Source organism: Prionailurus viverrinus, chromosome A3 (genome assembly GCF_022837055.1).
Source record: "Prionailurus viverrinus isolate Anna chromosome A3, UM_Priviv_1.0, whole genome shotgun sequence".
NCBI lineage: Eukaryota > Metazoa > Chordata > Mammalia > Carnivora > Felidae > Prionailurus > Prionailurus viverrinus.
The window spans coordinates 98,554,890-98,626,978 of NC_062563.1; positions in this window are offsets into that span (position 1 = coordinate 98,554,890).

Consider the following 72,089-nt stretch of genomic DNA (forward strand, 5'->3'; position numbering starts at 1 on the left):
TGGGTTTTACCTTTCCTCTCCTCTCTTTCATAAATACACAATTCACTTAAGTTCACATGTGCAGGTTGGTGAAATGACCAAATGCACATATCTGCCAACGGTGGGAAAAGGTCATGCATCAACCTCAATTAAGATTACCAAAATAATGTTTTATTCCAGGTACTTAGTTAGTGACTGTGTGACACTAAATGCAAAATGAATTGAGCTACCAGGGATAGGAAGTTCTTTTTTTTACAAATGATATTAAATATATTTTGATATATTAAAAAAATAAGGCTAGAGTAGAATAAAGGTTTGAATTTGCACAGTTCTTCACATTAAATAAATAAACTATTATACTTCTCTGTAGAAATTTATGAAAAACATCTTAACAAGGAAAGCTGTGAAATTTGGAAACATCCGTAAATATATATTTTCTAAAAATGTTTGCATTTTCTGTTTTTTTTCTATTTTTTTTAAATTTGTATTTGTATTTTTTTTCGTCTTGGAAAACAGATGTGTATTCTAGTAAAGGTCTGTGCATTCTTTCTGGGTCAGTCCTAACAAAATCATAGAGGACCACTTTTTTAATGCACGTTGGGTATTTGGCAAATAAGAGAGAAATGATTAGCCTAGCTAAACTTATTATTTTTCAATTATTGCATTTAGAAATCTGAGACTTGACTCACAGGAATTAAAAAAAATATTTAATTAAATACTTATAGGAGGTATTTGATTGAAACATTTCAATTAAGGATATTTTCATCTGTGATCATGATAGTCTCATTATTAACTGTTAAGACAACTCAAAAAAAAGTTGTGTCTTCTTCTTTACACATTTTTCGTTGAACTAAGTAAAAACACTTTGGGAATATGCATTTGCAGAGAATTAGTAATATTATCCAAGACTCTATGTACTAATCTCAGGGCTTGATTGTACATAAATGTGACATAGAAGAAACCATATAAGGAAAGAAAAAACATAGATAGTCCTTGGTGGACCAAACCTTCTCATATTCAGAACTAACTTTGAGCTAACTGTAGATATGCTGAAATTCCCAATTACATCATTAATAACACCAGGAAAAGTTGTAAAGTGCTTTACTGCAGTAGGATTAATATTACAGAAAACATCAATTTTCTTAGCTAAAAGGAATCTTAGAATTTCTAGTTTTTCTGTTCGGTGAAATTAATGAAATCTTGTCTTCTACAATGATTAAAAGTAGAATGCTTTTAATATCAATTTTAATATATACATATATAGAGGCTGGCAGCTAGATGAACTCAATGACTATGTGAGATTAATTTTATGCTCTGTAGTCATTAATTATCAACTGGTAAAACAATAAAATGTGACATATTGATGATGCCATCACACATAAAAAGCATTTTCCATTGTGGACACATTTGAAATGTATACTTTTGATTGCAACAGAATGCTTGAATTAATGGAAATATCTCTGTATATGATTAAACAAATGATTTTGCCTTTACAAGACAAATTACATACCATAGGCACATATAATTGTTTTGATTTTCTATTTCCAACTTGAACCAGTTAAGTCAATTTCATTAGTGCTATTTAAAGATTGAATCTTCCCACCTCTGAGGTCTTTGTTAAATGGTGAAGAGATATTTCTTGCATGTCTGCATACTTTAGCAACAACAAGCCAACTTGCACATCATTTTATTTACTAAGCCATTCAATTGTTTACTGAATTATTAATTCATTCTTTTGGTTATCACTTATTTTTCAACTTCTTTCTCAGATGATTCCTTTATTATATAGAAAACATGCAAAACTACTTTTTATGTACACATTTCTGTTTATATTCTTCAATTTAATTTTCTGTCTGTATTCATATGCATATATGTACTAATCTCCTTATAATTCCCCTTTATGAGCTCTCTTGATCAGGAGAGTTTAACTCGTTAATGAGTCTAGGATAAAATCTTTAAACTGTTGTTTACTCCCTTTTATGTCCTTATTTCAAATTCCTTTTTCCATCCTCTTCCCACTACTTTTGCATATACACTCGGTTCTAAGACTTGTTCACAGTTTCAGATTATATTAGATTCCATGTTCTAAGGATATTGTTATACACTAATGTCATATTGTAATTTTGTTCTGTGAAAAAAAGAGATGGTTTAATACAAAGTATTCTGTACTTGGTTTTAGGCTATAGTTTAATATGTCCCAGTTAATATGTATTCAATACTTTAGTACAAAACACTATTGGGATGTTTGATATTAGAGTTGTCAACTAAAAAACGTATCTTTTAATGAGGCGTTAACAGTAAACACAAAGATTACAAAATGTAGCAAGTAAGTTAAGTACCATGAGAGAAATTAAAATGTAATCAGATTTAAAAGAGATTCAAATTATGTCCAATTGTAGCATTTGGAAAGGGCTCCATGGTCTAGGTAACACCAGATAGGTTTTGGGGAATTGTGGGTGATAGAGATGGTGAAAGAGAAGTCAAAATGACTACAACCCAAATTTTAAACTTGCATATAAAACAATGCATATGCATTTACAAAGAGAAAGATAATTATTGAAAATTTATTAGGTGATCAGAGCTATTTGAATGTTCAAATTTGCCTGGAACATAAGCTAATTTGCAATCCAGTGTATCTGCCAATAATTTGCATTCAGTAAGTCTTCCTGATGCAAAGACAGAAGAGACAACATCAAGTTATTGAATAAGATCTTAAAGTTCAAACTTATTTTCAAGCTGTTAACAGGCATTGAGGTGGCAGTAATGTTTGTTTGGTTGTAGGTAAAATACAAAGGAAATAACTTTAGAATCTTTAGTGGCTTCAGATTATACTATAATAAAATGTCCAATTTTATTGGCAAATGTAATTTTACTATTAATAGTTGTTCACACCATCATATTATTAAAGCAGAACTTAGGCTGAATCCAAATAGAGGTTTCAGATTCTATTCTCTGGAGCTTCATTTATGAGTATGATGCATGCCATTAAATGTTGGCAATACAGGGACACCCGGGTGGGCAGTTGACTAGGCGTCCAACTTCGGCTCAGGTCATAATCTCATGGTTCTTGAGTTTGAGCCCCACATCGCGCTCTGTACTGACAGTGCCGAGACTGCTTAGGATTCTCTCTCTCCCTCTCTCTGCCCCTCCCCCACTGTCTCTCTTTCTAAATAAATAAATAAACTTTAAAAAGTTTTGATTATACAGAATCACGGAATGCTATTTTGTAAAAGCTACTTAAAAGTTGAGTCTGTGTGTGTGGTGTGCTATGTTTATACATATATGTGTGTATGTATACACATGTACTTAATGATAGGACAAAATGCCATCCTGACTGAAGTAAATATTTTGAAGGGCAATATAACATAATAGAAAAGATACATGGTATCACCTTACTGATCTTGTCAGCTCATCTCTAAATTTCCCCCCTCTCTTCTGGAGTGGTCTGCATTAATAGCATAATTATTCAACAAGTTCCTTTTTATTACAAGGTATTTTCATGGTGTTTTCTAAATTTATAAATACATTTTATTAATTAAATTCTATTCTTCTAATCTGAAGTTATTTTTATATGACCACCCTTATTAGGCATAAGTTTTCAGTGAACTTCATCTTCGCAGAAATTGTCATAGATGCACATTAACATTTATATGATTGATAAATTAATGTTTGTAAGCTCTACTAAATGTCTCTGAAGACAAGGATCAATCTACAGAGTATTTGGCAGAGAGTAAGTGCTTGACAAATATTTGTCAAAAAATGAAAAAGTAAATGAATACAGATTGTGAAAAATTCACAAAAGGCAAAAATACATTTGAAATGAACATTTGGGGTACCTGGGTATCTCAACTGGTTAAGCATCCCACTCTTGATTCAGTTTAGGTCATAATCTCACGGTTCATGAATTAGAGCCCATGTCAGGCTCTGAGCTGACAGTGCAGAGTCTGCTTAGGATTCTCTCTCCCTCCCTCTCTCTCTTAACTACCCCTCCCCTGCTCGCTCGCTCTCTCTCTCTCTCTCTCTCTCTCTCAAAATAAATAAATAAGCCTAAGAAAATAAATAAAATGAACAGTGATGGAATATCAAAGTGATGAGTAGAGGAAAAAACAATCACATGGAATACTTACTTTAGTAATATTCATAGTTTTTAATTTTTTTTTTTTTACATTTATTTTGAGATACAAAGACAGAGCACAAGTTGGGGAGGGACAGAGAGAGAATGAGACACAGAATCCGAAGCAGGCTCCAGGCTCTGAGCTGTCAGCACAGAGCACGACATGGGGCTCAAACTCACAAACCGTGAGATCATGACTTGAGCCAAAGTTGGACTCTTAACCGACTGAGCCACCCAGGTGCCCCAATATTCATAGTTTTAATCAATATATTTTCAACTTATATCCTTTCAACTAATGGTTTCTACTTTCTGCTTTTTAATATATTGGACATCTTTAAATAGTAAGAAGGAATATCTAGGAAATTTATTTAATCAACAATGTTTAAGTCAGGGAGGAATATGCATGGACATTGGTGACTGAACATGTTAATAATGAAATCTGATGGTTGTTTTAATTATCAGCTAATTTTAGGATTCAGTGATTCCAAAAAAATATAAAGTATGTATTCTTTTTGCTCATTCTTTCATATTTCATACTCGAGGCTCTCCCTTTCAAGTGTCCTGTCATAAAAATGCGTGTCTATAAGTGATATAAGTGCAACGCAGGTACAGAGTTGTCCATGCCCTGGTGACTCAAATGTGCCCATCTGTCTTTGACCATCATCAAGGCTGACAAACCCCAGTGCCATCACAGTTGTGCCCCAGTGCCCCTTGTCCCCACATCTTGGAAATTACAAATCCAGAATAAGTTGCCTCCAACAACACTGGAAGGTAGTATTCCTAAAAGAGCAAGCAACACAGGGTTCCATAAAGCTATGTTTGCTTCTTTTTTTTTTTAATTTTTTTAACGTTTATTTATTTTTGAGACAGAGAGAGACAGAGCATGAATGGGGGAGGGGCAGAGAGAGAGGGAGACACAGAATCAGAAACAGGCTCCAGGCTCCAAGCCATCAGCCCAGAGCCTGACGCGGGGCTCGAACTCACAGACCGTGAGATCGTGACCTGGCTGAAGTCGGACGCTTAACCGACTGCGCCACCCAGGCGCCCCTAGCTATGTTTGCTTCTTGATTAATGCCACTCATCACTAAATTCTAAGCCCCCACAGTACAGATTTCAAGCCCAGAATATGTCTTACATTTCTACATTCGTATACTCTCACCAATGTAGAACAGAGGTTCAGTAAGTACAGGGCTGAAAGTGGCCTGCAATCAGAGACCCATGCCATGGATCTTTTCTTTTCTTTCTTTAATTTTTGTATATTGTCCCACCATTTCTCATCTTGAAAAAATAGCCTTGCCATTCTCCTTTCTAATTAAAGTAATTAGACCTTGGAGTCTTTTTCAGTGTTTCAGCAGCATTTTTAGTAATTCTTTGTATAACTTCAACACAGGTTTCCTCCTTCTAGCACAGATATTTTTTTTAAGAAGTTAGGTATTGTGGCATCGGATATGGAGATAAAACCTGACAAAAACCTTCCATTTATAATCAGACAACATTCACAGGCTTTCATTATTAAAAACATGCTTGTTTCAATGGATGTTCAGAATTATTCGAAAAGGAAAAGTAGAGAAATTGGGAATAAATTTTTATTTAAAATATAAGAACGGAATGTCATTATTAAAAATTCAGAACTGTGGAGATAAAATTTGCAGAGAGCTTTTGGGAATTATAGAACCTCATTATTCCTATATGATATTCTAAACTTGAAGATACCTAATTCATACCTAGATGAACATTGCCAGCTAAACTTAATGTTCTGTAAGCATGGATTAATAATTTGTGTTTCCCTCCTGGAATCCCATTTTGTACCCCCAAATTGCTAGCTGTAAATGTTATGGGAAATGCTTAATAATCATATATAATAGCTATTGTAGATGCACAAGGCAGAGTAGCAAACGGGGAGATTTGGGCTTCACTGGACAACGAAGAGAGCAAATCAGCCTAAATAGTGTTGAGTGAAGATATGAAGGGCCACATGACTGACCCTTGAATATGAATATGAAAATGAGTATGAATATAAACAAACATAAACATCAATATAAATATATATGTAAATATCAGTGGGACATCAATGTACCAATTTTTTCTGTATGGTTGTTGTACAGACTATGTAGATTCATAAAGCTTCTTGAGATAACAAGATATATTTATATGAATATTTTGAGCAATTTCAATTTCTAGTCATAGAATTTTAACATAAACAATGCTTGTAATTGAAAATTCTTTCCTCGGGTCACCTGGGTGGCTCAGTCGGTTAAGTGCCCTACTTCGGCTGAGGTCATCATCTCATGGCTTGTGAGTTCGAGCCTCGCGTCAGGCTCTGTGCTGACAGCTCAGTCTGGAGCCTGCTTCAGATTCTGTGTCTCCCTCTCTCTCTGCCCCTCCCTTGCTCATATTCTCTCTCTCACTCTCTCTCTTCTGTCTCTCGCTCTTGCTCTCTCTCTCAAGAATAAACAAACATTAAAAAAATAAAAAAGAAAATTATTTCCAGGGTAAATACTACTTCCCACCACCCACCTTGTTTTTCGCACTACTCATTATCTCCTTATTATGTCTTGAGTCTGGCTTTTTCTCCCACTATTGAAATAGTTTTTCAGAACTCAACAATATCTCCTAATTGTCTAAATTTTCTCCATAATTATTTTTCCTTAATTCTCTTCATCATTTGGTAAATTGCTCAGTCAGCCACATACTTGTTGAAATTTCCAGCTTCCTTTGTTACATTTCTATATTATTGCAGTGTGGTTGGATATTTTCTTTCTCTAAGTGTCCCTTCATTTTCTGATTTACTTCCATTTGTTCCTATTTTTTTGCAAAACAGTGTATCACTGAGGATTATTGCCCAGGGATCAGTGCTCTAATCTCCATGCTTCTTTTCATCATTCTTGCTTCAAACATCCATGCTTCCAAATTTTATCTGCATTTGACTTACATTTAAATCTATTTTTTGACACTGCTTTTCTATTGTTCTAGTGATGAGTAACCACTTACACTTCACATCTTTAACATATGTGGCATGTGGTTATCTTTAATGCAACTTAACCAAAACTGAGCAGTAACCATTTTCCTCTTAAGTCCCGTACCTAGTGATTTAAAATTATTTCTTTGTTAATAATTATCCAGACTTCAAATTATGAATCTATTTCTGTCTGTTTACTCATAAAAAGTCCTAAAATTTAATCACAGGCCCCCAATGTGATTTCTCATTTCAGCTCCTATTATTGCGTGTTTACTTTATTACCTAATATCAAATACTGTAAAACATTCTTGCTACCCTATGCCATACTATAACTGCTTTTATTCCTTATATTTCAACATACCCTTTTACTAGAAAACAAAGCAAAACAAAACAAAAACGCCTATAGTAAGATTCAGTACTCTTGCACAGTAAGTAAGATCCTAGGTAGTCTTTCTAAATATTCTCTGTATTAATCAATTTCATCTATTCCTATGTATATTTCTTAATTCCAGGAGACATGCATTGCTTCATGTTGTTGTGTAAATGACATTGTAAAAAATATCCGAATGTTTTATAGAACACTTATTAATTACATAGATGAAAAATTTCTCATCACATTGGAGAAAGCAGAGACATCTTAATCAAGTGACTCAATTCAACATCATCTATAATGTGTATAAATGACATCATCTGTACCCTGATATAAGTCAGCTGAGAAGGAAAAAGCATTATCTATATAATATCACTACCAAAGTATTCAGTCTGAATCTAATCATGAGAAATCATGAGAATCTAATTAGAGTGATTCAAATTGAGGGGCTTCTATAAGCCATCTGGCTTTATCTCTTTGAAAATGTCAGTGTAATAAAAACTGAAAAAAAAGAAATAACTAAAATAGGGCAAACTCCTAGATTAATAAATAAAAAAAGGGACATGACAACTAAATGAAATAATTAAATCTTAATTAGATCCTGATTTAAAAAAAAACTAGCTAGGAAGAACTTTATTCAGATTTGTCTTTGTCTGACTAATTTCATTTAGCATAATATTCTCTGTGTCCACCATATTATCACAAGTGGTAAGATTTCATTTCTTTGTGTCTCAATAATAATCCAGTGTGTGTGTGTACAAGCCACATCCATTTGTCTATTGATGGACATTTGAGTTGCTTCCATTTCTTGGCTATTTTAAATAATGCTGAGATAAACATAGGAGTACAGATATCTTTTCAAATTAGTGTATTTTCATTTTCTTTGGGTAAATTCCCAGTACTGGAATTATTGGATCATATGGCATTTTTATTTTTAATTTTTTGGAGAAACTTCATATTATTTTCTACAAAGGTTGTGCCAATTTACTTTCCCACCAACAATGCACAAAGATTCCCTTTTCTCTCCATCTTCCTCAACACTTGTTACTTCTTGTCTTTTTGATGCCAGCCATTTTGACTGGTATTAGACGATATCTCATTGTGGTTTTGATTTCATTTTTGTGTGGAATTTAAAAATCAAAACAAATGAACAAAGACTTTTTTAAAGTATTATTTTTAATTGAAGTATAATAAACATACAGTGTTATTAATTTCAAGTGTACTACAATCTCTTAAATAGAACAAACTGGTAGTTGCCAGAGGGGAGATGGGGGTGGATGGGTGAAATAGATGAAAAGGCTTATTAAGAGGTGCAAACTTGCTGTTCTAAAATAAATGTCAATTAAAAGAATTATATATCTATCTATAGAGATAGAGACAAAGACAGAGATAGAGATGGATATAAAGGGTGCCTGGGTGGCTTAGTCAGTTAAGCCTCCAACTTAGGCTCAGGTCATGATCTAGCGGTTCGTGGGTTTGAGCTCGGCATTGGGCTCTGTGCTGACAGCTCAGAGCCTGGAGAGAGCCTGCATTGGATCTCCCCGTCTCTCTGCCCCTCCCTCCTTTCACACTCTCTCTCCAGTTCTCAAAAATAAGCATTAAAAAAATTAAAAAAAAAGTAAGTCAAGGTGATGAAAAGCAGAGTGTAGGGAATACAGTTAATAATATTGTAGTAACATGGGATGGTGATAGATGGTGAGTTTCCATTTGCTGTGGTGAGCACTGAATAATGCATAAAATTATCAATCACTATGTTGTCTACCTGAATCTAATATAACCATGTGTATCAGCTATACTTCAAAAAAAAAAAAAAAAAGAAAGAAAGAAATAGCCAAATGATAGATGGGGGAAAAAGGAAGGAAGAAAGGGAGGAGAGAGGGAAAGAAAGAGTAAAGATACAAAGAAAAGAGACAAAAAGGTAAAAAAAATAACTTTATTGAAGAAATTTATGCTATTTAAATATGGCTACAAATTTATTCAAAGAGGTAAGATTTTTCTCAGTCTCTTCTCTGGAATCCCTAAGTCTAGTTTCTCTTGACTCTCATGCTTTAAATGGTAATTTTTTGTAGCATTTTATTGTGTGTTAACAGTTCTTCACAATTTGATAATCTTTCTTAACAACTATCTTCAGTAGGTGGTGTCAATCCAGAAATAAGGATTTATATTCTGCAACTATAACAAGGTAGATGTGACATGGCAACAGTCTTTTCTCTTCCCAAGAACACAAGCATTGTTGACTCCTGGCAAAGAGCCTCCTTGTGTGGTAGTAGCAGAGCACTTTATACTTGCCAGAGAACTTCTGTATGTTATCTTATTTCAGCCGGGCTGCATACCTGTGAATCTGACAGGACAGGGCTTATTATCATTATCTTACACAGAGTAAGAAGGGAATCAATAGCTTTTATAAATGTTACATTCTTCTCTGATTAAAAAATAATCAGTGCTATAAAAATTCAAATAATATAGAATTATATAATGTAGAAAAATTTTAAATTCTTTGAAGTCCACTTGAAGGATAACCCTCAGTGAAGATAACCATGCCTAAATGAACGTTTCAATAATTTTAGTAAATTTACTTTACATTATTAATGTTTTTCTTTTTTTTAATTTATTTTAATGTTTATTTATTTTTGAGACAGAGAGAGACAGAGCATGAATGCGGGAGGGTCAGAGAGAGAGAGGGAGACACAGAATCTGAAACAGGCTCCAGGCTCTGAGCTGTCAGCACAGAGCCCAACACGGGGCTCGAACTCACGGACCGTGAGATCATGACCTGAGCCGAAGTCAGATGCTTAACCGACCAAGCCACCCAGGCGCCCCTAGTGTTTTTCTTTAAAAATATTTTTTAATATTTATTTTTGAGAGAGAGAGAGACAGACAGACAGACAGCATGCTTGTGGGGGAGGGACAGAGAGAGAGGGAGGCAAAGAATCTGAAGCAAGCTCCAGGCTCTGAGCTGTCAGCACAGAGCCTGACACGGGTTTCGAACTCACGGACCCAAGATCATGACCTGAGCTGAAGTCGGACACTGAACCAACTGAGCAACCCAGGCACCCTGGTTTTTTTTTCTTTTTTTTTTAAACAAAATTTTGGTTATTTTATGAATGTTGGAGTTTATTGTGTTCTTTATCTCTTAGAAATGTATCCTGGGTATCTATTCATGTCATGACATACAGAGCTAAAATTCTTTTTAAAAATGTTTTTAACGTTTATTTTTGAGAGAAAAAGAGAAAGAGAGAAACACAGACAGAGGGCAACACAGAATGGGAAGCAGGTTCCAGGCCCTGAGCTGTCAGCACAGAGCCCGACATGGGTCTGTAACAAACTGCAAGATCATGACCTGAGCCTAAGTTGAATGCTTAACTGACTGAGCCACCCAGGTGACCCTAGAGCTAAAATTATTTTTAATTATGAGTCACATATTCAATATGGATGGGTATTTCGGGTCTCTGAGCCACCCAGGCACCCCGAGCAATTTTTAATTATGCAGGAACAATAGAGTATTATCAGTTAGAGTCACCATGTCATACTTTAGAACTTCAGACCTGATTTATTTTATAACTTAAAGTTAGTACCCTTTTACCATCTACTCATTTCCCTTACCTTTCCATGCCTGGAAAACACCATTCTGTTCTGTTTCTGAGTTATCAGCACTGCTTTATTTATTTATTACATTTTATATATAATTAATACCATGTGGTATTTGTCTTCCTCTGGCTTATATCACTTTGAATAATGTCCTCCAAGTTCACCCGTGGTGTTGCAAAGGCCAGCATTTCCTTCATTTTTAAGGCTGAAAAGTGTGTGTGTGTGTGTGTGTGTGTGTGTGTGTGTGTGTGTGTGTGTTGGGGGGTGGGTGGTGTATCACATCTTCTTCACTCATCTGTTGATGGCCTCTTAGGTTGTTTTCATATCTTGGCTGTTGTGACTAATGCTTCAGTCAGCATGGGAGCACCATATTTAGTACAAGCTGTTAATTGTGTTTCCCTGTAGGTGAGGAGATGGAATACCCGTTTATGGCTCCAGGGGGAAGATTGCAGTCAGCACCTAGATGCATACTGATTAGGTGCTGAATTCTCAGGCATTTACAAACTGCTTAGTTTGCTGTAGTCCTAGGGGACTTGTGGATCTAAGTCATGAGCTGTCATAGCTGTGTGACTTGGGTACCATGCTTTGAGTGACAGCCATAAAAATTGGAGTGCTAGGTATGTGCACAAGTTCCTTCTATGGAAGTACTGTCAACTTGACTTTATTGTTGGAATGAGCTGGAGGGAAAAGGTGGAGAAGTGCCCACCAGCTTCCCTGGGCTCCAGGGAGGATCACAGCCAGCCCCTAAAAGCATGTTAATCAGAAGCAAGTATGCAATCAAACTCCTTCAATGGAAAGACTTGGGGATGGGTGTTTTCCCTGCTTCCTCTCTGCTGATGCATGGGGGATAGTCGTAGTGAATGCTTATATGCCCATTTAAGAACTGCTTCTTTGTTTGCTCTAGTCCTGTGGGACTTGTGTCTTATTGGCTTTTAGAGCTAGGTGTTTAGGGTGATTGTCCCTTGGGTCACCTTAAAAGTTGTGCTGCTAGATGTCCAGTCCAAACCCTTTGATCCTAAGGGAGAAGCTGAAACTTACTGGTTTTCTTTTGGTTATATGGCAATGTGCCAGGGGTGAAGTTTATGGTGAGAGTGTGTCTCAGCCTTTCCTACCTGTTTCGATGTGGTTATTTTCTCTTTCACTCAGTCTGTAAGAGTCACTCACCTGGTTTCTGGATTTCTCTCAGAGGGGGTTGCTGTATGTGTTGGTGTAAATTTGGTGCATTTGTGGGAGCAGGGGAGTTCAGGAGCCACCTACTTCATCATCCAGGTCCCTCCACTCTGTGAAGAGTAAATTTTATATAGGTTATTCCCCTATATACAGGACATTCATAGTTTCACTATTACTTATATAATAGAGTCCTAACCTAGTTAGCTTTACAAAACTATTTGTTAGCTTTCTCTGACTCACCTTTATAACCTCCCCTCTGTCATTTGCTAATACTCTCTGCTTAAATAAAATGGAACTGTTGTCATTCTTTCAGTTCCCCGTGATTCTGCACATACACTTCCTTGGCTGGTATACCGATTCCCTCTTCAGAAATTATCACTACCACCTGCAAGGTCCCTGTCATATATTACCTATTCTGTGAAGCTTACACTGATAAGACTGTTGGAATGGCACTTTCTTCCATGTTTCAGTAACCTGTGTCCTTAGTGCATTATGGTTCTGAGATACCACAATCTTGTTTTATCAGATAATTGGGTTTGCATGATGATCCTTTACATACTAGATATTAATTTTGAAACAGTGACTGAAACACCATATGCTTTCTTTCCTTTATTTGTAAAATGGAGATGATAATATCTCAGATACATAGAATTGTTGGGAACATTAGGTTTAAGTATGTAAAATATTTCTCACAGCACCTGCAGTATACTAAGAAATCAGTAAGTGATAGCTGTAATAATTTAATTTTTTAACATTTACTTATTATTGAGAGACAGAGACAGAGACAGAGCATGAACAGGGGAGGGGTTGAGAGATGGGGAGACACAGAATCCAAAGCAGGCTCCAGGCTCTGAGCTGTCAGCACAGAGCCCGACACGGGGCTCAAACTCACAAACCATGAAATCATGACCTGAGCCGAAGTCGGACGCTCGACCCACAGAGCCACCCAGGCACCCTGATAGCTGTAATCATTTAATATCATTTATTCAAATGTATGTCCCTACTACATGTAGCTAAAGAAGAAAAGACACCCTATTACTTCGTGTTTTAATTGTATTTAATAGGATTTTTCTTCAAGAGTGTAAGTTTCTGAAGTATAGAAATGGGTTTTTAAGCTACTTTGCCTTCTGAAATAACCAAATGTGCTCCACAGAATAAATAAATAATATTTATTTACTGAATGAATAAATGATACGAATGAATAACTCATTTAGGTTGCTGTTGGTTCTGTGCTCTGTACATAATGTTGTTGTGCAGAACAGAACTAATTGGTGGACGGATTTCCATTATAGCCTTGTCAGAACTACAGCATTAGCACTTTTCCCAGCTATGCTATAAATAGGCAAATAACTTCTTTAATTAAGGCTTTTGGGAAAAAAAAATCTTTCTTTTCCCCAAACGATCTCCTGACAAAATGTGATGATTTTAATATGTATATATGTGTACATATATGTGTGTTTATTATGTATAATATGTACACATATGTATATATAATATATATTATGTATTATATATATGTATGTGTATGTATATATGTGTGTGTTTATATATATATATATATATATATATATATATATATATATATATATGACGCAGTGAGTTATATTTCAGCAAGGCAAGGAAGGAAGATTCACCCTATGCTTTAAGTACCTAAAAGCTGATCTTTTTCTTGAAACTGGACTTGGTAGATAGTAAGAAAAGGAGTAACAGGACATTTAAAGGAGAGTGAGATTTACCTTTTATCAGAGGCAGGGTTGACAGAGAAAGAAGAAGCTTTTTTAAAAACTTTATTATTTTGAGAGACAGAATGCGTGAGTAGAGAGGGGCAGAAAAAGAGGAAGAAAGAGAGAGAATCCCAAGTAGTCTGTGCTGTCAGCACAAAGCCAGACATGGGGGCTGATCCCACAAACCATGAGATCATGACCTGAGCCAAAATCAAGAAGTGGAGGCTTAACCAACTGAGCCAACCAGGTGCCCCAAAACTTCTTTTTTGTACCAGAATAAGTCTTTCCTGCATCCCTAGAACATTTGTATGTGAGCTTAAGCAATGCATGAACATTTATATTATGAATGAAGATATTGGGGAGGAGATTCCTGGCTTAAAGAGTGTTCAAATGTTTCTATATTACTGTTGTTCAATAGAGATTTCTGTGATAGTGGAACTATTACTGATTAGCACTGTCAAATATGGCAGCCCTAACCACATGAGGCTACTTAGCACTTACAATTTTGTTTGTGCAGGTAAGAAATTTATATTTAAATTAAATTTTCATTAATTCAAGTTTAAATAACTGCGTATGGCTACTGACTACTTACTGGACAGCACAGATCTATATTATCTTGTGTGTGTGTGTGTGTGTGTGTGTGTGTGTGTGTGTGTGTGTGTATTGTTCTAAACAAATAGTGATAATCACTTCTTTCACAGGTTTCCCCAGGTTTGGCACCCTTTGACTTTTTCAAGAAAATTTAGAAAGTTCTGGCATCCAATCATTTATCTTGAGTATTCTTTCTGCTCATTAGAGTAATTTCAGTGTTCAGTTTCACTAGTCAACCTGTCAGTAAGCAGTGTGCACACACTTCCCACATCTGAAATGCTATAATTAACTCAAGAGAGTTTTATCATAAATAAATGCGAGGGATTTTGTTTCAAGGTATGCAAATTCATTTGGGGGTAAAAATGCACACATACAAGAAATTTTATAAAGAAATATCAGTGCTTGCCAGTTTAGTACAAACTTAAATCCAAGCTAACTTACCAGAGACAAGATCCTTCCAGTAAGGAAAAAAAAAAAAAAAAGTCCTTATTGTTACAAATTTGTTGATAACAATTCCATGCTAGACACTGGTTTGAAAAAAAATCTTGTGCATATTTGGAAATTCCATTTCAAAACTGTAAGAAAATACAGTTTTAATATCTATTCTGGGTTATTTAATGCTGCTAAGAGATCATGCAATGAAAACGATTATCTGCCTTCAAAGGCCTAATTGCTAGATAAGAAAAAATTAATACACTTTGAGAAAAAAACATGGGCTTTTACGCTAGTTATATAGTCCATATTATATGTTCTTTTTTCTTCTTGTTTCTGTCTCTAGATAGAAAAACAAATGATAAAATGTTCTTGACGTTAGAGAGCTGGAGATGCTGAAAGTTTCAATTTTTCCTTGGTTTTAACAATGTGATTAGAGGAGTTCTCTTTAAGGATATGAAGAGCAAGGTTTGTAACCTCCAGTGAAATCAAATTGTCACCTAAATTTAAGTGAGAAGTTCCAGGAATGGAGACAGTTGGAAGCAGTAGACCAGTTGGAATTATAGTCTGACATACTCAATGATCTGGGTCATTTACTTAAGGAAGAATAAACTATTTAGCATATAAAAAGAGGCACAGGCCTTGACATTCTATAGAATCAGGCAAGACTATCTAATATTAATGTCACTGGTATGTATTATTGCAATATTTCTATCTATCTATTTATTTATATTTTTAAAATTTTTGTTTATTTATTTTATTATTTTTCAAGTTTATTTATTTTTGAGAGACAGAGAGTATGTGAGCAGGGGAGGAGCAGAGAGAGAGGGAGACCCATAATCTGAAGGTGCTCCAGGCTCTGAGCTGTCAGCACAGAGCCCGATGCGGGGCTCAGACACATGAGCTGTGAGATCATGACCTGAGCTGAAGTCAGATGCTTAACCAACTGAACCACCCAGGTACCCCTCCTTATTTTTTTTAAGTTTATTTATTTATTTTGAGAGAGAGACATAGCATATAAGCAGGGGAAGACAGAGAAAGAGGAAGAGAGGGAGAATCCTAAGCAGGCTGTGCAGTGTAAGCACAGAATCCAAAGTAGGTCTCAGACTCAAGAATCGTTGAGATCATGACCTGAGCCATAATCAAGAGTCAGATACTTAACTGACTGAATCACCCAGGTGTCCTGTGTTATTTATTTTAAAAGCACTTTATAGATTTTAAAATTCCTTTCTGGTTTAAGTCTTGATTGATGATGTCTATACATAACAGGAAGCATGGGGTACACATTCACTTTTATTTTGGTGGAAAGTAAATGAGAAACATTTAGGACAAGATCCTTAAAGAAGAATATAACACATTTTACTCCTCTCTCTCTCTCTCTCTCCCTCCCCCTCTCCCCCTCCCTCCTTCCCCCTCTCCCCCTCTCCGTCTCTCTCTCTCTCTCTCTCTCTCTCTCTCTGTTTCTCTGTATATATACAGCAGAGACATATATATATGTGTGTGTGTGTATATATATATATATATATATATATATAGCAGAGAGACATGTATATATATATATACATATACATACACATACAGAGAGAGAGAGAGAGAGAGAGAGAGAGAGAGAGAGAGAGGAAGAGAAAGAATCCCAAACAGCCTCCACGCTGTCAGCACAGAGCCTGACAGGGGGCTCAAACCTATGAACCTTGAGGTCATGGCCTGAGCTAAAATCAAGAGTTGGATACTTAACCAGCTGAGCCACCCAGCCACCCCTACTCAACTATATTTTTTTAAACATCAACTTTTTTATTAGATCAGTTGAATAGTATTTAAATGGAAAACCATCTGAACAAGATTTTAGGATGTGAATATGTTATGTTAAAATTGTGCACTGTGGTTTCATCGTGATAGTCTCATCTGTATAGAAAACCACATAAAGTTAGTAATATTAAGATTCTCCACTTCTTTTGTTTTATAATTTTATATTCTCATAGTATATAAAGAATAGCTGAATAATAAAAAAATGCTATTATTGGATGCAGACATTGTTGACAGCCCCCCTTCAGTAATATGTTTCATCTGGTGTTCAAAACGCCAATGAGTCTGTTTTATCCAGTTCATCCATTGTAAGTCAGAGAATGCATGGGATGAGTCTATACCTGTGAATCTTAGGAAATCTTATGAATATTAGAAATTGGTTTGGATTTATAACCTTGCTGTGAGCCTTCATTTCATATCACTGTGGTAGCTGACTCTTCTATTTGGTGACCAGGAAGTATGTGGTAATTTCTATCCAGCTGCTAAAGCTATTACACATTTCAGAGAAGGTTTCTGTAAAGCATACTCTGCATGGCAATTGACAGTCTTTTAGCAGCCCAGCATAGTGGACAATTCACACTAATAGTCACAGACTGATCTTCCCAGAGGAGTCATTCGACAGGGACATCTGAAATCATCCTATTTTTAATCTATTTTGAAAATCAAAGATCCCACCATTTCTGAATTTCTTAAGGTCATTGGTCTACTTTATGTTTCCTGTGATAGATAGCTTAATCTAGCTTGGAGGTGAAAGATGCAGTTAAGAAAGCAAAGTGAAGAAAAGAATTTTGAAATGCAGCACTTGCAGCTTTAAAGGCTAATAATGACCATAAAGGATGCAGTGATAACAAAATGTTTCTCTCATCCTTGCGGGGACTATTGGTTGCTAACAGAGAATGCACAGTAATGTGGCTCTCTGGTTTTATGTTCGTAGTAGTTGTGTATTTTTTCCTTATTCCTAGTAAGTGTCTTCAGAAAAACTAGTAAGGGAAACTGTGTGTGTGTGTGTGTGTGTGTGTGTGTGTGTGTGTGCGCGCGCGCATGTGTGTGTGTGTGTTTAAACCATTTAATGTTTTTATTTGATAGTTTTTTTTTCATTTTTCATTTAAAAAATTTTAAGCAATCTCTACACCCAGCATGGGGATCCAACTTATAATCCTGAGATCAAGAGTTGTGTGCTCTGCTGAGTCAGCTGGGCACCCTAATACTGTGTTCTTCTTGTCAACCTCACATGAGTTTATTCTCCATATTTTAAATCAAAAAATTCCCTATGTTTTGAGTTAAAAAAGAGGGAGATTTTCAAAGCTAGAAGAAAATTTACACCTTTGGTTTCCCATGCATCCCTGTGGTGTTTGAAATTTCTCTCCAGTATTTCAATCTAGACTTCCTAAAACCACTGTGTCTTATATCTCTTGACAGTGTACTCACCACCTTCCAGGTTTGCTGAGTGTATCCCATCTTAGAATATTTCAAGGTTTTGGAAAGTTCTTTTTATGTTGAACTGAAACATTTTTCATTTTAACTTGTATACATTAGTCTTGGTACTGTTTTCTGAGACCAGTAAAAGAAGTCTGAATCCCTTTTCCCTATAACTTTCCCCTTTCCAAACCCTTTAAATATTTGATGTTTGCAAGCATGCACCCTGGTGAATCTCCTCCCCGGCCCCAATAAAAGTTTCAACAATTTATAGAAGTCATGGTTTTTAGTTCTCTCACCATGCTCTTGTTCATGTATGTCAGGTCATTCATTGTATTCTACTCAAGGAAAATAAAGTATGAACAGAGCTGTTGAGAGTGGAGGGGATGAAAGATCATTCTGTTTCTACTGCTTTTATAAACATTTATGTGTTCTTCCTTTCTCCCATAGGGGTTAGAGTGGAAATTTATTGAATCCTTCCAGTTTTTCCCTTCCATTCATTTATTGGCTTCTTCCCAAAGAAGGGTTAATACTGTCAAAGAGAAATTGTACTGGACCATTACATAGGGATAAAAGGCATTGCAATATTGGAGAGAGATTGAACTAACCTCCATTGAAATAAAAGGCAGGAAAAATTTTATGCACTGGACTGAGCTAGTGGGAAAGTATTCTAGAACATTAAGGAGGAAAGTGATCAGTGTGATTATGACGTCTGTGTTTGCTAAATGAAGCTTATCAAAGTTAGACTCCTACCTATCCTCTTACAGAGACTGAAAGATAGGGGTTCTATTATTCTTGATAATTACATTTCAAAGGGGTGATTCTCAGATTCTTGAGGAAGACATTCCTGGAAATGCCTGGAAAACAGGCAGGACTCTGGGAGAAAATCTGCATCTCAAAGAGGCAGAGAAAACATGTTAAATGTTTTAAGAAAAAGAAGGTCTATAGTCACAAAGAAACCTATCTAAAGTTTAGTAAAGCTGGCTTTCATTGGACATATTTTTTAATTGATTTAAAATTAAAATTAAAAAAATTAAGATTATAAAAATTATTTTTTTAATTAATCTAAATTTAAATATAAAATTATACACACAATCACGTGTGTGTGTGTGTGTGTGTGTGTGAGAGAGAGAGAGACAGAGAGAGAGAGAGAGAGAGAGAGAGAGAGAGATGGAGGGAGAGGGAGAGAGGGGCAGAGAGAGAGAGAGAGAATCTTTTTAAAAATTTTTTTAACATTTTTATTTATTTTTGAGAGACAGAGATAGAGCATGAGTGGGGGAGGAACAGAGAGAAAGGGAAACACAGAATCTGAAGTAGACTCCATGCTCTGAGCTGTCAGCACAAAGCCCAACACGGGGCTTGAGCTCCCTGGCCACGGCATCATGACCTGAGCTGAAGTCGGACACTTAACGGACTGAGCCACCCAGGTGCCCCAAATCTTTTTTAAACTATTTATTTAGTTAGAAAGAGAGAGAGAGTGAGAGCGCATATGCAGTGGAGGGGCAGAGAGAGAAGGTGAGAGAAATCCCAAGCAGGCTCCGCAGTGTCAGCATAGAGCCCAGTGAGGGGGCTCGATCTCACAAGCCATGAGATCATGACGTGAGCTGCAATCAAGTGTTGGACATTTAACTGATTGAGCCACCCAGGAGCCCTGAAAGAGAGAGAATCTTAAGCAGATTCCATGCTCAGCACTGAGCCTGATGCCAGGGTTGATCCCATGCCTCTGGGATCATGACCTGAGCTAAAATAGAGAGTCAGAGTCTCAACCAACTGAGCCACCCAGGTGCCCCTCATTAGACATCTTTAAGAAGGAAAGGCATACTGTGTTAGGAATGCACTAACTGGCTTTCTCTCTGTTTCATTTTCTCTGAACTAAGGACACTTCTAGAAGTCAAACCTTTTGTACTATAGGAAGCTGGATGAAATATGTAGCAGTAAATAAATACTATAAAAGTAATGTAAAATAATAAATTTTTCTGCAATCTGTCTTACTCAAGATCCTTTACTTTGACAATTACTGGATCTCATTTAATAAAAGCAACACCTTGGTATCCTTCTTTCCCTATAGTTACCCTATGGATGCTACTTTTTTCCTTGGTTAGAACCCAGAGAGGTTGAGAAGTAATGATTGTGACGCTAACATATCAAATGAAGCAGAGTGAGCAGAAACTCCAGGAGTTAAATACATGAAGAGAAACTGATGCAATAGATGAGAAACTTGAAATTGGCAATGTCTTGGAAGAAACTACCATCAAGAGAAAAGATGCCCCTCATGAATATGGAGCACTGAACAGCATGAGTTGTAATGAAAAAATACCTGTATAATCTGGCATAGGAAAGACTGTAGATTGACTAAAACTGAAAGAAAAAATGTGAGAAATGAAGAGAAAATGCATGCTCCAAACGTGAAACAGAGGCCCAAATTGATACATGGCAAACCAGTTTCATGCTGAAGAAAATTGATGCATTTAGGGCATCAAATCCATTGTTGTCATACAAACTACAGGACAAAGAATTTGGAATCCAAATGAGAATCAGGGAACTGAATAAGCATTTGATTTTGGTAAAATTTATTTGGCATCCGGTAGAAGACCACTTCCCACTCCTCTCTTTATGATGAAAATCAACTTGAAGCGGAAGCAGGGAGTGGTGGTATCATTTGAAGTATGAAAACCAGCACTGACCATAAAACTCTATAGAGGAGGCTAACCTTTTTTTCTTCATACTTTATGAATATAGCCTGAAAATAGGGCTATTACACTTTGTTTGCCACGCCCAAGTTTATGGTTTAACTATAAAATAGTTAAGTCCTAAGTATTTATTTCTCAATATGAAAATCTATGCCCCACCTCAACATAGCGTAATATTAGAGCTGGAAAGACCCTTAGAGTTAATCTGTTAAAAGCAATTTATTTCAGAGATGAAGAAAATGTCCAGATAATTTAGTTCAGTCTGTGGACTAGCTGTCTAAAAGTCCCCATAGAAACAGTGTTTCACTGCTTATTGTCTAGGGTTAATAGACTTTAAGAATGCAAAGTCGAGGTCAGTAGTGAATATGAAAATGTAAAGGAAACAAGAGGACATACCTGTGGGATCTTTGAAGAATGTGTTTCCTTCACTTTATACTGATTAAATCACTAGGGTGGGTGGTGACCTTTTATTACAGTGCCTGCTATTTATATGAGGGAGTTTAAAATCAGCATAAAGACTGAGCTTTGATAGAAAATGTTCTGATCAAAACAAAATGTAAAAAGTGAAAAAGTAAGTAAAGTGGCAGATTAATATTAGCGATGCACATCACAAGTCACTTTAAAATACATTTAACTTATTCAAGCAGCAGAACGCAATTTTCAATTGGAAACTACTTGATATAAGTAACTGAGATACTGCTGTGCCCATATATAGGACTTTGAACAGATCTGTATATCTTTGGTGACTCTTTTTCTGATTCTTTGCATATACATTATGTATTTGAATTAATATTTGAATAATGGATGCTTGTCTGAAGTAACTTACCTGTCAAAGCCATGACACTGGAATGGAAATTATTTATTAGGGGAACTCAGCCTTGGATTGATTTTATATGATAAAATTGAATAGAAATTTTATCAAATTTTAAGTCCAGAAATTCAAGAGCAAGTTACAGGTCTTTCTTTTTTTTTTTTTTCTTTTTTTTTGGTGAAAACTGGAAGGAGAAACATCTATTATACTACACCCCCTGAAATTGTCTTTATTAGACAATAAAGTTAATTGTTTATTAGACAATATTTATTAGACAATATTTATTTATTATTTACTAGAAAATATTTATTAGACAATTATCTATTAGACAATAAAGTTAATTAATATCTATATGAATATTTTGTAAAAACTAAATTATTATACATTGATCACTCATTACTTGCAGTATGCAGTACTCAGAACTAGGTATGAAATATGGATATGTAATCTCTGCCCTTAAGAAACTCAAATTGAATGTTGGAGACATTAAGTAAAATTATAATTATAATATGATTTGTGATATTTTGGAGCTTCAAAGAGGGGCAGTTGAATGAAATTTTAAGGCTCTAGAAATTTTGCTAGAAGCGATGATTGCGTTTAGTGACAACATTTGTGAAGACATTAGCTAGGTGGAAAAACAAAAACAAAAACAAAAAACAACATTCTGTGAAAGGGTAATAAAAGAGAAGAGCAAGCCAGAGTTGAAAACAAAAGGGAGATTTCTATGTCAGCTTAAGAGTTTGCATTTGATTCTGAGTGATGCAGGCACTGAAATATTTTAAATGAGATGTGACATAACTGGAATTACAAATTTTGAAAGTTGGTTCTTGCTATATTATGAGCAACAGTGAATTGCAGACAGCAAAAAATTGTAGCAAGGAGACTTATGGGAAATGACATTCTCAATGCAAAAAAAAAAAAAAAAGCTCATGGTTGCAGTAATTTCTTGGTAATTTATTCTACACTCCTTGATGAATAAATGAGTAAATCAGTACTCAACTGAGTACCTCGAGTATTGGAACGGGTGCTAGTGTCACAAAGAGAGAGCATGTCTGACCCAAATCATTTTTATGACTTGTTGAAGAGAGTAGGAAGAAACTGTCTTGTCAGTATAAGCAGGAGAATGAATACAGGAGCCTGTTGGGTTCAGGAAATCCTTGATAAGAGTCAAATAAAATACAGATTTAGCAGGGGTGCCTGGGTGGCTCAGTTGGTTGGGCATTTGACTTTGGCTCAGGTCATGATGTCACAGTCTGTGGGTTCAAGCCCTGCGTTGGGCTCTGTGCTGACAGCTCAGTGGAGCCTGGAGCCTGCTTTGGATTCTGTGTCTCCCTCTTGTTCTGCCCCTCCCCTGCTCACATTCTGTCTCTGTCTCTCAAAAATAAATAAATGTTAATTTTTTTTTAAATACAGATTTAGCAGATTCATTTTTATTACTGGTTTTTAGTTCTCTTCAAGCAGTGCCTTTGTGTGGGTGGGTCAAGTTCATTTAAAGTGATGAGGAAGACTCTACCATGATCACTTAGTAATTGGTCAGTCTTTTTCTCCACTGAATTAAGCTTGAAAGCCATTTGAAAACGAAGAGAGAAATTTACCAATGTGTTAATGTTGAGAATCAATTATTTCTATAGCACTGTGAAAACTACTGGATAATGTGGTGTGTGTGCATGTGTGTAGTATATATTATAATGTGAGGGAGAGATTTTAAGAAATAGATGATACTGGGGTGCCTGGGTGGCTCAGCTGGTTGAACGTCTGACTCTTGACTTTTAGCTCATGTCATGATCTCACGGTTCATGAGTTCCAGCCCCATGTGGGACCCTGCACTAACATTGTGGAGCCTGCTTGGGATTCTGTTTCCCTTTCTTGCTCTTTCTCTCAAAATAAATAAATTAAAAAAAGGAAGTAGATAATACTTAAAATTACCTTTGTAGAGAGCGAGTTTATTCATTTGTGGCTTTCCAAAATAGAAGGAGTTGCCTTTCATTCTTGAATATATGACAGTTAGGCTTCCAGATTTGAATGACTGATAGATGAGCTTATTTTCAGTTTTCTTCATAAAATGTACCTCACATTTGTGATTTCTATGTCCAGTTTACCTTTCAGATAATTAAAAAGAAATTGTCATTCATGTTACAAAATATATTCCCTGCTATTATTTATCCTTCTTGAAAACAAATGATAATACTACCAGGTGGCACTTTATTAACTCTGATCTTACTAAATTCTCTTAGCCACTAGGCAAGTTAGAATTTCTTAGTACTCCATTTTATAGATTAAGCAATTGAGACTTAAAGAAGTTATGTAACTTTCTTAAAGCTGCACAGCTAAGAAGTAACAGAGCGGGGGACTGGATCTGGAGAGTCTGATTTCAGGTCTTCTCTTCTTATAAACTGTGGGAATCAAAGCTGAGATATTTTCCAAATTATTGCTTTTAGCAAACATGGATGCATTGGCTGTTTTGTGCCAGGCACTGTACTAATCACCAAGAATTGTAGTTCCTCATGGTCTAGTAGAATAATCAGACAAGTGAGGAGATTGTAATAAATAATGTTTATAATAAATAATGTTCCCTGAGGACACAAAGTCCAAAACATTTTCCCCAATGTTTATCACAGAATTTAGTAAAGAATTGTGAGAAAGAAGAAATATGGATTGTTTAAGGCAGAGGAAGCAAAACAGAAATGTGAGAAATAGTACATATGTATATATGTGTGTGTGTGTGTGTGTGTGTGTGTGTATATATATATATATATATATATATATATATATATATATATATATACAGAGAGAGAGAGAGGGAGAGAGGAATGAAAATAAATCACTTAGACTAAAACAGAAGTTACAATTAAGGAAGCGGTGAGGTTCCTAGAATGTAAGATGTACCAAAACCTAAACTGTCTTTACATGCAAATTATTTTGGGCTTTGCTGTGAGTACAGTGGATGTTTTAATATTTTTATATTTTCAACCACAATTTGAACAAATTGTGTGTGTATGTGTGTGTGTATTAGGACATGTCTTTCTATGCTGTCGGTGTAACTTATGTAATGAAAGAATGTTGGCATTGATTCTTGTGGAAATTACTGAGATTTTTGGTAACTAAAGGCCATGACAGTATGAGAAGTAGAGGTCGGTTTTGTATACCAATAGGAACTCATGACTAATTGGATTAGAAATTAATAGGCAGGGGTTGTTTTGGGGATGAGAATGTCATTTTGTTAATTTGTTTCCATTTATTAAAATATTCAAATGGGTGCATATATTTTAGGATATTTTAAAATAATAGTTGGAACCTGTCATCAAAGATATTCATCTAATTAAACATATCTCCACTCCATGATTTTGTCAACCATTTGAAAGTTGACGGTAGGTAAGGTTAATGGCTTGCTTCCCCAACCTAAACATCCCTGTGGTTTCTCCTGAGGAAGCTTTTTGTACATACAAATGACTGTGATTTTTGTAATATTTAGATAAATCTTTGCAGAAAGTACCTCTAAAGCGATGATGAGAAACTAAGGTTCATAAATATTCACCAATTCTGAACCAATCATCCTTTTTCAGAAACATGCAAAATCATCCAGTGATGTCTGTTTTGCCACCTCTGTTTCATCAATATTTTGCCATCTCCACAATGGCCAGGAGAGGAATGCAATTATTTTGCCAGCATAACTTGCTTTCTGATTTCTAAGAACTCACGGTTTACTAAAGGAACCTTCTTTATTTTGTTAGGCATAATACAGCACAGGAGGAGCTCCTTTTTCCCTGCTGGAGTTGCAGGTTCCACCAAGTTGGAGTGAATTTATTTCAGAGATTTGACACTTCTCCAATGTTAATATATTTCCAGTCTAATTTTGTTACACATTAGCACGTGCTTGGAATGTCAACCACTCCCTTATTGCAAATCACAGATTTAGGTTACATTGGCATTACCTAGTGTTTGCTAAAGAGTGAGTGCCTTATGCCTTGCCAATTTTATTTATTTGGGCTTTATTTTATTTAAACATTAGAGAAAGTGAGTGCTTAAAGGTAACATTGTGTACGATTCAGAATAAAATCTCAGTAAGTGGTGTTTTTTTAGACTGTATATATATATATATATATATACACACACACACATATATATACACATATATATACATATATGTATACATACATATATACATATATATACATATATATGTATATATGTGTGTATACATATATGTATATATGTGTGTATACATGTATGTGTATATATATATGTATGTGTATATTTATATAATACAGTATATAAAAATATTATAGCACAGTATAAAAACTGACAGCACCAGTCATTTATACATTTCACATGGTTCTACTAATTTTCTCTGCATTTATATGTGGTATGCTTATATTTAATATGCAATAGATGATGTATTGGAATTTCAAAAATAGGAGGTCATCTAAGAAATAACTTAAATGGTTTTCAAATACTTGCAGTACCAAGCTTTGTGGAATGACAGTCTCTAACTTTAAAATACTTCAACTAGATCAAATGCTACTTGAACCTTTCTTTGTATACTAGAACAGCAACACTGTCTGTAAAAGCCATCTTGGTCTAAGAGCTCATAGAGAAAGGAGAACATAAGAGTTCTCTGATGTTGTTTAGGATTTAATATTGGGCACTTACTGGAACTGAAACCTTTCTGGTAGAATAAATTGTGTGTGTGTCTGTGAATGTGTGTGTATGTAAACTTGAATGTAAAACTCTGTCCAGATTTTCCAAAGGCAAAATTATTTCAAAAAATTATATTTGCTTTCATGTAACTATGAGAAAAATACCTTCAGAAGCAACTTATTTATACATTACTAAAGTATGTAGCTGTATTGTAAGAATCACACTTAAATGCATACAAATCTTCTTGTTTAGGGTTTTAAAAAAGCAGATGTCAAAGTTACATTCTTACAGATTCAATTTTCAAGTGTGAATAACATCAAATTTTGTTGTAGCTTTTTGCAACTTGTTTTGGAATGTGTTTTTGGTTAATCATTAATATTTATTTTGATTAAATAGAATAGGAAAAATTCTTGATGATATTCTGAATTTGTTCTAGTCCAAGAAATTGAATACTTGAGACTCATCAAGGTGAAATAATCCATATATCCCAACCAGTGTACCAGAAAATTGGTTAAATGACCTCCTTTGAAGGTAACTGTCTCTTTACATTTATACCTGAAACCATTTTTAATGCTGGAGAGTAGAGTAGAAGTTTTAAAAACATAGATAGAAGCAAGCCATCTTAGATGAATAGCTAAGGAACCAGTGTTTGCTTAAGTAGAATAATGAAAATAATTAACAAAAGCAAAATTCTGTTAAATCAGAGATATATTTGAAATATATGTGTGTGTGTTAAAACTAAAAATGAGAGGGTCACAAAGTGGTAAAGACATATAATTTAAATAGTGTTTTCATCTGAAAGGAGACAGACATGTGATAGGGAAAAGCACATTATTAGAGAAGTGTTGTTTGTAATGAGCTGGTTTTGGGTTGAGTGGTTCACTAAAGTCCATTATGTTATTAAGTAAATACCTGTATAAAATAAAAACGGAAAGCTTTTGATTCTTAGCTCAGAAAACTTTGATGAAAAGACCATTGTTCTCACCCATATAAAAAAGGAAAAGGCTAGATGCACTGCAAATTAATGAGTTTTTGGAACAGAGCAGAGAACTGAATTCTCATGGCATCCAATTAACCCCAGATCTGGGACAGCCAGGCATGTGAGAGGAGAGAAGTGATAGGAGTACGTCCTTACATTGAGCAGGTGCTGCTGGATGTCAAGTAAGCCAGTAAGAATTCAGCTGAAATGCCACATATTATTATTAAAGGCCAGGTGTGGTTTATAGGAAAGTGTAAATCCATTGGAGATTACAGATTTGGGGAATGTTCACACCTCTTACTATGTATCTTTTTCTCTGTGAATCTGATCAGGCATTCACAGGGAAAATTGGAGAGAATTCTCAGAAACCACATCAGGGGAATAGCTTAAACTGCTGAAATTTGGCTTGATGAATTTTATATTTCTTCTCTATTGAACAAGTCTTGCTGTCCAGGTAAAAGAGAAATGAATATCGTTCTCTCAGGGGACTAGGTAACCCCTGGATGCTGAGGGAAGAGAAAAAGAGAGAGAAAAATTCTTGTCCCTGGGCAGGGACTTGGATAAGTGCCAAACCCTCCATTACAAATGGAGAAGGGGCAGGGGTAATTGCAAGGGCCCCAACTCATGAGGTCCTTGGGCATAGTGCCTGCATAAGATGAGGCTAAGTCAGAACATCAGAGAATAAATAGTTCTCTGCCCTGATCTTTACTTCCAGAATAATATGAATTGGATAGAATAACTGTGGAATACAATGAAGAGAGCTTCAAGAGACCTATTCCTTTTCAGGTGCAATGAAAAAGTAAACAAACAAAAGCAAAACAAAACAAAGAGGTGAACAGACTTTAAGAAAACAGCCTCTGGCATGCACATTTATACCATAAAAAGGAGGTATCAGTGGAAGGATTTGTAACCTGCAATACACTTAAGTTGTCCCTAGTAACAACAGGCAAACCCAGTTTCCAGTTAAATTAACAGAGGACCCAAAACTGAAATCATAGCAGAGATAAAGAACTACTAATTACTGTGCATAAAGATGATTTACCTTAGCCTCTACTATTCTACATAAAATACCTATCTTTCTTTCAACAAAAGTTAGGAGACATGAGAAAAGTCCAGGAAAAACAAAACTCCAAAAAGGTAAAGTAACCATTGGAACTCACTCCTGTGACACATATGTTGAAAATATTTGACAGAAAATTTAAAATAACTATATTAAATATGTTAAGGGCCTAAACCAAAAAGGTAGACAATGTGCAAAATAAACTGGGTACAAATAAAAAGTAACAGAGGTGAAAACTGTCTCTGCTGGGCTCATCAGTAGACCTCACATAGCCAATGAAATAATAAGTGACTCTGAAGATAGGTCAGCAAAAATTATCCAAATATAAATATAAGATAAAAATGAAAAATAAAAAGGTGGAAGAATAGAGGTTCTAGACTTTTGGGAGAAGAGCTGTGGAACAATATCAGGTAGACTAACATATAAGGAACTGGAATCTCAAGGAGAAAAAAGACCAGAAGAAATATTTGAGGTAATAATAGCTGAGATTTTTCCAAAAATAGTACTAACAGACAAAAAAAGAAAAAAAACAAAACCAAAAACAAACACTGAAACATGTCATCTTCAATGTGATAAAAATGAAACCAAAGAGGCAGATAAAGAAAACAATCCTATTATATAAAGAGGTACAATGGTGAGAATTAGACTCCTTCTGAAACCATGCAATCTGTAGGACAATAATGACTGCTTTAGAGTGACAAAAGAAAAAAAAATCCCTGTCAACTGTGAATGCTATACCCAGTGAAAATATCTAGTAAAAAAAAGACAAAAATTTTAAAATTTCAGATAAAAACTGAGAATTTCCTTCCAGTAGTATAATCTTAGGAAATATTGAAGAAAGTTCTTTAAACAGAGGGAAATTCTGCAAGACAGAAATAAGTGAAACTCTAAAAATGGAATGAATGTAAATAAAATTGATGTTTCCTAGTTTTCAATGCTCTGAAATATAACTGGGACTTCTTAAGTCCAGACATGATGAGGAAGACCGGTTTCTCCCTACTCCTGTTAAGCACAACTGTAAATCCTCCAACACAAGAGGCAACTGATGAAGGCCTGTGGAAGCTGGTAAGAAGAAACACTTGTTGGAGGAGTCAGACCTGGAGCAACAACACAGCAATAGGGTGTTTTACATACCCCCATCCAACCAAAGCAGGAAACCCAGACCTAGCAATTCCCATCTCCAGTTTAGTAGCTGAAGGCAGCACGGATAGGCACATCTCTCCCCTAGGTCAAATATGTATCTTTCTGATGATAGTTGAGCCTGATAGTCACTTGCTGTTGACTATAGGAGGGATCGATCAGTAGAGCTTGGCAACAGTAAGTGATGAGAGGAAGTGTTCTCCTTCTCCCTCCCCACCCCCCCCCCCCATGCCTGAGATTCCCCCAAGAGAGATACTGATGTGACAGAGCAGAAGATATAACAACTTAGCCACCACAGGCTGCCGGGACTTGGGATACTGTTGGGTCTTTCTGTCCCAGGAACCTAAAACTCCCCTTACCTGCCTAGAGACATTATTGCACATGTGGATCATGAACAAGGGACACAGGTACAAAAAGTGTCCAACCAGGAAGCTTTTGCCCAACCAGGGAAGCCTCTTTATTACCTCAGGCTTGAGAGTCTTCTACTTGGCTATGAGACACCCAGAATCCAGGGGGAACTGTTTTCTGTGCCTCAGGCAACATGAGAAGTGGGTGTACCCAGCATCACTAGGGAAACCAAACACACACAAAAATACCATAAAGGCTTCGAAAATTAAACTGCCATTGGATCCACAGCTCACAAATATAGGCCAGACCTATGTGCTAAAGCTAATCAGGGTGTGCATTTGCTAAAATAAAAGATTTAAATAAGACCTAGGGTCTCCTAACATAATACCCAAAATGTCTAGGGCGCATAAAAAAAAATCAAATAAGAACCAAGAAAATAACAAACCTGAATGAGATAAGTTTGATTCCAGCACTGAGATAAATCATATGATAGGATTTTCTGAACAGGATTTTTGGCAGCCATCAAACAAACAGAACCTTGAATAAAAATTACAATTCTCTTAAACAAATGAAAAACAGAAAATTTCCAAAAATAAGTAGAAGTTACAAAAAAGAATCAAATGCAAATTTGATAAATTGGACTTCACTGTATTTAGTTGAGTGGTGTTCCCCCCAGAACATATGCTCACCTCCCTGAACTTGTAACTGTGATCTTATTTGGAAAAAAAAAATACACACATACATACATGTACATATTTCCAGATTTAATTAGGTTAAAGATATTGAATCAAGTGAAGATCATCCTAGGTTTGTATAGGTGGGTCTTACATCCAATGTTAAGTGTCCTTAAAAGAGGCATAGGGGGAGAAAGAAAGAAGACCGTATGAAGACAGAGGCCAAGATGAGGTTATGAGCTACATGCAAAGGCCGGCCCCTGGAACCACCAGAAGCTGGAAGATGTGAGAGAGTCTCTTGTACAGCCTTCACAGGGTGTACAGCTCTGTACGTCTTGATTTTGAATCCTGGACCTGTAGAAATGTGGGAGAATACATTTCTGTTGTTTTAAGCCACCAAAGTTATGGTGATTTATCATAGCAGTCTTATGATATCAAAACATTTGTCAAAACAACAAAATTTTACTCTAGGAAAGACTATTTAGAGACTGTAAAGACAAGCTACGAGTGGGAGAAAATATTTTATACCATATATTTGACAAAGAATTAGTATCTAGAGGATAAAAGTGATGGTTAATTTTAGGTGTCAACTTGACTGGGCTGAGGATGCCCCTATAGCTGGTGAGACAGTTTTCGGGGTGTGTCAGCGAGTGTGTTTCCAGAAGAGACGAATTTATGTTTAAATCTGTAGCCTGAGTAAAGGAGGTCAGCCTCACCAATGCAGGGGGGGACATCAACTAATAGGTTGAGGGCATGAATAGAACAAAAAAGTGGGGGAAGGATGAATTTGCTCTCTTCTTTGAGTCAGGACATTTTCCTTCCCCAGGACATTGGTGTCCTTGGTTCTTAGATGACATACCATTGGCTCTTCTAGTTCTCTGGCATTCAGATTGGAACTGGAACCATAGCACCTGCTTCCCTGGGCCTCCAGTTTGTGGACAGTGGATCACGGGACTTCTCAGCCTCCATAACTGTGTGAACCAATGTCTCATAATAAATCTTTTTCTATAGATATCAATATATCCTGTTTGTTTCTCTCAAGAACTCAGACTGATACAATAAAAATGTCTTAAAACCTAACAGCAAAAAAAAAAAAAAAAAGCAATGCAATGAGAAAATGGGCTAAAGATATAAACAGTAAAGAGGACATATAGATGGTGAATGAATACAAAAAGATGTTCAATATCACTTATTATCAGAAAAATGTATATTATGACCGCAATGAAATAATCACTACACATCCCTCAAAGCGGCTAAAATTAAAAAAAAAAAAAAAAAAGTGGCAACACTAAATGCTTGAAAGAATGTGGAAGAATTTGATCATGCAGACATTCCTGATCGGAGCTTAAAATTGTACAACCACTCTGGAAAAATTTTGGCAGTTTCTTGCAAAATTAAACTTGCCATTGCATAGAAACAGGCAATTGCATTTGTGGGCATTTATCCCAGGAAATTGAAAACTTATGTTCACACAAAAACCTATATTCAAGTGTTCATAGCAGCTCTATTTGTAATAGTCCCAAACTGGAAAGCAGTCCTGATGTCCTTCAACAGGTAAATGACAAAAGAACTGGCAAAACATGCAATTTAATAATACTTAGCAATAAAAGAGTGAAACATTGATACAAAGGAAATAGATGAATCTTCAGGAAATTTTGCTAAATGAGAAAATCCAATTCTAAATGGTTAAGCATTGTATGGTTTTATTTGTAAAATACTTTTGAGATGAAAAAAAATTTAGAAATAGAAATTAGTGGTTGCCAGGGTTTAGGGAAGTAGAACAGGAGAGAGGAAGGTGGGTTTGGTTATAAAAAGGCAACAGGGATTCATTGATGTGATTGTTCACTATTTAGGCTACAGTGGTGGATACAGAAACCTACATGTTACAAATCTGTTTAGAAATAAATGCACACACATAAACACCATAGTGTTTCACCAGAAGTAAATCTGGTGAAATCTGAATAAGATTGGTGGGCTGTATCTATTCCAGTAAACTGTTTGCGATATATTACAGTTTTAAAAAATGTTTTCACTGGATGAAATTATAAAGTTTACATAGGATTTCCTTGTATTATTTTTTAAGCTACATAAATACACACTTGTCTCAATAAAAGTTTTATTTAAAAAACAGTAAAAGATTTGAAGATGATTCAACAAAGAAAAATGGCTCTAAAAAGATAATTATCATTAGAAATCAAAGAAATGCAAATTATAACTTTGCTGGCATATCACTGTATACATCCTTTAATGAATAGGAGTAAGAAGTCCAATAGGACCAACTATTAATTGAAGATGTGCGGTAGCAACACATGTGTTCATCTCACCCCCCTTTCCCATATATTCATCTTTTAATGTAAAACCATCTCTATTACTTTGTTGAAGATGGTTCCCAAAACTTTATTCAGATGTCTTTAATGACTAACCTGTCTAACACTTAAGCCCTTGATGTTATATATTCTTGACCTATATTTATTACTACATACTCTGAGCAGATTAATACCTGACTTCCTTAATGGAACAATAACTTCCTCAATGATAGGATGTGTTACTTTCTGCCAAGGAAATGTTGGCGCACAAAATGCTGATTTCATCAGCAAATGAACCTGGAAAAATTCAAGACATAATCAGTTTGAACAACAGATTCTAGATTATAGTAAAGCAATCAATAGTAAATATTGTAAATTTTTCCTGTATATCCAAACCTGAAATTGTGATTTCACCAGTTTTCAATGCAAAGATGTGTTTTGCACATTTGAGGAAGTAATGACTTACATCACTCAAAGATGATGAAAATCCTAAGAAACAAATCCATAGGTCCAATATTCCTTTTTACTGTTTATTTTCTGCCTCTATCCCATCATTGTCATACAAGTAGCCTGAGTTATCTAAAGGATATGTCCAAATTTTCACATCTGAAAGTTTACATGAGGTTAAGCTTTTAAGAACTTACCAGGGTCAATTTGTAAGCAAGTGATTCTCTCAAGTGCTGATTTTGCAAGCAAAATATAAACATCATTTACTTCCCTAGTGTTTTGAAGCCATGCCATTAAAAATTCATCTGGGAACTCTAACATGAAAACATAAGAACAAGGGAGGCAATGAATTGCAATAAAAACGTTGGCAGACTAATAAATAGGCATGGCAGGTCAGACTTCAGTTTACATAAATAGCTCTGCCAGAGGTGGTTTAAGAGGGTAGATCCTTGTCCCTGCATTACTTGTGGTGATGCATCTCCCTTTGAATTCTGAACTCTTGTAGCAGAGACAAAGAAATTAATGTTGTTATTTTTTTGAAGGACACATAATCAAGATGTATACCCTGCATTTTCTTTTTAAAAATTTTTTTTTCAACTTTTATTTATTTTTGGGATAGAGAGAGACAGAGCATGAACGGGGGAGGGGCAGAGAGAGAGGGAGACACAGAATCGGAAACAGGCTCCAGGCTCTGAGCCATCAGCCCAGAGCCCGACGCGGGGCTCGAATTCACGGACCGCGAGATCGTGACCTGGCTGAAGTCGGACGCTTAACCGACTGCGCCACCCAGGCGCCCCTACCCTGCATTTTCAAAGTAGATGAAGACAAACCATGAATCTTCCATTGTTTTATAGAAACTATACCTCAAAGTAGGTGTAGGAATGCTTCTATAAATTTGAGGTAGTTTGCATGAAGTTACCTTTTTTTTTTCTCCAGAAACCATGCATTCCATATTCAGAAATATTAGACCAATACAAGTAAATAATTCCAATTCCCATTCTGGACTTACTAAAAAAAAACAAAAAAACAAAAAAACACCTTTTTTCTTATCCTAGTTAGTTATAATTACATGTTTTAGATCTTCTCTGAGACATATCTTGGACACAACCTCTTCTCTTTTGGCCCACCACATCTATGTAGAAGTAAGTTCTTTGCATCTGATATTGCTCTAAAATTTATCCTGTTTATTTCATTTTACTTTTAATTTCCAGTCTTTTTGTGATTGTGTTACCCTTGTTAGTTCTTTCGTGGAATATTACAGCATCTCCCTATGCAAGATACCACCTTCACTCTGTGCTAACTTGTATGCTTATTTAAGTGTTATATTTTGATAACAGACATGGTAAAATGTCTCTACAACTTAATATGCTCCAGTGCCTTTTCTGAATAATATCCCAAACCTTAACATTATGCACAGCTGGTTCTTAAAATCAAGTCCATTCATACAATATTGCACTATGCATCCAAAGTCCAGTCTCCCTCAATTATTGCTTTCCTCCTTTTTCTTCCTTACCCTGTGAACTTCTGAAGAAGCAATCCTTACTCAGCTTTTTGACACAGTTCAAAGTACTACCTTAATCAGTGTGCTTCTTTAAATAATTTCTAACAGGAATTTTCAAAAGAATTATTGCTTTTGTCCTGTAACTGTGATAAAGTGCTACTACTGAGAGTATGTGTTTTCATTTGTTTTACATTTTATTTTTTTTTATTTTTTTTTATCTTCATTCATTTTTTTGAGTTTATTTATTTATTTTGAGAGAGAGAGCAGGGGAGAGGCAGAGAGAAAATCCTAAGCAGACTTGTCAGCACGGAACCTGATGTGGGGCTCAATCTCCCAAACTGTGAAATCGTGACCTGAGCCAAAATCAAGTGTTGGACGCTTAACTGACTGAGCCACCCAGGCGTCCCTCTTCTGTAATTTTTTTTTTAATATATGGGGGAGGGGAAGGAAAAAAAAAAGAGGTTAGAGTGGGAGAGAGCCAAAGCATAAGAGACTGTTAAAAACTGAGAACAAACTGAGGGTTGATGGGGGGTGAGAGGGAGGGGAGGGTGGGTGATGGGTATTGAGGAGGGCACCTTTTGGGACGAGCACTGGGTGTTGTATGGAAACCAATTTGACATTGTTTTACACTTTAAAGAAAATAAACCTGGAGCAGCTGGCGCCAGTCTCTCTCTTCAAAGGCATATAGAAATTCAACATCTCAGGGACCAGTCTTCCTCTTCAGTCCCACATTCAGAGAATAAGGAGAGTAGATAACGCCTTTTGCAGGATTACAGTGGTCAGTTATTCTCTCTTCATGCGCCTTTCAGAGAGATGTTTCAGGATAGATGCCTATCCTCCTGGAGGCAAGTCTAAAGACTGAAGAGTAGCTGGGAAACAGAAGGGCCATCGTTTTATTCCTTAATTGGACTTTGCTCAGGCAGGAGACCTGTTGATGCATACTCATGCTTTCAGAACAGGGAGCAGAGTATCTGAAGAGAGATACCTAGCGGGGATCAGCAGGTCTGAAAGGAGGCTAGTGGGATGTGACTAACCATGGTGCTTGCTCAGAAGTGAGCATTTTGTTTTTAGAATTCTGAATTTCCTCCCCTTACTGCCAAGTCAACACCAAGTACAAAAATTGCATCAGATAGAGTACAGCAAACACTTCCAAGGAGAGAAATGCTACTCACATTCAAGTATGGTAACGGTCTGCTTCTTTTGCCTTTTCCTTATTTTGCCCAGGAATGGAACAGGTAACCTTGTTCCTGCTCTAGCTTGTATTATGGGGAACTTACAAGAAGAATTTTCAATGTGTATAAAATTAAAGCTTTGAAATAGAAACAGAACATAGTTTTAGGAACCCCAGTGGGACTGTTATTTAGGAATGGCTGAAAACCTAATACTGAGAAACTAATAACTCAGTAGATGGAAGTGGGTCTGGGTGGGATATAATAGGGGATTTTTTTGTTTGCTTTTTGAAAAGTAAAACCATTTCCTGTTTCTAATGCTGAGTTAATTACCTGTAAACTAGTTACATATTAGTTTACCCAACAGATATTTACTGATCAGTCACTATGTACCCAAAATACAGCACCGGGAACAAAGCATGGGCAAGACTATCTTTCTGAGCTTGCAGGCTGACAGACATTACCTCAGCTGACTTACTTCAACAGAATTAAGTCCTCCTTTTTTTTTATTTTTTTGATATTTCAAACCTTTATGCAGCTAGACAAATGGTATTTCTTTTTTTTAAAATTTTTTTTTTAACGTTTATTCACTTTTTGAGAGACAAAGAGAGACAGAGCATGAACGGGGAAGGGTAGAGAGAGAGGGAGACACAGAATCTGAAGCAGGCTCCAGGCTCCAAGCCGTCAGCACAGAGCCCGATGCGGGGCTCGAACCCACGAACTGCGAGATCATGACCTGAGCCGAAGTCAGACGCTCAACTGACCGAGCCACCCAGGCACCCCGACAAATGGTATTTCTTACAAGGTTCAATCAGCTGCAGTTCCTCATTATTATAAAGATGTTCTCAATCCACTGTGGGACAAATATGTAATATCTAATTCTACAACAGAATGTTAGAATGAAACTGAACTCCGAGTAAATTCTGGCATCCTTGAACTGTGTGACCTTGATGTAAATTCCTGCCTCCTAAATGAAAATAATAGTAGCTCCCAAGGATCTTGTTGTGTAATAAGTATGTATACATACAAAATAATGATATATTAAATATATATAATATAAAACACCTGATGCACAGTACATGTTCATTGATAACTAATTCATTTCCATATATGTTTTCATTTATCTCCTGTTCCCAGACCACCAATTATTTTAAAAATGAAAATTTGGCATATGCTAATATAAAACTATTTTCTCCAGAGTGTTCCTATATCTCACTTTTACTAATTTACCTCCTTTCCATAGTCCTCTTTATTCCTACCCTTCAGCATTTTTCACCTGACTTATCTTATTCTGGGTTTAAGTTTTCCAGTCAGTACTCCTAGATATTCAGACAACGCTTTAAATTTTTCTCCTGTGATATGTCTTTTTTTTTCTATATGTGACTCTTAATTTGTCGTACACACTTTTCATTTTAATCCAGGCTTAGAAGTAATTTAGACAACGAAGCTGGGTCTGTATTTGTTCCTTCTTTTGTTCTGTATATTAGTTACATATCTGTTGTCATTAACAACCACAGCACTCATCATCTACTTGGAGTCACATTCCTTTTTAAAGTCTGATTAAGGTCTGTGTGTTTCTTTTTAGATTTTGGAAGTCTGTTATTCTAAAGCCTACATATTTGTCTGAATTATACCTAGTTAAAAATATTATCAACTGCGGTTACTTTTTGCAAAGTTTGAACATTGCTAAGTTGTTATTTCTAGTCACTAAGAGTTAAGCCCCTGTGTCCATCTAATAGTTCCAAGGAATTGCCACTGATAGGGCAAAGAATCCTTCATTAGATTTTCTGGTTTGAGTTGAGGGAGACTTCTGGTTCAAAGGATTGTTCAGACTTCCCCATCTTGCCTCTGCTCCTTCAGAGCAGCTAGTTCTGTCTGTCATGCTTTATGTATTGGCCAGGGTTCTCCAGAGAAACAGGAAGTATATATAACAGATGGGAGGGGTGGAGAGAGAGACATCCACACACATTGCTTGGCCATGGTGTTATAATTATTAGGTACTTTGTGTACATTATCATATTTATTCCTAATGATAGCTATGCAAGTATCATTATCTTTCGCATTTTATACAATAGAAAACTGCTTTTCAAAGAGTTAGGGAACTTGTAAATATTTTGTTGAGTTAGTAGATGCAGAAATTACATCCCAGTTCTAGTTTAGTCTAATTTCTAGGTCCTTGTAATGCCCACTATAAACATATATAGGAAACCTAAAGGAAAATATCTTTGTTTACCTAAAATGAATTAATATTTAAGTATGAAAATTCAAATACTAGTAACAGACTAGTGCTAAAGTATCTATCTGGTGGTTCTTGTACTATTAATATAAGACTATGTCTGATAGAGGCTTATATGACAAAGCACTCCCAGAAGTATTCTTATCATCTACCTTTCACCTTTCCTGTGTAATGTATTACTCTTAAAGTTCTGCTTTCTGAGGCTACAGATATCATCTCCATCAATATTATTCATAAATTAATTCTGTACCTATATAAGCTATGATTTTCAATAAATTTATTTATTTATTTATTTATATAAGCTATTTTCAATAATGGTGTTAAAAATATGAGCTTTATTGGTAAGATCTGGTTATATATATATTTTTTAATTTTTTTTTCCAACGTTTATTTATTTTTGGGACAGAGAGAGACAGAGCATGAACGGGGGAGGGGCAGAGAGAGAGGGAGACACAGAATCGGAAACGGGCTCCAGTCTCTGAGCCATCAGCCCAGAGCCCGACGCGGGGCTCGAACTCACGGACCGCGAGATCGTGACCTGGCTGAAGTCGGACGCTTAACCGACTGCGCCACCCAGGCGCCCCAGATCTGGTTATATTTTTAAGTCATAAACAGAAGTGTGTTTGGGAAGGGGCCTTTAGCCCTTTGTAAGCCATTATATAGGCATTGGCATTCTCTACTAATACATAAGGATAGCTCAAAGCAAAAGGTTTGACATTATTAATGAAGAAACATGTCATTAGTGTTGACTCTTATTAGGCAATCTACCACAGATTAAAACTTGGTTGTATGCAATTTAAATTAGAAATAATTAAGTTTTGAAACTTTATGATACAGCAGAGTAAGGAATTGGATAGCAGTCCAAGGAACTTGATTTTGTTTGGATCTCTGGTCTATTATCAACTCTCAGTTGGAATTTGGGCAGCTCTCTTCTCTCTGCAAATGAGTTTACTATCAAGTAGAGAGCCCAGGTGATATTAGCCTCTTTCAGTAAAAGATATTGCATTATTTGGCTAAAACAGTATTTCCTAAACTTTCTCCACATTTTGTAATTTTTAATTTTATTCCATCCTTGCCTTAAAGGTACCCATAGTATCAATTAAAACAGAAGAAGAAAAACAACAACAACAAACAACAACAACAACAAAATAACCCTTTCCTCACTATCTCCTTCAGGTACTTGAAAAGGAGTATTGTCATCTGAAACTCACAAATCACTAGATATTTGTCAGAAACAAAGGAAAGAAAATGTAAAAATTATTATCACATTTAAAAACCAAACTAATTTTGTTTAAGAAACATTTTTGCATATTATAAATCAATAAAAATTACATAATTATATATATATACATATATATTAGAAAAACAAGATATAATCTTGTTCTTTAAAAAAAAAAGCCCTACAGTAATATTAAGCAGATGAATAGTGAATTTCTTTATACATATTCTTTTTAAATAATGGCTTCTAAATTTTCTAAAATTTGATTTTCTTAAAGACCATCACAGAAAATGCTGTTATTATTTTCCCTGAATGAGTCAATTATTTTGAAAAATATTCATGTATTAACAAAATTGCACATCACATTTCAATTTCATTTTTCCTACAGCACAGCTGGAGCATTAGAGTGTTCTTAAATAAAAACTTTCTTTACATTCTCCTCAGTAGTTGAAGTTATTCAAAATAATTTAAGAACTGTGGTAAAAACTTTGTTCATTTTAGCCTTTTAGATGGGACTGAGTCTGCTAGCCAGCAGATTATTCATGGGGTTTCTACATTTCTAGAAATTTTTAGTTAAGATGTGTTTCAGCTCAGGTTTTTAGAAACATAAACAATATGCATTATGATACTAATTTTCTTTCTTAATATTGCTCAAAGTCACCTTTTCCTTTCTTTTCAATACACTAAAATTAAAAATTCATATATGTTAGTTCTAGGTAAGACCCTAAAAGTATCTTGTTCATTGTTGTTGTTTTTTTTGAATTTTTTTAATATAAGTTGGGAAAATGCACATCTCACAGGAGAGTAATCACTTTACACGTTATAGTGTGGTTTTGCTTTTTAGCCATGACTCTGATTCCAGTGAAGATACTCCAGTATTTCTTGGGAATCTGATCCTCTTCTTAGAAAGCTTTTACATTCATTCGTGTTACCTGACCTACCTACCTGACCATAACGTAGACTCAGACAATTTAGAAGACTTTCAAGAAAGGTAGTACCAACAAGTTATTTTCTATGAAACCTTAGTTCTCTTGTGAATTAAACTCACAGGAATCCCCCCTTTCACCCTATTCTGGCCAATTGAAACTTCTTTGGACCTATAATATAGAAGTTTGACTTCTATCTTCTGTTAAAAGAAATGCCTTTATGCTCACAAAGTTAGAATTCTCTCTCAGACTCCCACTGGATGCTAAGAGCAGTTCCTATTTGAATTCCTCACAAATGCAGTGGGCATAAGAGGATATGTTCATAAATACTTTATTGTTTTTAGCTGTACCTTAAATAATAAATAAGTTTGGTTTGCTGAAGTTTGGTTTCTAAGCCCGAGTTCTATTTTTTCCCATTATAAAACAGCTTTAAAATGATAATTTTTTCCCTCCTAGTATCCATTGTGAATTATGAGTTAAGAGTATCCATTTTGAATTGATAAAATGAGAACAAACCTATTTAAATCAATTCTGAATTTTAGGCCAATGACAGGTGTTCTAGAAATGGACCATGGGAGATTTTCCAATACTGGTCCCTATATTCAGTCATAGGAATTATCTACACGTTTACATAACTTATGAGGAAATCCATTTCTACGCATATAATTAATTGTATTAGATAATAGTAGGCACTGAGTTTGGAAGCTCAACAGATTCTGTTCTAGTTTCAGACCTTGAACTTTCTTTTAGGCTACAGGACAATTAATATTTGTATGTTCTATGTGCTCATCTATAAAATGATGCTAAGGAATTGATTTTACTTGTCATATAGGGGCTTTGGAAGTAAAGCTGTATACTTTACTTACAGCTCAGTAGGTTAAGCTTCCGACTTTGGCTCAGGTCATGATATCATGTTTCATGAGTTTGAGCCCTGCGTCGGGCTCTGTGCTGACAGCTCAGAGCGTAGAGCCTGCTTCAGATTCTGTGTCTCCCTCTCTCTCTCTGCCCCTCCTCCACTAGTACTCTGTGTGTGTGTGTGTGTGTGTGTGTGTGTGTCTCCTCTCTCTCTCTCAAAATTAAATAAACCTTAATTAAAAAAAACATACATAATATATATGTATTACATGTATTGTTGATGTATGCATAATAACGCATGCAGGTACATAAACACACATATGCATAGGCAAACAAATACAAGAATGCTAGAATCTTTGGAAATTATAAAGACCTCTTTGAATTTGAAGTGGTAAGAAAATTTGATAAAATTTTTTGAGCAACATTATTGTTAAAAAAAGAAAAGTAGAGTGACTTCAAAGTAAGAGTGTACCTTATAGATATCATTCAGAAAGATAAAAAGGAAAGTCTGGATTGAATATTCTAGATAAGGAGTTATATTAGAAGCTATATTTAAGGGAGAATAAATTAATTATTTGATCAATGTGAAAAAATGTTAGAAGATATAAAGAAATGTCAATCTCATTTATCCAATTAATAAATATAATTTGCTCGATTATTCAGACTGGAAATAAGATTGACTTTATGGCTTCTACAAAGCAAATGGTTCAAAGCGGAGTTTAGGGAGGATTTGTTTCCCTGAGAAATATATTTTGTTGTGGTGGTGGAACTTTTCAAGTTTCTTACAGTTATTTGGGCATATGTTTTTTAAACTATAAAATCCTTAATTATAATTTATTTGTCAAATGTATTGTTGAGAAAAACATGTTTTTAAATTGCATGAAAAAACACCTTTTGTACTTTTATACATTGTATCAGAAACTCAAGAATTGCAAGGACCCATGGTGTTTATTGATGAAAAGGTAGATTTTTCTCTGGAAGTTGCAGCTCTATGCCTTAATTCTCCTAGCTTAAGGATGCCTTTGTTTTAACAGACTTACCATAACTATTAAAAATATAGCTTCAGTATTTTTCAATTCATGAGGATTATTTTCTCTCATGTGTAAAAGGAAATAAGTGTTACCAAATATAACTTCAAATTTAATCAAACATGGGATCTTTGTGGTAACAAAAATAAGATTAAAAAGACTTTCTGTTGCTCTCTTCTAGCTTCTACCTGAAGAGTATTTGGGGATTTTCAAGGCATCTGAATCCTTCCCACATTACTGTGGTGTAATTAATTAGATTTTAAATCTCTGCTGTTTGGGACAAAAGTCACACAACATACTTTAAAATTGTTAATAATTTAGACTTTCTAATTTCCAAAGATGACTAATGCAGCCTTAGTATTGTTTAAGTATATGTTTCCATACAGGTTCGTAAATCTCTCATGCCTAAGCTCTCACCCACCCTGATGCTACCCCATATCTCCCCTCCCAGGAAATGTTCCACCATCCACCAAACAAGGCAGTAAAGACTGATTCAAGAGGACTCTGCTCCAGCACTATTTATAGCTTCAGTTCTGCCATGCACATGTTTATTTCTCACAAGTTATTACATATTAATATTACTCTTGTTTGATTTACATATATAGTGAAATGATTATCAAAATAAATATAATTAACAACCATCATCTCATGAGATATAATAAAAAAATTTCCTTATGTTGAGAATTCTTAGAATTTACTCTCAACAGCTTTTCAGTATATCATATAGTAGTGTTAACTGTAGTCATCATATTTTACATTATTTATATGATAAGTGAGAGTTTGTACATTTTAACCACCTTTTCTAATTCCTGTTCTCCCCACCCAGTCCCTCTGGTAACCACAAATCCATTCTCTTTCTGAGTTTAGTTGGGTCTTGTCTGTTTTTAGATTCCACGTTTTAGTGAGATTATACAGTATTATTTGTCTTTGTCTGACTTATTTCACTTATGATAATGCCTTCAAGGTCCATCCATATTGTTGCAAATTGTAGAATTTCCTTCCTTTTATATGGCTGAGTAATGTTCCAATTGCATATATATTCTATAATTTCTTTGTCCATTTATCCATCCATTGGCACTTAGGTTGTTTCTATGTCTTGCCTCTCATAAATAATGCTTCTGTAAACTTGGGAGTAGAGATATCTTTTTGAGTTTGTGTTTTCATTTCCTTTGGATATACATGCATACTTCCATTTTATAACATCTTACTTTGTTGCACTCTATAGATAATGTGTCTTTTACAAATTAAAGTTTTGTAGCAATCCTGGGTTGGGCAAGTTTAATAGTACCATTGAGCAAACAGCATTTGGTCACTCCAGGTCTCTGTGTCACCTTTTGGTAATTCATGTAATATTTCAACCTTTTTCATTGTCATTATATTTGTTATGGTGATATTTGATCAGTGATAACAACTCTCTGAAAGCTCAGATTATGGTCACCATTTTTTAGCAATAAAGCAATTTTAAATTAGGATGTGTACTGTTTTTTAGATATAATGCTATCTATGCTATACTGAATAGACTACAGAATAGTGTAAACATAACTTATATGCACTGGAAACCAAAAAATTCATTTGACTTGCTTTATTACAATATTTGCTTTATATTAATGGTCTGGAGCCAAACCTGCAATATCTCCGAGGCATGCGTACGTTTTCAGAAGTGGAATTTCTGGACGATAGGGATGGTCTATTTTTAATTTTTTGAGGAAACTCCATACTGTTTTTTCCATTGTAGCTGACCACTTTACAACACCATCAGCAGTGCACAGGGTTCTCTTTTTCCACATTTGTTGCCTCTTCTTTTTGTAAATGTCAGTCTTAATTACCTCTAATGTATAATGCTTCCTCAGATATGCTTCAAATATTTCCAGAAATTAGAAAAGAGTAAAAGATAAAGTTGTGCTACTGCAATAGTGAGAGTTTTTCTACTCCAGTTATGTCCAGGAAATGTGTTCAGCATGCCATTAGGACTGTTCTTCCAGTAGACACAAACCACTGAAGGAAGGAATAGGAAGAGGAAGGGAGAGAGGAAGTAGAAGAGACAGAGCAGACACACACACAGGCATGTCAGTGATAAGAATTTTTGAGGCTCTCCAATTCCTCTTGAGTTGGGGAAATATTATTTTATAAACCCTGTGCAGTGAGCATCTCATATCTCTCCCATTATCTCCCAGATTATTATTTTTCCCTACCATCAGTAAGGTGGCCTTGGAGTTATGAATATTTATCAAGTATTTTCAAAATGTCTAAAAATATATGGGAAATATTATTAGAAAATTAATGAACTATAACTGTACATAATATTTACTTTAAATTTTTACAAAGAATGGGAAACAATGAAATGTACCCATTGTTCCCAGTCAAGTTGAAAAATTCTACTCTAATAGAAAGGTATTACATCAGGCAGAGGGTTGAAGTTACCTCAGAAATTAAATCATTTTTGAGCATAGAAATGAAAACTGTAAAGCACAGGACTTTTGGAAATTCATTAATTCAGATTTCATGACAACAGGACTAAAATATACCCTTGCAGTATTTACGTATGACAGGATTGCTATGTGGATTTTGGGCATAAACAGCTTTGATGGACTATGTCGAGGATAATAAATTGGGAGTTAAACTCCTGAAAGAGAACAAATGACTTCCATTTGCAGAATTATAGACTTATAAAATGCTGTACTACTGAAATAGCACCCAGTCCATGTTACAAATTTTATAAGTAAATAAAATGAATAAAGCCCAGAGAGGGGAACTAACTCACACGTAATACAACATGCAGTGAATTTCTTTAATGGTACATATTTACTTGTGTCATTTTGAATTTTAGAAACCTGACTTAGACATATATTAGTTGTGTCATTGAGGCACTTGTCAAATCACAGAAGACTTTCTGGATTGGATTACTTGAGATTTTCTTAGTAAGAATCATTGCTAATTTAAAAATTAACTATGAGAACAATAGCTTTAAGCACATAGTATGTGAGATATATATGTGTATTTCATATATGTGTATATTTCATATATATATATATAATCATATTTAGAACTCTAAAATATAGGATTATTGGACAGAGAAGGATTCATTCATCTCCGGTGTAAAAGAGGGGTGCTTGTAGGATCTCTCTCTGGCATGATGGTAGGCAGAGATGATAAGTAATCATAATTTGGTACTTTGTATGAGATGGCTTTGGTTGGAAAAGTACAGCTGGTGTTTAGTAAGAGTTTTCAGAAGACACTTAAAAAGAGTTTTAAAAATGGATATATATCACACTAAGTTCACAAGTATTACATGCTTTACTTGTTTCTCTAATATGAAAATTTAGTTTGTTTTTTTGAGAAAAAATACACAATAATTAATTAGTTGAGACTTATTTTGAGAAAGGTAGTAAGCATTGACAAATTGTCATTTTAATCTTCTTTTCCTACTACAGAGGGTAAAAAATAAGTATGTGGTGAGTTTAGTTAAGAGAGACCAAGCCTGGGGCACATGGGTGGCTCAGTCAGTTAAGCATCCAACTCTTGATTTCTGCTTACATCGAGATCTCACACTTCATGGGATCCAACCCTGTGCTTGGGATTCTCTCTCCCTCTCTCTCTGCCCCCTCCCTCTCTGTCTCTCTCTCTCTAAATAAAGTGTGTGTGTGTATATCTATCTATCTATCTATCTATCTATCTATCTATCTATCTATCTATATTATATAAAGAGAGGCTAACTTTGTATAAGGGAATTGATGCAAGCATCTCTTAGGGAGAAAAAGTGCCATTTAACCATTTTTAGCTTCAGCTTTCTCATTTGTAAACATGAAGATAAGAAAATCCATGTTTTAGGATAGTTACTGTATCAAAGGATTTATTGGTCTTAATGATATAGAAAATTATTAGAGCACAATAAATGCTTAACAAATAATAGTGCTATTAATTTTTAATGACATATCCATTAATTAATTGATGTTTTCATTTTACAGCACGCTAAATTATTTTAAATATTTGTTAGGGTAATAAGCCTGTATCATCTAATATATATTACATAATTAAATTTACATACTCATTTAAAATATCTTATCTTCCCATACTTATTTCTTCTAATTTATCCCTGATTAGGCATTATAATGTGGTGGTTAGAAGTGTAAGTTCTAATATTAGACTGCTGTGGTAAATTCTGCTCTATCACTAACTGTACAGTTTTAGAACTTAACCTCTCAATGCTGGGAGTTCATCATCTGTAAAATGGTTAAAATAATAGCACTTACCTCACATACTTTGATGTACTGTTTTGACAGGCAATATATTAATGTATTTAGAATAAGGTATGTTTTGCAGTATATATTCAATATATCTGGCTTATTTACTACATTTCTTCATAATGATGATTTTCATCAGCAGGAAAAAAGAGAGAGAAAAGCCTTTAATGTCAGAAAAGATTTTCATCAGCAGGAAAAAAGAAAAAGAAAAACCTTTAATGTCAGAAAAGAGAGTGTCGAATTTGAGGAAGAACTTGGGTTAAAGATCAATTGTACATGCAAAAAGAAAGTTGACAAAATAGCAACGCACTGAGCAAATGTCACGGATCCTCAGCTCTGGAACTGGTTCTTGTTTGTGCATTTCAGGGACATATTGGGATTGATGTAGAGATTGTTTATACATAAATTTAAACTAAAAGCTTCCTTGTGATTATAATAGTTTGGGAATATAGAAAAGATATTAACTATTCTTATTAATAAGCCATGCTCAGTATTTGTCTCCTTTTTTTCTTATGTTTACTTATTTATATCCTATTTTCTTCAAAAAAAACCACATTCAATGTGACTTGCAAGGATCTGTAAGCTATATTACAATAAATTGAAAGCAGATTAGAAAAGCAGAAGAAAGTCAATGTCTTAAGTCAATTCTATCCATGAGGGAAGATAATGTGAAAAACGTATCATAGTGCCCTTTCTAATTCCTTGAGGTGTGGTACACTTTGGACTTTAAGTGAAACAAATTCCAGTCAAAAAATAAAACTGAATCTTTGAAGATTAAAATATCTTTAAAAGGAAATCATGCCCGTATCTCAGAAGCACAAAATACTCTTGACCTGAAGACTGTATTTTTGTAAGGTGAGATTTTGCAGCAGTTTATATTTGTATTGCCCTTGTAAGTGGGCTGTTCTTTAAATAGGCTTTTGTATTGTTCTCTGAAAATAAACATTCAATTGCTGTTTTCATCTTTTTTTTAAAAAGTTGAATTCCAATTAGTTAACATACAGTGTAATATTACTTTCAGGTGTACAATATACTGATTCAACACTTCCATGTAACACCTGGTGCTCATCACAAGTGCACTCCTTAATCCCCATCACCTATTTAAACCACCCCCCCCCCCCACCTCCCTTCTGGTAACCTTCAGTTTGTTCTCTTTAGTTAAGAGTCTTGTTTTGTTTCTTAAGTTCCACATGTGAGTGAAATTGTATGGTAATTGTTTTTCTGACTTATTTTGCTTCGCATAGTACTCTCTAGCTCCATCTATGGCATTAAATGGCAAAATTTCATACTTTTTGATGGTAGAGTAATATATTACTCTACCATCAAAAAGTATGAAATTTTCACCTCTTCTTTATCCATTCATTAGTTGTTGGACGCTTGGACTCCTTCCATAATTTGGCTATTGGAGATAATGCTGGCTGGCTCAGTTGGTACACCATGCAACTCTTGATCTCAGGATTGTGCGTTTAAGCCCTACAGTGGGGGTAGATATTACTTAAAAACAAAATCTTTAAAAAATTTTAAGAAAAAGGTAATTCCCTTTTTAACTTTTTGAAGAACCTCCATAACTATTTTCCAGAGTAGCTGTACCAGTTTGTATTCCCACCAACGGTGAAAGAGAGTTCCCCTTTCTCCATATCCTTGCCAACCACCTGTTATTTCTTGTGTTTTTTATTTGAGTCATTCTGACAGGTATTAGGTACTATATCATTGTAGTTTTGATTTGCATTTCCCTGATGATGAGTTCTGTGGAGGATCTTTTCATGTGTTTGTTGGCCATCTGTATGTATTCTTTGGAAAAATGTCTATTCATGTTTCCTGCCCATTTTTTAATTGGATTATTTGCTTTCTGGCTGTTGAGTTTTATAAAGTCCTTTATGTGTTTTGGACACTAACTCTTTATCAGTTATGTCATTTGCAAATATCTTCTATTCTGTAGGTTGCCTTTTAGTTTTGTTGATGGTGTCCTTTGCTATGCTGAAGTTTTTTATTTTGAAGTCCCAAAAGTTTACGTTTGCTTTTGTTTCCTTTGCATCAGGAGACATATCTAGAAAGATGTTGCTATGGCTTATATCAAAGAGGTTACTGTTTGTGTTCTCTTCTAGGATTTTTATGGTTTCAAGTCTGAGATTTAGGTCTTAAGTCTATTTTGAATTTATTTTTATGTATGGTGTAAGAAAGTGGTACAGTTTCATTCTTTTGCATGTTGCTGTCCAGTTTCCCAACACCATTAGTTGAAGAGACAGTCTTTTTCCCATGGATATTCTTTCATGCTTTGTTGAAGATTAATTGATAGTTATGGGTTCATTTCTGGGTTTGCTTGTCTGTTCCAGTGATCTGTGTGTCTATTTTTATGCCAGTAGGATACGGTTTTGATCACTACAGCTTTATAATATAACTTGAAGTTGAAAATCGTGATGCCTCCAGTTTTTCTTTTCTTTTTCAAGGTTGCTTTGGCTATTTCAGGTCTTTTATGGTTCCATACAAGTTTTAGGGTTTTTGTTTTTGTTTTTTTGTTTTGTTTTGTTTTTGTTTTTAAGTAATCCCTATTCCCAACATGGGGCTTGAACCTAAGACCCTGAGATCAAGAGTTGCATGCTTTACTGACTGAGCCAGCCAGGTGTCCAAAATCCGTATGATTCAGTAAAATTTTTACATTTTAGTAGTATTTATCTTTGATTTTCTAATATTCATGATTTTATTATTTATAAAGATAATTTTGTTTCCACTTTATCATGATTGTAATTATAGCACTTAAATTTTCTAATTGCATTTGCTCATCCTTCTAGAACAGTGTTAATATTAATGGAAAGATGGACATTTTGCCTTCCTTTTTATTATATCAGTGATGTTTTTATTTTTCAAATTTTAAAGATGATTTTATATGTGGATTTATGTGCAGTTATTCATGCAAAATATAACATCCATGTATTCTATCTGACTTATTAATATCCTATGCCATTTTCTGCAGTTTTACTTATCCAGGTCCAGATGAATCTGGATTTCTGAAAGGTCCTGTATGTCCTTACCATTAGTGAATGGCTTCAATGTGATTTTTATTGTGTATGGGCAGAAGTTTAATATTTATGTGAACCAAAATTGATAATGAATGTTTTTAAGTTTTAGTCATACATCAAATGAATGTTACCAATAGTTCATTGATGTTGGTTGTTAAGGCAGTAAATTTAATATATGTATAATCTCCTGGATTTCAGTATATTTCTGATTGCAACATCTTATGTGGATTACCATTCTAGAATCTCCATAAATGAGTTTGCTGTTCTCTGGCTTAATAATGCAGTCATCTCAGGTGGGACTAAAAAAATCTAATTAAAGGTGCTTGATTCCAAAGGAAGAATCTAAAATCTATGTGATCCTTAGACAGTGACAAGTATTTCCCCAGAGCTCAGTGATTGCCTGGACTCTTTGTTTCTGTGGAAGGAGACACCTAAGTGATTAGTCATATGACCCCACTTCCATCATTGACCAGGTAGGAAGTCTTGAAGTGGACTATACTAAAATATACTAAAATAGTATTAGTCTAGGCTACTTTAATTTAGATGTTAGAGAAAATTATGACAAAATACTGATAAATGTGTTTTACAACCCACCTAAAAACATTATTTTTCACATATGATTAGAGGTGGTGATGTAAGCAAGATAGCAGAGTAGGAATCCCTAACCTTTGTTGCTCCATAGAATCACTGATCTAACAATGATTTCGGTAGCAAAATGCCTTGAAAGGAAATGCCGAATGCAGAGTAAAAAGAATACTCCAGAGGAGCACAAACTGAGAGTAGTCATATTTATATGGATAAGAGGAGAAATTTGACATTACTCAGATGAGTTCCTCCTTCAAACCACCTTAACTCAGCACTAAAATGATTGCTCAGCCCATCATTTCTCCCACTGGGGGAAAAGTGAGATTGGACTGTGCATCTGGTCACTCAAGGCACACCCGTTGGGCTTGTTTCTGTCTCACTTCATTCCAAACACTGAACAATCCTCTGGAACAGCAAAGAGCAAAGGAAAGAGGAGGACATCTCCTGCAGCAAGTGCTACTCTGTGAGATTTGGAAAACACACATAACTGAGACTTTTTTCTCCATGAGAGAGAATGAAGTGAAGGAAGCCTTATCTCCAGAATTTCAAAGCACCCTCCATGAAACTAAGTTTCTATCTTACCTCATACTGAGTAGGGAGTAACCTGTGGAACCTGGGTCCTTGGAACAGGTTCTGGTGCTGATTTCCAAGATTGTGAAGAGACACAGGACAAAAATATACATCTTCAAATGCATAGACAATAAAGCAAACATACAAGGAATATGCAGAATCTAGAAAACATGACACAAAGGAAGAAAATAAATATCTACTAACCAACTTGAGAAAATTGGAGATCTGTGAATACCTGACAAGAATTCAGAGTAATCATCTTAAAGAACCTCAGTGAGTTATGAGAACACAGACAACTAAACAAAATGAGAGAAACAGTAAATGAATACACTGAAAATATTAACCAAGAGAAACAATGAAAAACAACCAAATAGCAGTATTGGAACTGAAGAATACCATAACTGAACTGAAAAATGCTCCAATTTTGTCCAGGAAATGTGTTCAACATGTCATTAATATTGATTTTTCTAGCAGACAGAAACCATTGAAAAAAGGAGAAGGTTAGGAGGAGGAGGAATCAGAAGAGGAGAAGGGGACAGAAAATAGTCTCATTTAAAATAGCATAAAGGAACAATTAAAGAGACTCATAAATATGGAGAACAAGCTGAGGGTTGCTGGAGGGGTTTTGGGAGGGGGGATGGTCTAAATGGGTAAGGGGAATTAAGGAATCTACTCCTGAAATCATTGTTTCACTATATGCTAACTAATTTAGATGTAAATTTAAAAAAAAACAAAAAATAAAATAAAAACAATTAAACATGAATAAATTTAATCAAGGTGGTGAAAGATTTGTATAATTAAATCCATAAAGCACTGATGAAAGAACACAAAGACAAAAATTAATGGAAAGACATCCCATATTCATGGATTGGAAGAGTTAATATTAAAATATCCATATTACCTAAAAGAGTCTACAGATTTAGTATAATCCCTATCATTATCCAATTTGATTTTTCACAGAAATAGAAACAAAATCTTAAAATTTATTTAAAACTACAAAAGACCCCAAACAGCCAAAGCACTTTTAAGCAAGAAGAGCAAAGTGAGAGGTATCATACTACTAGATTTCCAAATACACTGTAAGTTTACAGTAATCAAAACAGTATGTTACTGGCATTAAAATAGACATTTAGACCAGTAACAGAATTGAGAATCCAAAAATAAATCCATGTGTTTATGGTCAAATGATCTTTGCCAAAGTTGTCAGGGACACACCATAGGAAAAGAATAATTGTTTTAAAAATTGTGTTGTGCGGACTGAATATACACATGCAGTAGAATGAAATTGGGCCCTATGCCACACCATAAATAAAAACCAGTTCACATGGATTAAAGACTTAAATGCAATCTTTGAAACTGTTAAGACACTAGAAGAACATATAGGGGGAAAGCTTCTCAACATTATTTTTGGCTATGATTATTTTTGATGTAATTTAAAATCACAGGCAGCAAAAACAAAAATAGGCTAATGGGACTGCATCAAACTAAAAAGCTTCTGCATAGCAAGGAAACAACAGAGTGAAGAGGCAAGCTATGGAATGAGAGAACATGTTTATAAAGCATACCTCTGATAAGGAGTTCATATCCAAAATAATGTATATAACAAACTGAAACAACTCAGTAGCAAGAAAATAACCTGGTTAAAAATTTTCAAGGACTTAAATAGACACTATAAAAAAAAAAAAGAAAAGCAAAAACAAACAAAAAATACATACAATTGGTCATCAGGTATATGCAGAGGTGCTCAACATTACTAATCTCAGAGAAATGTAAATCAAAACCACAGTGAAATACCACCTTATATCCGGTTATAATGGTTATTATATATAAAAAAGGGTAACAAGTGTTGACAAGAATGTGGAGAGAAGGTAACCCTGGTACACTGTTAATAGGAATGTAAAATGCTGTAGCCATTTTGTTTTTTGTTTTTTTTTTTAATTTTTTTTAACGTTTATTTATTTTTGAGACAGAGAGAGACAGAGCATGAACAGGGGAGGGGCAGAGAGAGGGAGACACAGAATCTGAAACAGGCTCCAGGCTCTGAGCTGTCAGCACAGAGCCCGACGCGGGGCTCGAACTCACGGACCGCGAGATCGTGACCTGAGCCGAAGTCGGCCGCTTAATCGACTGAGCCACCCAGGTGCCCCAATGCTGTAGCCATTTTGGAAAATAATATGGAGATTTCTTTAAAAAATTAAGAGCATATCTGTCATATGATTCAGCAATCCCACTTCTGGTTATATATTTAAAGGAAATTAAATAATTATCTTGAAGAGATAACTGTACTCCCATATTCATTGCAGCATTATTTATAATAGCTAAGATATAAAAATAAGCTATGTGCCTGTCAGTGGATGAATTGATAAATGTGATATATGTGTATGTATGTGTGTGTGTGTGTGTGTGTGTGTGTGTGTGTGTGTATGTGGGTATACATATATGTCTGTGTGTTTGTGTGAGTGTGTGTGTATAAATGTTGGGATATTTCTCAGTCTTAGAAAAGAAAAATCCTGCCATTTGCAGCCATATGGATGTACCTGGAAGACTGTATGCTAAATAAAAAAGGCAGGCACAGAAAGACAAATACAGTAGTCCCCTCTTATCTACAAGGGAGTCATTTCAAGACCCCTAGAGGATAGTGCATCATACACTATGCTTTTTTCTGTATATACATACTAAGATAAAGCTTAATTTATAAATTAGATACAATAAGAGATGAGCAGCAATAAATTAAATAGAATGATTATAATAGCACACTGCAGTAAAAGTTATGTGAATGTGGTTTCTCTCTCTCAAAAGATCTTTCTCTACTGTACTCACTCTTCTTGTGATGATATGATATGATATGATAAGATGCTTATTTGATGAGATGAGATGAATGATATAGGCAATGTGAAATAATGTAGGCTACTATTGGCCTTCTGGGGATGTGTCAGAAGGAGGATCATCTGCTTCTGGACCACACTTGACCATGGGTAACTGAAACCGTGGAAGGCAAAACAATGGATCAGGGAATACTACTGTACTGCCAGGTATGTGTAGAATCTAAAAAGTTGAAATCAAAGAAGCATAGAGTAGAATGGGGAGATATTGGTCAAAAGTTAACAAAGTTTCAGTTAAGTAAGATGAATAAATTATGGAGGTTTAATGTATAGCATGATTTTAATTAATAATATTGTATACTTGAAATTTGTAAAGAGAGCAACTCTTAAGGATTTTCACAAATAAAAAATTTAAAAAGAACATATGTGATGTGATGGATATGTTAACTACTTTGGTTGTGGTCTTCCTTTAACAATGTATACATTTACCAAAAGAATATATACATTGTATGCCTTGAATATGCAATTTTCATTTGTTAATTACACCTCAAAAAAGCTGGAAAAAATACAGTTCAGTGCACAGGAAAAAAAGAAAGACATGGCTGGATAAATTATGTCAATAAAATTGTCCCATCCTTACTTTCCTGAAATATACTCTATAGATTTATGACATGATTTTTAAATGTAGTGTTAGATTATATTTCTGTGGAAAACTTTTTAAACGTAAATATGTCACATCCTCTTTTGAGCTCTACTAGGAATCAATAATTTTGGTTTGGGAATGTGACTCAGGCATCTAGGCTGACTTCTCCTCCCCTTCCCAAAATGAAATAAAGAAAGAAAACCAACGGCTATTGCTCATATTGAGCACAATAGTCCTTTTTATTTTTTTTAGTTTTCCTCTTTATCATTAATTCTCAAGTTTCTTTCTTTGATTGTGTTTGTAGAAGACAGTACTTCAATCCTCTGCTGCGTTGGCACCAAGAGAAATCGAAACCATATTCATTTGTCATTGTTTCCCTGGTATTTACTTCACTGTGTCTGGAAAGCTTTGCATCTGACCCTGAATAGGCTGCATCACACACACACTTCCATGGAAGTCGTATCCATAACTGGCATATATTGGGAAAATTACACTGATTTTATTTATTCAAAATATCTAAAATCAGTAAAGTTACCAAACTTTTATTAAATTCTGTAAGACATTAAATTTGCATACCAGAAGCACATAAGGAAACTGCAAAGAAGACTTCCATCAGCTTTAATAGCCAAATGGCCACAGGCACAGCCTTATTCCATGATTTTGCTATTATCAAGATTCAGGAACATGGTATCTTCTTAGTAAACATTTGGCATTTGTTTGACTGCTGTAGGCAAGTTCGCAGTGCTTTGCATATAAATCATCACATTATTCCCTGTGTGCTCCTGGTAAGGTAGATAGAAATTATCAACACTATTTAACAAAGGGGTCACATATCTCTGTGTCGTCAGCAACTTATGAGGAACAAAAAGTGAACATCTTACTGTAATGTTAGGTAGAAATAATCACACAGCTTTATAAACTTTTGTTTTATGTCTGTAGCAATTAAGAAGTAAAAATTAATAGAGAAGAATAATGTCTTTAAATTTATATATCACAGAAGGTTAAGATAGTTTTTTTTTTTTACTAAATAACCAAATACATTTTCTGTGTACTAGAAAAAGTAGTAAAATATTCATACAGAAAACACAAATGCTCTACAAACACTTTCATTTGTACATGGACATACTTTTTTTTTTCTATCAAGTAGCCAGATCATTAGTGCTCAAGTCCAAGAGAACCATTTAAGGCAATGTGATCACAACAGTTCATTAAATAAATATTTATTAATTACTTGTTTTTTTCCCACTGCTGTTGGCTCTGAAAATAAGTTGTGGCTCTCATTTTTTAAGTGTTCTCTTTCCCCTTGGTGAGAATGCTAACGTTTACTTTTAGTAAGAATTGCTAAGTTGCTAAATGAATGACCCACAAAAGTTTATCTGTTTGCTTATGATTCCAGGATGGGTGGTTGGTGGCAGAAAATGGGTGTAATTGGACATGATAAAACTGAGGCACCTGTGCAGTACCCAAGTGGTCTCCAAGAGACAGTTGAATGCATTTGTCTTTGGTATCAATCTAAACAGAATGAATAAGGGTCAGTTTTAAAGTCCGTGCTTGAGACACTGTTCCATCCTCTAATTCTCATATATGGTCGTAGGATATAGTTCTTTTATAAGATACAAACTTTTAAGTTAATAAGCAACGAGGGGGAAGCTGTTTTTGTTATAGCAACTATTTTTTAGAGGTTAAGTAATTGTGTGCATTTTTCTGGAGAGCAGTAGAATAAAGCACTTCAGTTACTAGGGAATACAAATCAGACTCCAAAGCAAATGGAATTCTATTTCAGCTTAAAAGAATTTACCAGTTGTTAAGCCCAACCAGTTATGATGTATCATATGTAGGTAAATAGAAAAGTGCTTGACAGTTCTGCATGGTTCAAAAGCAAGCACGCCACTGATAATGTGTAGTGGTCAAGAACAAACATGTAATGTTTCTAGGCTATCTAAAATATTAAACATATTTGCTTCAAGTCTACTAATATTTTTAAACAATGACAAAACTGAATACCATACATAGAAGCAAGGGATAAACTCAAATGCCATTTGTAACATAATTCAGGCTAGATATTGAAACGGCTTATAAATATTAAAACATTTAAAAGAATATTATGGTGACCAACAACTAATATTGCTAACCTAAAATAAATGTGTACCTGCTTCTATATGGTAGAAACCCAAAGCTCTGTAATCTCAACAGAATCATTTAATCCATGACAACATACAGAGAAATTCCTAGTGGCAGGCTGAAGAATTCTTTCCTTACTGAAGCTTTGAAAGTCTTTCAGTTTGAAAAGAAATAGAGAATACCTGCTTCTCAAGTTTACAGGTAAAATTTTACTGAAGCATATAGTAAAAGATATTTAGTCATTTAGGCAGTATCAAAGAAAGAAAAAAGAAAGAAAGAAAAAGAAAGAAAGAAAGAAAGAAAGAAAGAAAGAAAGAAAGAAAGAAAGAAAAAGAAAGGGAAGGAAAGGGAAGGGAAGGGAAATTTGAGAGATTAGAATGCTGTGCTAAAGCTTATAAAATGAAATGTACTTGTAAACCCTACTAGTGGATATCATTAGAGTGACTGCTCATCTCCCAAAATATACTTCCCTTGAGAACCTTGCTACTAACCAAGTTGGACCCTAGTAGCCATGTGATCCCAATATGGCCTGCATTTCTGGCCACAATGGTTTAAAACAGAGTTGGGCACTGAGTTTCTGCATGTGACCATGAACAAAATTAAGGTGAAATCAAGAACTGAGGGTTGAACAATTTCTACAGAATAAGTGAATGGAAAATCAGAGAAGGTAGGTCTCCACATAGAAAAGACCTAAGGAAGAATGTTTATTTGGAAATAGAAGAAAATACACAGTCTTATTTCCTGATTTTTCAAATGACAATTCATACTTACTTACCAGTTTATATAGGATATTGATAGGCTGGTGGAGATAGCCTCTCAATGAAACCAATTTTGATAAAGCTCATACAATTTTCTCTAAAGAACTGGAAGAAGGTACCTTTTAGGACCGACATAACCTTTTAGCACACCTCACAGATGTGGAGGACATGAAGGCATGAGATAAGCATGACACTTAACAGACTGATTCCAAATGTGTGATTTATGTAATAGATTTTATCTGATCCCATACTGTCTAAGCTTCTGTAAGGGATGTTGTCTTACAACTTGTGTAACTTTTCACATGGAGGGAATGCATCAGTCCATGTACTGTAACTGTGGTCCTGCTGCTAGTTGATTGCTCAGTGTATTCTAATGCATTCTGATTTTTATGCCATCGGTCGCTTAGGAACCTCCTTACCCTATAGCATTCCAGAGTCTTACCAACTTTGAGAAACTAGAAAAATTGAATCTTTGAGTCCGCAAGACCATAAGAAAGAGTGAGTTTGTGTTTAGAACAAATGGGACACTATAGGTTCTGGGAGGCTTCCCAAGATTACACCTCCTCATTTCATGCATTATCTTTAAACTTTTCTATCAGGCTTGTGAGCAGAGAGTTAACATCTGGCCTGGACTGATACTGGCCTGCTGGTGAATGATCTCACTGTTTGTCTTCTTGAAAATTACATGTAGAGCTAATGTGGAACTTCGTCTCTTTTACTGTATAAACCTCTAATCTGTAAAGTTTACTTGAATTAAGCAAATTGAATTTGCATGCAAACTATGGATCTGCATAGTTTGGTGAGAAGCTGAGACTGTAGCCTCTCTGTACGAGATGACCTACTTACATCTTGGTCTTTATGTGTCTGTGACAGCCCTACATATCCATGTGTTAAGAAGTAAAAAGAAGTTCAATACCATAACTTCATAACTTCAGGGCCTCTCCATGAGATTGAATACTATCTGCTACATCTTTTGCCCTTTCTCTTCCATAAAACTAAGTAAATGCAGTATCAAATTAAAGCCTACTTGTATCTTGTGAGTCTGATTGTGTTTTCTGACCCTTAGTAATTACTGAATAAATTCAGAGCTTATGCAGATTTTAGTATAATATGGATTAACAGTACAATAGAATTTAAAAATTCAAAACCAGGAAAAAAACTTAAGATTCATGAAGCTTTATGATTAAAACCAAACAGCCTTATTAAACATAATTTCCTTTTCTCAGCTGTGAGTTGCTGGCACTATATTAGTTTGTTAGGGGTGTCCTGATGAAATACTGCAGACTGGGTGGCTTCACAACAGAAATACATTTTATCACAGGTCTGGAGGCTAGAAGTCCAAGATCAAGGAATCAGAAATCAAGTCTGATTTCCTTTTAGGTTCCTCATTTTGGCTTGCAGATGACCACCTTATTGCTACGTCTTCACATGGTTTTTCCTTTTTGCCCAGCCCCAAATGGTCTCTTTTTGTAGAACATTGGGAAAATTGGATTAGGGGTTACTCTCATTCCTCTTTTTATCTTAAGCACTTCACTGAAAGTCTTATCTCCAAGCACAGTTACCATCTGAGGTTTGGGGTGTTAAGAATTTCAACATATGAACTTGTAGGGGGACACAGTTGAGCCTGTAACACACTTTGTGTATTCAAGTCTAGAATGGATGATCATTTGGTGAGAATGTAATAGAAACACGTGATACAAAGGATAGGACATTAGCTATAGTAGATTCAAAAGTATGTTTTTTCAAAGAAACTTTAAGAAGATTTTATAGTTTAAGAAGAATAAAGTATTAGATCTAACTATATGAAATTGCAATTTTTACAGTTGAGAATTCTCTAATTACTTTGGTTACCTTTTTAAATTCAAGTAAAATTAAAATATGTTATATTAGTTTCAGGGATGTAATATAATAACTCAACAGTCCTATACATTTTTCAGTGTTCATCAAGATAAGTGTACACTTAATCCCCTTTATTGATCTCACCCATCCTTCCCCCCCTCGCCTCCCCTTTGACAATCACCAGTTTGTTCTTTGTTTTTTACAATTCTGGTTTTTTGGTTTGTTTCTTTTTTCTGCCTTTAGTTGTTTGTTTTGCTTCTTAAATTCCACATATGAGTGAAGTCATATGGTATTTGTTTTTCTCTGAATGACTTATTTCACTCAGCATTATATTCTCTAGGTCCGTCCATGTTGTTAAAAATGGCAAGAATTTGTTCTTTTTTTATGGCTGAGTAATTACATATGTATATATAATATATAATAAAATATATAAATATATAGAATATATAAATACTATATATAAATATGAATATACCACATCTTCCTTATCCATTCTTCTATGGATGGACACCTGGGTTTCATCCATAGCTTGGCTACTATAAATAATGGTGCAAAAAACATAGGGATGCATATGTATCTTTTTAAATTAGTCTTTTCATTTTCTTTGGGTAAATACCCAGTAGGGAATTACTGGATTATACTGTAGTTCTGTTTTCAGTGTTTTGAGTAACCAACATGTGAGAAACTAGACCACTTTCTTACAGAATACACAAAAGTAAACTCAAAATGGATTAAAGACCTAAATGTGAGACCTATACCCATAAAATTTGAGAAGAAAAATAGGCATTAATTTCTTTGGCATTGACCATGGAAACATGTTTTCTACGGAAACAAAAGGAAAATGAAATTATTGGGACTATGCCAAAATATAAAGTTTTTGCACAGTGAAGGAAGTCATCAACAAAACGAGAAGGTAAACTACTAAATGGAAGAAGATGCTTGCAAATGATATATTTGATAAGGGGTTAATGTGCAAAATGTATAAAGAACTTATACAACTCAACATACACACACACGCACGCACACGCACACAACCAAATAATCGAGTTAAAAATGAGCAGAGGACCCAAATGGACATTTTCCCAAAGACATACTGATGGCCAACAGACACATACTAAGATGCTCAACATCACTCATCACCAGGGAAATGCAAGTTAAAACCACAATGGGGTATTACTTTATACCTGTGAGGATGGCTAAAGTCAAAAACACAAGAAATGACAAGTATTGGTGAAGATGTACTTTTGTTACTTTTGTGACTGCTAGACTACATTTCAGAATAAAAACCCACCATAAATATTACAATGTTAATGAGAGGAGTTATTCTAACCAAAATTGTACATTGAATTGACTTTAATTTAACTTCACACATAGCTTTGTCTGATTAGGCCAACAGAGCTGAAGTAGATGATGATCATATTGTGTGACAAAAGACTTCCTTATTAAGTATGTCTCTACCTGTCCAATTTGGGGTTATATGTTATGATGTATGTAACACAACACATTTTCCCCCAGGTTTGACAGTAGCAAGTATTCACTGAATTCAGCACTTTCACCCTATTTATACAATAATAACTGCTCACTTGTGACATTTTATTAATAAAGTTTTTATGCATTTAAATTAATTATCTCTAATACAACTCTGTAAGGAAGATACTTTTAGTTCTGCTTTAATAGTTATAAGAATCAAGGATTGGAAGACTAAGGACATATATGAGAGAGTCACAATTTGATTTCCTGTGTCTGGGTCTTCAAACACCAGGATATTTACCATACATTCTCTTCTCTCTCATGAAAGAAACACAAGGCATTAAGTTCTGAAACAATATTTTGAGAAGTAACAGAATTATGCATATTGGTAGGTAGACTATGAAATTGTTCTTCAAGCAAAGAACGTAATTTGCCTATGATTGTTACTGATGTCAGTATGAAACATATTTTATTACTTAGAGGTACTTTTTCTTTAGAAATATAACCTAAGACTCTTACTGAGCCTTCTATCTTTGGATATTTCAGTGTACAATAAGCCCTTAGTAAACCTTCTTTACAATAGTGCAATTAAAATCTATTACATTGTTTTCAAATAATGTTTGGGAGGAATAGGTAATTATATTATAAAAAGACAAATCAGTTCCTGATTCAAAGGAAAATTCCAAATTGTAAACTACAGTAATGGAGACAGTGATTTTACTGATTCTAAAGTTGCTTTTATAATACTTCCTATAGACACCATTGATTGAAAGGTGATGGCACTAAACCATTTCATACATAGGATTAAGTTGGCATGAATATAATGAAGTTCCATTTATTTATTTATTTATTTATTTATTTATTTTTAAATTATTTAATCCTTTTTTTATTTATTTTTGAGACAGAGACAGAGCATGAGCAGGGGAGGGGCAGAGAGAGGGGGAGACACAGAATCTTAAGCGGGCTCCAGGCTCTGAGCTGTCAGCACAGAGCCTGATGCGGGGCTCGAACTCACAGAGTGTGAGATCATGACCTGAGCTGAAGTCAGACACTCAACCGACTGAGCCACCCAGGTGCCCCAGCTTTTTTTCCTTTTATAAAACAAGAAAGGATTATGCATATAGTTAATATTTTTCTTTTTTTTTAAATTTTTTTTTCAACGTTTATTTATTTTTGGGACAGAGAGAGACAGAGCATGAATGGGGGAGGGGCAGAGAGAGAGAGGGAGACACAGAATCAGAAACAGGCTCCAGGCTCTGAGCCATCAGCCCAGAGCCCGACGCGGGGCTCGAACTCACGGACCGCGAGATCGTGACCTGGCTGAAGTCGGACGCTTAACCGACTGCGCCACCCAGGCGCCCCTAGTTAATATTTTTCAATATAAAATAAAATGTTTGTATATTACTTTCCAATTTATATTATTTTCATTTGAGATTAGGTAACATAATTATTCAATTTTAAAATGTCATGTTTTTCATATAGCATTTTTTTAATATTATAACATTAAAAATTAAGAGCACATTTTGATAAAGAATTGTGAATTTTGAACTGTTACTGTTGGAAATTAAATATTCAAAAATTGATTAGTATAATTAAGAACAAAAGAATGTCTCAAAAAAAAAACCCAAAAAAAATAAAGTAAGAAAAGGTGAATTCAGTGCCAAATTACTATTTTTGTTTCTGACATAGCTGCTTACTTATCTCTGAGAAGATGTCTGCCTTCATTAAATACTTATTTTTTAAAATTTTTTTAGTGTTTAGAATGATGTCAATGAATATAACAGAATAAGAAACTTGAAACTCCATCACTCCAGAAGTGCAATGAATAAGCTTGTGAAAAAATGTCAGAAAAAAACTTCTAGAAACTTTGGAATCTAATAAAAAAGTTTTTTTTAGAATAATCAGCAGAATACTTAATGAGAAAGAAGAAACACTAAATTTTGCTAAGAGAGCTCTATGGCACTTTTTCTTACTCCCTGCCTCAGCAGCTGTTTTGATGAATGTAACCTTCATTCCAGGTGGAGGTTGCTAGTACCAAAGGGAGAAATAAGGATCTTATTCTCAAAGACTTGTGATTGGGTGTTTTGACTCTCTTGACTCTTTGAAGTAAAACATGTTAAAGGTTTCAATTTTGTTTCACATGTCTCAGAGCTTTCCCAGTGTTGAGGCACCTTCTCAGGCATTATTGATTGAAAACACAGGGTAGAACTTGAGGCCAACAATAAGCAGAAATAGCATCCTAGAAGGAAGAAGCTAGGGAAGGAGTGGTACTTAGAGAAATAATAGTTTTTAAAAGCTCCTATTAGGGAATCTGGAGGCAAGATGCACACGAAGGACGGGTACATGCTCAAGAGAGACCAGAGAACAACCTGAGTTATCACCTGTGGCCACTCTTCAGGTTCCACCCATGAAGGAAATGAAGGCTAAGACAGAAGCAAACTGCTTGGCATAGCACTGAAGCAATGTCCCAATACAGAGGCAATCTGAAGAATGCAAGAATGGTTTTTTTGCAGGGAGGATTGGAATGAGGTGTTTCAAATGTCTAGGGAGATATATCAAATCACTAGTTGACCACTAGAGTATTTGAACAGAGACATCTGTAGTCACACATGACAAAGAATATGGACTTTTCAAAATTAGATCAACAACAAAACAAACTACACAAATACAAAAACTAGAAAAACATCATACAGACTAGGGAAAGTATGGTTTTTCAGGATTGTTACATCATAATGTTCAGAATGTCCAGTTTACAACAAAAACAAGGCATGAAAAGAGAAGAGTGTAGCCTATTTATTGGAGAAAAATAAATTACTAGAAACTGTCCTTGAGGAAGCTCATATGTTGAATTTACTAGATAAACATTTCAAATAAACTCACTTAAATATGATTAAAGAGCTAAAGGAATCCACCATGCACAAAGAACAAAATATTTGTCAGGAGAATATATTTTTCACTGACTTTAAAATATCAATAAAGAGATAGGAATTATAAAAAAATCCTGGCATAGAAAAGTGAAATAATTGAAATAAAAATTTCAGAAGAGGGGTTCAGATTTGAGGAAGGAGAGGGAAGAATCAATGGACATGAAAATAGATCAACTGAAATTCTTTAGTCTGAAGGGTAGAGAGAAAAAAATGAAGAAAAATGACCAGAACCTGAAAACCTGTGGACACAGCCATGAGTACCAATGTATGCATAATGAGGGTCCCAGGAGGAGAGGAAAGAGATGCATAAAAATATTTGAGAAGTAATAAAAAACGTCTCACATTTGATGAAATGTATGAATCTGTACACTGAAGAAGCTAAATAAAACCCAAGTAGGATAAACTCAAAGAAATCTGCAACTTCATATTTTATAATTAAATTGTTGAATTCCAAAGATGAAGAGAGAATCTTGAAAGCAGCAAGAGAGAAGGAACTTGTCTGTACAAGTAATCCTCAAGATTAACAGCCAGTTTCTTTTCTTAAAACATTTAGGCCAGAGGCAGTGGTAACATATAAAAAATATGTAAAATGCTGAAAGAATTAAACCTGTCAACAAAGAATTTTATATCTGAGTAAGTTTGTCTTAAAAAATGTATCATAAATTAAGACATTTCTAGATAGACAAATAAGGAGTTCATTGTTAGTAGACCTGCCTTGTGAGAAATGCTAAAGGTAGTCCGTCAGTTTGAAATAAAAGAACACTAGTCTGTAACTCAAAGCCATAAAATGAGAAAAAACCATTAAAGATAATTACTTAGGTAAAGGTTAATCCAGTATTATATCTTTGGATTTTACCTCATTTTTTCCCTACATGATTAAGGAAACAAATGCATAAGACAATAATTATAAATCTATTAGGACATTCAATGTATGAAGATATAATTTATGACAATAATATAAGGAGGCAGTGTTAAATAAAACAAGTGTTTGCATACTCTTGTAATTAAGTTGGTATTAGTTGAAACCATTTAAAGTATAATATTAATTGTGATCCTCCAGTTTACCACTAAGAATACAACTAAAAATATATACAATAAATGAAATGAGAAAAGAAACAAAATTGTACACTAGAAAAAAAATTAGATACAAAAACACAATGATGGGGGAATTGAAGGACAAAAATAATATGAGATGAAAACAAATTGCAAAATGGCAGAAGCAAGTTTTTATCAGTAATCACTTTAAATGTAAATAGATTAAACTCTTTAATTAAAAGACATGGATAGGCAGAATGGATTTTAAAAAATGATCCACTTTGTGTTGTCTACAGAGTTTTACTTTATTTCTAAAGATGTAAGAGGTTGAAAGTAAAAGAGGCGAATGATATTCCATGCAAGTATTAACCAAAAACAAGGTGCAGTGGCTACACAAATGTCAGACAAATAGAATTTAAATCAAAATTTGTTACAAGAAACAAAGAGCAACATAATATATATTGGTAAAAGTGCCAATCTATCACCAAGCTATAATAATTATAAAAATATACATACCTAATAAGAAAGTCCCAAAATGTATGAAACAAAAACTAACAGAAGGAGAAATAGATAATTTTACAATAATAGTTGGTGACTTCAGTACCATACCATCAATAGTAGAAAGAACAACTGGGCAGAAAATCAACACAGAAATAGACAACTTGAACAACATTAAAAATCAACTGGAACTAGCAGACCTCTAATGCTCTAACAAGAGCGTAATGCACATTCTTGCCAAGTTTTCATGGAACCTGTTCCAGGATACACTATACATTAGATCATAAAATAAGTCACATGCTCATAATCCACCTTGATGAAAGTAACATTTTATTAATTCTGCTGTAACTTGTCATTGGTTGAAATGGCTATCTTCTCATTAGAGATGAACTGTAGTACCATCTTTCATGAAAATAATGAATGCCTCTAGAACTATTGTTCTGTAATATTAGTTACCCATCTCATAGTCCTTTGTGCCATAAATAATTTTACCCAAGCAACTGACTTGTAATTTATTTTCAAGTACAATCTCTGAAAATTCCAGTTATGCAATGCTGGTAGGTAGATTCCAGATAACAGCTTCTTTAATTTTCCTTTATGGAGTTTTGCTTGTTTTTATATTTTTTTTTCTATGTGCACTGAATCATGGGTAATCAGCACTAACTACCATTCACTAGAATTACATGTTACTTCCAAGTCCTCAGTTTTCAGGGTTTTGATGATACTGCTTTTATTGTAGTGCTCTTACATATTTTCTTCTATTTTATATTTTTCATTTAAATAAGTGAATGTTTTAGTGTTAAATATTTCTTGAACTTTTTGGACATACTGCTGTTCATTCTTTTTCTTATTCAAATAAAATGCATCATTGTAATAATGACCGGCAGGTTATTACCAATTCATTCCCCATTAACTGTTCTCGATCCCTGCTTAATAACACTGGATCTTAGGTATATCATTTGCATGAAATTAAAGGTTATTGCTATTGTATTTTTTAGGAATATCATGTTTCATCATATTTCCATACTTATAATTTTGTATAGAATAAAATGAAAAAGTATCTTGTGAAGCAGCAGATTACTAGAAGTGTTATTCTTTTTCTGTAAGAATAACTTTTAACTAAGAACAATTATATTTTTCAACACATTTGGCAATATCTGACCACATTTTTGGTTTCACACTCAGGGGCTGCTACTGGCATATTCTTTTTTTTTTTTTTAAAGGAAATATAGCCTGGAATACCAATATGTACTCCAGGGAAATGGAACTATTTGGGCTAGTTGATCATTGTCTTGTAAAGAAAAGTGTTAAGAATATTGAAATAAGTAAGTCTAGAGTAGTACGGATTAATTTATTGTGTATACTAAAAGCGCGCACATGTTTTGTCCTTCATCTCATGTTAATGCCTATCTAGCCTTTAAAGACTTCATGACCAAACTAGACATGGTTGGAGGAATGGATGTTATACATGAGCACAAAGAATGACTGAATCTTATATAACAAAAACCTACACTGGGTTGAATATAGTCCCTAACATTAGTTAATTAACCATCTATAGGAAGACAGTTTGATCACATCAAATTTCCTTTCATAGGGCCTATTCTGGAAATGGTTTTACCTTTCCAGACCATATTGCAAGAGCCAATGCAATCATCCAAGGGCAATGACTGTCTATTGACAGGATTTTTCAAATGATTTGTCTCAGACTAAAGGAACTATTTCACAAAAAAGGTGGCTAAGTAATAGACTTATTACTTTGTGATACACCGGTCTTGTGGCTTATTCTGTCATCCAGAAACAGTGAGTCTTAAGGAAAAGAAAAATGAACTGTTAAAAGCTCATCTAAGCCCAATCCAAAGAATCAGCTTGTATATTGCTTCTCTATAAGGTATTAAACCAATAGCCAGTATGTAATGTTATGTACTCAGTAGCTAGAATCTATGGGTCTGTTACTAATGAATGGAAATAGGATTTCCCCTTAGCCAACACTATCTGCCAAACCTGGGCAATAAAGGAAAATAAAAGATAAATGAATAATTTTATGGAGAAGAAACTTGGAAGACACCTTGTAATTAAGGTTAACAAAGTCGACATCACCAATAATGGGACAAATCAAAACTATTATGACACCTGATTTGATGCAGTGAGAATACACTGTCATTTCTGGGATATCCCTGTCAAGAAAATGTACAGCATAATATAATCATGGTGAATTATAAGTAAAACACAAATTGAGAGGCAGTATCCATAGTAATTGTATTAGAGTCTTCAGCAGCAGCATACAAAGGAGGACTGAGAACTATTTTAGATTGAAGGAGACTAAAGAGACATGTTACAAATATAAACTGGATGCTTTTGGTGCATATGATTGAGACAACATGTGAAACTTGAATGGGAACTGTAGATTATTTGATTTTAATGCATCTCTGCAATTTTAGTATTCTTCATAGTTATATTGATAGGAAAAATTCTTTGTAGGAATTGTAAAGTAAATTACTCAGATATAAAGAACACTATGTTAACAGCAGCTGACATATACTCATATGATTCATAAAAAGGAAAAAAAAAACTTCTCTTGAAAATGATAAAATAGCCTGAATGTTTATATTTTTAAGAGAGGTAAGAAAAACAATCTAAAGAATGTATAAGAAAGGAAAATAAAGATTAAAACAGAAAATAACAAAGTAGAAGATAAACTCATAACAGACTTAAAAGGGCCAAATACAAATTAGTTCAGAAATCTCTACACAATAGACAAATAAGAAAGAAAAAAAACCAATATCAGAAATACAAAAGATAACTTCAAAATAAGTACTCTAGACAGTATCAAGATTTTATTGAGACATTATGGAAACTTTTACACCAACATTGAAATATTAGATGAAATGGATATTTTCCTACGCTCAACAACAACAAAAAAAAACAAAACCAGAATAATTCTACCACCATAAAGATAATAAATTTTAACTTCTAAGAAAATCCCTTCCCCAAAGCAAATTAACACACATAAATGCGCGCGCGCGTGCGCACACACACACACACACACACACACACACACAGAACAATAAACAAAAACACACTTCGGGCATGGTCGGTTTCAATAGAAAATTACATCAAAATTTCAATTTGTTTTCATTTAAATGTTCAACCTTATGCAAAATTTCATAGAGTATAGAAAAGGAAGTAATGTTACCCAATTTGTGCAATGAGGCTGTAAATCCTTGATACAAAAATCTTAAATGGACATTAAGAGAAAAGAAAATTGGGGCACCTGGGTGGCTCAGTCGCTTGAGAATCTGACTCTTGATTTCAGCTCAGGTCATGATCTCATGGTTCATGAGTTGAGTCGCTTGTTGGGCTTTGTGCTGACAGTGAGGAACCTGCTTGGGATTCTCTCTTCTCTGCCTCTCTCCTGCTCTCTCTATTTCACAGAATAAATAAATAAACTTTAAAAAGAGAGATAAAGGAAAATTATAGGGTAATATCATATTCTGAACAAAACTTTAAGGAAATTTCATTATGGCATTTTATAAAATGAATAATAGATTATGGACATTTGAGTTTATTCCACAAGGTAGGCTATGTAACATTAGAAAATAAATCAGTATAAGTTACAATGTTAATAAAAAAGAAGAATATATTTGATAACTTATAATGCTGCAGAAAAATTTTTACACAATTCAATATTTGTGTTAAATACTTATTAGGTGAGGAAGAGTATTTTTTTAATATAAACAATCCATAAACTCCTACAGCAAACATATGCTCAAAGTTAAAGATCTGAATTCTTTCCTTTTGAAATAATAAAAAAGAACGTAGTTAAGGATGCCTACTGCTAATATTTGATAACGTAACTGAGGTAATATCCAGTGCTATACACATATTGAAAAGAATTTTATAATATCAATTTATTTGATATCATTCTGTATATAGAAAATTTTTAAAACTTTTGTAACAATGTATTAGGGAGTTTGACAAGGTTTCTGGATATTCAGTCAATATACAAAAATCACTTGTAGTTCTATATGCCACCAACTGACAGGGAAAAAAATTACAATAAAATGAAAAGTATCAGTTGCCTTGGAAAATAACAAATACAAGATATATTTGTGGACAATTACAAAATTTTATTGATAGTTGTTAAAGAAAGCTTGATAAATGGACATATGCAATGCACCATAAATTACATTTTCCGAGGATGTCCTCAAAAATTGTCTTATTAAATCAATTTATATAAGCAACATGTATATTTGCAATTCACAACTTTTTTACATTCTTATTTTATAAAATCTAGTTCATTTGGAAGTGCCTGGTTCAAGAGTAACCAAAACACTATCATACTAATTAGTAGTACAAATAACTGACCATTTAAAAAAGTTTAAACACTGATACATTGTAGTAATAGCAAAGTTGTATAAATAGATCAGTAACATGGAATGAAGAACCTAGATATGAACACCCGTATATATTATCTCTTTACACATGAATGGCACGGCAGAAAGTAGAAAGTAGATGATCTTTTTCAATAAAAAGGTTATTGTGAGCTGGTTGATTTAACACTGATACATTTAAGGCAATATTTAAATATCTCACAAAGAATAATAAAAGGGAATATTTTGGAACTTTGGGATATGTAATGGTTTCCTAAACAGACACAAAAATAACAACCACACATTTTAAAGGAAATGTGAGATCACTATTTAAAGACAGATTAAATAGGCTGAACTTCACTGACCACACACAAGGGGTATACACTGTGCAAAAAACAGTAGTCTGGAAATGTCACAAATGGACATTTTCAGGCCTACACAAGCAAAATCAACAATCCCTGAGAATTTAGAGAATCAAATTTCCAAAATTACCCATTTGTAACACTTGGAAGTTCTAGTTCTTTACAAAAACAAAACAAAACAAAAACAAACAAGCAAAAAAACATTTGAAGAAACTGGAAAGTATGACCCATTGCAAAGATAAAAGAGTTTAAGAGAAATCATTCCAAAGGAATCCCAGACATTGGAATTAACTGAATCTAGCAACACAGTAAATACCCAAGTGGGACTTATCCCAGGAATTCAAGGCTGAGTCAACATACTAAAGTCAGTATATATATCGTGTTAATAAAGGGGGAAATAACACATAATCTTCTCAGTGGAGGCAGAAGAAGCATTTGGCACAACACCCTTTCAGGATACAAAATAGAAAAGAAATAGAAGGGAACTGCAATCTGGTAAAGGTCATCAATGAAAAATCCACAGCTAAAAACAAACTTAATATTGAACTGGTGAAAGATTGAATGTTTTCTTCCTAAGATCAGGAAAAAGAAAGATATTTGTGCTTACTGCTACTATGTAACATTGCACTGCAGAAAAATTAGGCAAAAAAATAAAAGGCATCCATATTGGAAAAGAAGTAGTGGGGCACCTGAGTGGCTCAGTAGGTTGAGTGTCCGACTCTTGATTTTGGCTCAGGTCATGATCTCACAGTTCATGGGATGGAGTCCTGCATCTGGCTCTGCACTGACAGTGTGGAGCCTCCTTGGGATTCTCTCTCTCTCCCTTTTTCTGTGCCTCCCCTACTTGCTCTCTCCTTCAAAATAAATAAACATAATTTTTTTAAAGTAGCAAAACTATTTGTACTTTAAATGATCTTGTACATAGAAAAGGGAATAACAAGAACTTGTTAGAGGTGGAATGCCTGAGTGGCTCACTCTGTTAAGCCTCTGACTCTAGATTTACACTCAGGTCATGATGTCACTGTTGGTGAGATTGAGCCCTGCATCTGGCTCCATGCTGACAGTGGGAGCCTGTTTAAGATTCTCTCCCACTCTCCTTCTGCCCCTCCCCCGCCTCTTGTGTGGGCTCTTTCTCTCTCAAAATGAGTAAATATTATGAATATAAAAACAGAGCTAATGAAGAAGTTCCGCAAAATTATAGAAAACAAGGTCAATCTTCAAAAATATGCTGTATTTTATATACTAGTAAGCAGTTTGAAAATGAAATTAAAGGGGCGCCTGGGTGGCGCAGTCGGTTAAGCGTCCGACTTCAGCCAGGTCACGATCTCGCGGTCCGTGAGTTCGAGCCCCGCGTCAGGCTCTGGGCTGATGGCTCAGAGCCTGGAGCCTGTTTCCGATTCTGTGTCTCCCTCTCTCTCTGCCCCTCCCCCGTTCATGCTCTGTCTCTCTCTGTCCCAAAAATAAATAAACGTTGAAAGAAAAAAAAATTAAAAATAAAATGAAATTAAAGAAGCAAAATAATTTTAAAAATAAAAAAGGTACTTAGAAATGTATTTAAAAAAATAAAGACTTAGACACTGAAAGGTACATAAAAACATTGTTGAAAAAATTAAAGATCTAAATAAATGGAAAGTCTCACATGTTTATAGAGTGGAAGGTTTGTTATTGCTAAGATGTCAGTGCTCTGTAAATTGATCTAGACTTCAAGGTTTCAGTTGACTTTTTGCAGAAATAGACAAGCTGGTTCTAAAAGTAACATGGAAATGGAAGGGACCAGGGATAGTGAAAACTAATTTGAAAAAGAACAAAGCTGAACAACTATACTTCCCAAATTCAAAGCACAGTCTACAGAGCTATGATAATCAACACCAACATATAGATTAAGGATATAGATTAATTAAATGGAATGAAGATATACAAATAAACCTATACTGGAAGGGCTGGTTGACGTTTTTGACAAGAGCAATAAGACAATTCAGTAGAGAAAAAATAGTTTTTTTTCAAGTAAATGATGCTTGACCAACTCAATATCCACATGAAAAAGAATCAAGCTGGGCCCCTGACTGACCCCATGGTCAAAAATTAAGTAAAAATGGATCATCAAAGGTCTAAATAGAAGATCTAAAACTATAAAACTCTCATGAGGGGAAACATAGGTATAAATCTTTGTGGCCTTGGATTAAGCAACAGTTTTATAGATGTGTAAACTAAAACACAAATAACCAGGAGGGGAAGTATATACATATATAAAAATAAATTGAAACTGATGAAACTTAAAACACTTTTGAGCTTTAAAGAGTCAATCAGGAGAGTGAAACACAGAGTGAGAGAAAACATGTGGAAATCATATGACTGAGAGGCATATAGTGCAGAATATGTAAAAAATTACTATTCAACAGTACTTTAAATGAATATTGCTAAGTTAAAGAAGCCAATCTAGAAAGCCTACATGTTGTTGTATGATTACAGCTATATGACATTCTGGAAATGGCAAAGCTATGGAGACAATAGTCCTACCAGTGGTTGCCAAGGGTTTGAAAAGAGGGAAGAAGGGATGACTAGGTAGAACACAGGGGACACTTAGGGCAGTGAAACTATTCTCTGTGACACTGTCCTGGTGAATACTTGTTATCATACGTTTGTCAAAACACATAGAAT